At 47.9% G+C, this 70,716-nt stretch overlaps 1 protein-coding gene across 2 annotated transcripts; it reads right to left on the bottom strand.

Moving 5' to 3' along the window:
- Positions 1-21,751: 21,751 nt before the first annotated feature.
- Positions 21,752-39,670, bottom strand: CALCOCO1 (calcium binding and coiled-coil domain 1). 2 transcript variants are annotated; one of them, XM_012805615.2, is made up of 16 exons: positions 39,518-39,670; positions 36,838-37,017; positions 36,396-36,498; positions 35,418-35,608; positions 32,396-32,554; positions 31,853-32,001; positions 29,542-29,632; positions 27,045-27,200; positions 26,570-26,824; positions 25,980-26,105; positions 25,396-25,491; positions 24,921-25,029; positions 24,510-24,709; positions 24,055-24,161; positions 23,442-23,513; positions 21,752-22,802 (listed from the first exon to the last, which is right to left on the bottom strand). In XM_012805615.2, the coding sequence occupies exons 2-16, from the start codon at positions 36,991-36,993 to the stop codon at positions 22,625-22,627; spliced, it is 2,148 nt and encodes a 715-aa protein (XP_012661069.1). In that variant the 5' UTR covers positions 36,994-37,017; positions 39,518-39,670; the 3' UTR covers positions 21,752-22,624. The 2 variants fall into 2 exon arrangements, with proteins under 2 accessions (XP_012661069.1, XP_003790487.1); XM_003790439.3 differs by lacking the exon at positions 23,442-23,513.
- Between the last annotated feature and the right edge of the window lie 31,046 nt (positions 39,671-70,716).

Genomic DNA, 70,716 nt, shown 5'->3' on the forward strand with positions numbered 1-70,716 from the left:
GGACTGTCTTCTTGAGTGGTTTAGTCATTGTTCCCGAACATGTACAGATTCTTAACCACATGCTGGTGCTCTTGCCACTCCCGCAGCTGGATGCTGCTTCTCAGTCATCCCACGTTCTACTCTTGATTTTAGGCCCACTCCCTCCATGTTAGCATCTTTACTCACTGCTCTCCTTCCCCGAGTTCTTCCTAGTCTGTGTCACCTAGGACTTGTTCACTGTTTAATATATTCACTATCTTGTATTGTTCTCTTTCTCTTTCATGTGTGCAAAGCTTTGTTTTTCTTTTTCTTCTTTTTTGTTTTTTTTTTTTGAGACAGAGTCTTACTTTGTTACCTTCCATAGAGTGCTATGGCGTCATAGCTCACAGCAACCTTAGACTCATGGACTCAAGCGATTCTCTTGCCTCAGCCTCCCATGTAGCTGGGACTACAGGTGCCTGCCATGATGCCCAGCTATCCGTGGGATCTCACTCTAGCTTAGGCTGGTCTTGAACTCGTAAGCTCAGGCGACCTGCCTACCTCTGCCTTCCCGAGTGCTGGGATTATAGGCATGACACTCCATGCCCGGCCTTCGTGTGTGCAAGTCTTACCTTCTTGGTAGTGAGGGCAGGAACTATAATTCAAATTCTCTAAAATTTCTCATGATGTTTATGAATTCATTCAACATACATTTATTAAATTCCTATGTGCCAGAACTGTGCTAGGTGCTAGGGATACAGAGAATACATATACATATATATGTATATATTTTCAATATGTATATTTTTAAACATAGGAATATTAAAAATATATAAAATATATATCATTGGAATAACTACCAATGTAATGGACCCAGGGCTTGCTAACTGCCTGTAAAAGTGTTGAGCACATAAGGGACTTCAATATATGCGTACATTTGATGGATAGATGAACTATGCTGCTTTTCAACTAGACATTCAATGAATTAATTAATGAAGGAAACAACTGAATAATGAGACACTGATACAGCTGTTCCAGGTGTTCTCCTAGCAGACTGAAAGGTGTAAAACTGGTTGGAGAGGAGAAATGATTTTATTCATTTATTTATTTTGAGACAGAGTCTCACTTTGACACCCTGGGTAGAGTGCCATGGTGCCATAGCTCACAGTATCCTCAAACTCTTGGGCTTGAACAATCCTCTTGCCTCAGCCTTCCCAGTAGCTGGAACTATAGGCACTGGCCACCACACCTGGCTAGTTTTTCTATTATTAGTAGAGACAGGATCGCACTCTTTTTAGGCTGGTCTTGAACATCTGAGCTCAAGTGATCCACCCGCCTCAGCCTCTCAAAGTGCTAGGATTACAGGCATGCATCACTGCACCTGGCTAGGGCCAGGAGCTGTGGTTTTAAAGTCACCAAAGAGGAGACTTGATTGGGTTTTGAAGGTGGTATTCTCTCCCTCTTGTAGGGCCTTGTGATTAAATCACAAAGCATTTTACAGGCATTGGCCAAATAAATACCTTTCACGAATTTCATCATTTGAGTTGGTCAGTTATAAGAACTATATCCATCATCATAATAAGAACAGCTATTATGAATATTTATTATGTGCTTGACTTTGTGCTGATTTTTTACATGAATTATTTAAATCCTAACCCAACCCTATGAAGTGGCAACTATTATGATCCCCACTTTACAGAAGAGGAAACTGAGACACAGCTAGTCAGTGGGAGAGGTGGAATTTGTGCTATCTATTTGATAAACTAGAAGAGTAGAGAACTGACTTCTTGAGCTGGCCTTGCCATTTACTCCCTGTGTGACCTGCAGAAGTCATTTCAGCTCTTGGGGCTTCAGTCTCTTCTGATCATTTAGCAGCAGCACTGAACTTAAAACTAATTCTTTTTAATTAAGTCCAGCACTTTTTCTATCAGCCTCAGCTGCCTAAATCTGGTGGTGGCAATGCCCTAAATCTCATCTTTCTTCTCCCTGTGGTATCAGGGGATCCTCTTGCCTCAGTCTCCCAAGTAGTTGGGACTACAGGTATGTGCCACCATGCCTGGCTGATTTTTCTATTTTAAGCCTCTCACTCAGGCTGGTCTTGAACTCCTGGCCTTAATCAATCTTCCCACTGTGGTCTCCCAAAGTACTAGAATTATAGATGTGAGCCACCGGACTCAGACAGGAATCCTTTTCTGAGTGATTATACAGTAGAACCTTCATAGCTGACCACCTCCCTACATTGATCACCTCTTTAAGTTGACCTAATTTTTATAGACCAGACATGCACCATACGTATTTTATCAGTACAATGGACCTAGTTCTTTATGTTGACCACCTCTGCATATTGATCATATTGTTACAGTCCCTTGGATGGTCAACTTACAGAGGTTCTACGGTATATGAAGACTTTGGTGGCTTCATGAAAGTCTTGGCTGATGAGGAGTATAGAGAATGCTGCAGAAAAACAACCCCTGATTCTGATGTTTTCCTCTGACCCCATCTCTTAATTCTTGGGTTTAAAGGAGAATATTTCCCAGAATGCTTCCTATCAAGTGTCTATTCAGAAAACACATATAAAACTAGTCTAGACTGAAAGGCAGATGATGGGTCTAATTCCTTTTTGAGGAAAGAGTTGGATAGAGACTCAGTCAAGAGACTGAGACCAAGTAACAAGAGAGAGTAGGCAAAGACTGACTTTACTGGGGAGCCTCCTCATAGAAACTGAAGCTGCTTAAATCCTCTACTTTGGCTCGGTGCCTGTGGCTCAAGTGGCTAAGGCGCCAGCCACATACACCTAAGGTGATGGGTTCGAATCCAGCCTGGGCCTGCCAAACAACAATGACAGCTGCAACCAAAAAATAGCTGGGTGTTGTGACGGGTGCCTGTGGTCCCAGCTACTTGGGAGGCAGAGGCAGGAGATTTGCTTGAGCCCAGGAATTGGAGGTTGCTGTGAGCTGTGATGCCACAGCACTCTACCCAGGGGGACAGCTTGAGGCTCTGTCTCCAAAAAAAAAAAAAAGAAAGAAAGAAAGAAAAATCCTCTACTTTGTCCCTTCCTAGATGGGATTTTCCCTCCTACATATACAGACAAAAGAGAATTATCTGAACTTGATTATCTGATGCTTGGTTGGCTGGCATCAGTCAGTTTTAAATTGGAATGCTTAAATAAAAATTGGCTTGCTGTACTACCTGTGTTGTTATTTGACCCAGCTCTCCCTCCTTAGTCTCCCTTGTCTGTGTATCAAGAGTTGTTGGGTGTTCTGTTCTCACCAGGGCAGATTAACTGTGGTCTCCAACGAGGTGCCCAGTGGTGTCCTTCTCTAGAGCTCCTTTACTACCAGGCAGCCTGGCAGGAAAAGAAAGCCTTTTGTGTTCCTCACTGCATTCCCTGGCCTCCAATTTCTTTTTCTTTTTTTTATTTGAGACAGAGTCTCTTTCTATTGCCCCCGGTAGAGTGAAGTGGTGTGATCATAGCTCACAATAACCTCAAACTCATGGGTTCAAGCAATTATCAGCTTTCAGACTACAGGTGCGGCCAAAACACCCAGCTAACCTAGCCTCTTATTTCATTTTGTTATTTTTCAGAATCATTTACATGGTTCTCCTGTATGCTTCCTCCACCCTAATCTTTATTCCTGCATAGAGTTCCACAGAAGCAAGGGGGAAATACCCCACCATTTCTCTCCCTCTCTGTCTCTTTCTCTCTCTCTCTCTCTCTCTCTCATACACACCCACACACACAGGCAGGCAGGCAGACAGGCAGACTTCATCTCTCCCCGGAACTTGCCATGCCCCTAAATACCAAATCAAGATCACTAGCCTTCTAGGAGATAGGTCCACCCTTTTTGGGGGGTTCACTTGATGTTGCTGAAGGGCTGAATTTCTGTTATCATTTACTGTCATCCGCATCAGGCTGCAGCTGAGGGCCTGGTTACTAACAATTTAGGGGGTCAGTCTGCCTGTGTATTTGTCAGTCTGTTTGTAAAGGTATTTCCCTTAAGCAGAAGATAGCTTGCATTGTAGGTTAAAATTCAGTTTGTGTGAGAGAGGAAGATAGGGAGCGGTGAGGAAATGGCTGTTCTGACCATTGAGGGTGAGGAATCAAAAAGGAGTCTTGGTCACCCCTGCTATTCTGGGAACCCTCAATCTTCGAGGAAAAACTGGGGTCAGATAGGGGTGAACAGAGGTTCACAGGAGACTGGGGAACAGTGAAACTGCTTTACAAAGCAAGGTACAAACACTTTCAAATTAATTGACACAGGGTCACCCGATGCTTCAAAAAGGGAGCAACATTGGGAGAGGAATTGGCAGCACAAGGGCAGAATTTAGAAAGAAGGATTTGGGAAAGCTTCTGGGTGAGAGCGATGTGTGGAAAGGTGTGCTGGGAACCATAGTTAAGCATAAGGCACAGGCCAGCCGCCTTTCCTGGGGTCTCCTTGCAACCTCAAGCCGAGCCGAGCCAAATGAAGCCTCCCTGGGCAGGCAGGGCTCTGCCGGTCCGTCCACCGACTGACGCTAGCGGCTCTCGCCTCCTCTTTCGGCGTCCCTGGGGCCTTTCCTGCACACCCACTCCTTCTAACTCCCCTTCGATAATCTCTTGACATCTCTTCAAATCCAATTATTGAATTAATTGACGTGCGAACCGAGAGGCAAACAGAAAGGGGCGGCAAACACCGGGCGGTTCAGATTTATCCTCCGGCCTGCGCAGGCCCCGGCCAGGCGAGATTTACTGGATCTCGAACACAGCGACAGTTCAAACCTTTGATTAATCATGTTTTTCTCCCGGCCCCATAATTTACTTGCTCTTTTTCCCTCCCTGCCTTTTTTATCAGTGGAAACAGAGACGGAGTCCTCATCAGCTTCAATTACAAATATTAAGCCCCGGGACGGCACTTTGACAGAGAGGCGGCCGCCCCCCCTTCGTCCCGCCCAGCTAAATCATCCCCGAATTAACATCACAATCGGCGGCTGGCGCGCGTTCAGATTTAAATGGTGGCATATTGTTCGCGGACTGTCTAGTTCAGATTGGGTTTGCAGCTCCCAGCCGCAGCCCCCAGCTCTCTGCTCACGGTCCCCCTCCGGCCTCCAGGAGGCTGTGACTCAGGAGGCCCGCTCTCCAGCAGAGGGGGCTGCCGGCGGGGCTGCGCTGGGGCGGGGGCGAGCTGGCTAGTGAGAGGGGTCGGGCGTGCTAGGCGAGGCAGGCGGAGGCAGAGTGACCGCTGACTCCGGGGTTGTGCGGACAAGGGCAAGGGCAGGAGTGGGGTTGGGATCAGGGGGTGGGGGCTGTGAGGTGAGGACGAACTTTACGCAAATTAAATGCAAATGAAGGCGCAGAAGCAGCGGGTTTGGGACTACCAGTACGCGCACCTTTGGATTTGGGATTATGACCCCTGGTAGGCTCTGCTGGGCACTCCGGGTCTTGGTGGAGTGGCCAAGGAGGTAGGGAAATCTCTTGCTCTTTTAGACATGCGGTTGGAAGGGAGAGTGTGGAGCAAGATCTCTCCATTCCCAAGCATATTAGAGAAAATTGTTCCTAAACTACAGCCGGAAGGCTTGAACACGCAGGGAGAGGTTGAAATACCTGGGGATTTTTCGGATTAGAAGACCCTCGAAGTAGCCAGATTTCTCCGCAGGCTTTGGGGGGAAAAGATGTGACAACTATTTGGCTCTATCCCACTCAATAGAAGGAGAAAAGGGAGTGTCATTCTCCTGACTCTATCAATCCTTTCAGAATGAAGGAGTTCGGGAAGAAAAATGTCAGCCTAGGAATCTAGATTTCCAGATACTTTCCTATGCACCTGTCTATTCTGTCTGGCCGGCATCAATCTCCTGGACCCGGTTTCTGCCTAGCAACATCACAACCAATCAATATGCGATTAAACCTGCCAGCGCTGCTCATCCTTAACTGGGATTGGCTGCTCACAGTATGCGCATCCCAAGTTTTCATTGGCTGACGGCCACCTGTATGGAAATGAGTATTACCCTGGACTCTCAGGCCCAGCTCAGCAGGGCGGACCTGTGGCTTACCGCTCTGAAACCTGAAAGCTCGGAGCCCGGATTCCTGAGCTTGTTTCTCCTCTTCTTCAAGGAGATCTTTCGAACCTTCCCCTTCTCCCTTTGAGCCTCTAAAAAGGGGCCTAGCCTAAAAGAAATCCGACCAAACAACTAGAAATAATGTGGATTTGCATGCTTTTTGCATCTTCTTTGCATTCTCTCTGTTCAAGGTCAAAATTTTGCCCCTTCCCTCCAAAGCCACTACTGTTCCTGCCCCTTTATTCCATGTCCATCTAAGGGGTGGCTTCTATCTTTGTGGAATTCCTCAATCCCTGACCCCTGTTTCGCAAAACCCTTCCTTTAGTTCGGTTTCCTCAATTCCCGACCACCCTCTTCTCCCACTCAGGATCCAGGCATCTCGAACAACAATCTGGTTTAGGAGGTAGTTAGAGAGGGAGAAGACCCCCCCTCTCCAAAAAAAACCCCCTCCATCCTCTCTCCCCATCCATTTTCTCCGAGGGAGCCGAGTTTGACAGCGAATTCATTCCGAGCGGGGAGGGTGATTTATTCTTCAAATATACCGACAAGTGCGGGCATGATGGAGCCCATTAAAATGTTGGGAGATTGTTTTTATGATTGAAGTCTGTATTACTCCAACCATAAAGAAAGAGAGCAAGGAGTCATTAGCATTTTCATGATGGTGTATTTCTGCTTGTCTCCACGCCATCACTCATCTTTACTGCCCGTCCCTTTGCTCTCGCGCTGCTACAACGAGGAGAGACTGCAGCCTGAGTTGGGGTTGGGGGTGGGGGGAGACGGGGGCCGGAGATCCCCCCCACGCCGCTCTGCCCTTCACGCCAAATCCTCACCCTCCCTGGGACGCAGTTTGTGGGTGAGAGCCCGGACACACACAGACTGGTGTGCCTCAGCTTCCTTCTGCTGGCTCCTCCTGCCCCTGAATGGTGGGCGGTGGGGCGGGATAGGGGTGGAGCGGGGTTGGGGGGGGGTGTCTGCTCATATGGCGCTTGGAGATCTGAGCAGGCTGGGGGTTGGGGAAAAGTGTACACCCCTTCTTTTTCTTGGCTTTTCCCTACATGACCCATATGCCACTTAGAGCTCTTCAGAGTTATCCATATTGAAGTAAATTGAGAAATTCCTACTGAGTGCCTTGGGCTACAGACCTTGGAGTACAAGAGGGAGGGGACCCCAAGTCCTTGGGTATGAGGTCTGTGTTGGTGGAAAATTGAGAGCCTGGATATTTGGCTTGTGTCTCTACTTCTCCCTTAAGTGCCCTTTGACCTTGATGTGGCATAGGTTTAGGCCACCTGTTTCCGTCCCAGTTCCCCACCTCCTGCTCCCTTCTAATTCCCTAAATTCTTCATTCTTTCTGCTCAGTCATTTATAATCAGGCCCTCTGATACCCCAAGGAACAAATTCACACCTTCCATGAAAATAATGGAGATCAAAATAATTTACTGCCAAGGTAGGAACTTGGAGAAAGTTCATTATGGGCAAAACACTGCCTCTAGTTGCCCAAGAATTGTTGGAGTCATCTATCCTCATCCCTGTCATTCAATAAGACTCTAACATAAAGAAACATTCACTCCAGGTTGGGGACACCCTGCCTGCATATCCTATTGCCCCAGTATATGATGCCACTTGAGCGGGGGTTCATTGGGATATAGATTAGGTTAAGTGGTGATGGGGGAGAAAAGGTATAAGTAGTGGCTGGGAAGTAGAAGAGTTAGCTAGGAAGGCATTGCCAGTGATACAATAATTAGTGGACGACTTCCCTGTTGGTCTAGTGCTTTTTCATTGGTGTCTCACAACCACCTGAGAGAGAAGTTTTATGACATCCCCCCCTCCCATTTCTCAAATAAAGAAACCAGGGCTTGGATTGAGGGAACACCCAAGGTCACTTAGCTGGCAAACAAAAGAATTAAGATCTAAACCTAGGCTGTCTTCACTACTCGAAGCTGCCTGAGAAGGAGTTCAGGATCTCCAAACTATTGATAGAAGCCAGAATGACTGATTGCCCCATATACCTCATTTGGGTTAATAAGAAAGTGGGGGGTCTATAAGGAGCTTAAAGATTTTGGGAGAAATTTTACTAGAAATATTTATTCTTTGGTCATTGGGTCGGGGTTAGCATTGCTGGTATTCACCCCTCTCTAATCATTTATTGAGTGAACATTTATTGAGCACCTACTACGTGTCTTCTTCTGGTTGACCACAACCTCCCCTTTCACAGCCCTTCACCTACTAAGATGGTTATCTGGTAGGGCTCTCAGGTCCTGCATAGGAGTGGAGGCCCAGGAGAAAAGTGGGGTGTGGAGGTGAGAGGCCCCCCCCCCCCGTCTGTATAGTGCCCAGAGGTGGCTGCTGCGGCAGCTTCAGATTTATAGCTGCCCCGGCACTGATGCAATAAAAGCAAACGATCCTTCTCTGTACTAATTTCTGTGTAATTAGATCTCTCCTGGCATGGAAAGTGGGGGGTGGGGGTGGCTAGGAGGGGAGGATGCCAAGGACTATTCACAAAGTCCTCCTCCTCAGAGGGGCTGCTGGACACACACGGCTTCATGTGGGGCAGGTTGGATATGTGGATCTGCACTCACTGTGACGGAAATGGGAAATGCAGTGATGCACACACCAAAGGCAAGGAGGTGGAGGAGTCCCAGGATATCAACATGCTTATGCCCAGGATGGGGAGAGACAAATCTGGGACCATGTACGAAGATCCTGAAGCCAGAAGAATAGCTCTTGGCTAGTCTGTGTATACATGGATGGTATTAAAATCCTCAGAGTAGCTGCATACAAATTTCCCTGTACTAAGCTAGATACCAAGATCCATGAGAGAGGCTTGAACAGCAAAGGATTACTTTGACCCATCTGCATGTATATCCACATGTACCAAACATTGCATACATACACATTTACTGGTATGAAAGCAGATACACATCTCTTTCAATCAAATGCAAAAATAACAGTTTCTATACTTAATAGGGACTCAACAAATCTTTGTTCTCTCTTCCCCTCCTCATTGCCTACCTACCTCTCAGGCAGAAAACTAAAGGATTAATAAAAACTCTTCCTTAAGTAAGGTTTTCATTAGGATACTCTAAGATGGATCCTATGAAGCCAAGAAAAAGATGGGGATTGCAGAAGAAATCAAAAGAATGGCTAAAGAGGGAATGATCTCGGACTCTTACCTTTCCTTGGGAAGAACAAAATCTCTGCTCCCCTACCCATATGCCATGGTGACAAATAATGACCTTGGGTACAGCAGGAATGCCATTTGGAACAACACTTCTACTGAGCTAAGTATTCATCATACACTTGAGTGTGTTTGTGGAGGAACCTCAGAGGGCTTCTTACCCAATCCCCTCTGCAGCCTGAATCTCTTTTACAATAAGCCTGCCAGAGAGTCAGCCAGCTTCTGTGTCAATACTCCTGCTGAAACAGATCTCTTTACTTCATAAGCCGTCTGCCCCTGTCACTGGACAGCTGTAGGGGTTAGAGTATTCTTTGGTGGAATTGAAATCTGTCTTCTTTTTAATTTAAGAATATACTATTTCTAACTACCTGTCATATTTCCTTGAGTTATTCTAATGTTTTAAGACCAGTTCAGTCTAAGCATTAATCGTCCCCCCCAATGGCAATAACAATTAGATACCCATTGGAAAAATCAGATGATTTTGATCTCCACAGATGACTGTCATGTACTTATCTTAAGCCTTGTTCTAATGGGTAATTCCTGATTAACCTGAGTAATGAAAATGTACCACAATAAAGAAAGATTTGTCATGCCTTGTTATCACTTCATAAGGCCATCCTTCTAGATACCTGCCATAACATCAGGATATTTCTATCCCAATAAAACATGATCATGATGTGCTTGGCTAATAAAAAGGAAAAAGCCATGTATTAAAAATATGTTTAAAATGATTTGCATGAGTGGTGTAAATATAAACCACCATCATCATTGTCAACACCATCCCCAATTTATTTGCCTTTTGAAATCCCTGCCTGACCTTGAGGGTGGGAGATAGATAAAGGAAGAGGGAGGTAGATAATTAGCATCTATTAAACACCCACAGTAAATTAGGTAAGTTAGGTATTTTTATGCCCCTATAGGTAAGGAAGTTGGTCTCAAAGAAGTTAAGGAACTTGCTTGAGGTCATACTCTAGTAACCAGAGGATCATGATTCAAACCCTGGTTAAAATCAACATTTCAAAGTCTGCTCACTCTTTCTCTTGCACCTGGACTGGTTAAATTGACTTTGACCCCAGAAGTACTTCACTGAGTGCATCATGCTACTGATATGACACTGGTGAGGAGATAATACTGAGTTCAATGACCTCACCCTTCCCAGATACCCAGATTTCTAGAAGGGAGCCAGGAGTTTAGAGCCTGAATTTTGGGGGTTTTGTGCTGGGTCACATTACTGCCTTCACCCAGGGGTGCCCACAGAATCACGGCCAGTGCTATATGCACCGACACTGTTGCACAGTGTCACTTCCAACACATGCCCAGACTCACATAGGCTGACTGTACTTTCTGTCTCCCAGGCAGTGGTGTGTGCAGCCAGCAGGGGTCGCCGGCACACCAGGAATTACTACTTTCCCGGTCTGTCTCCTTCTGCCCTAACTGAACAAAAATGTTCCTCGTCCTACACTCTCTCCTAAAACCTCTTGCTGATCCATGCCCTCCCCTGCCTTGTCCTGCTAACACCCAATCTTGTAGGTTTCTTATGATGAACTGGGTCATAGGCCATTATGCAGCACCCTAAGCTGCTGAACCCCAATCTAGACCAGGGACCAGGGATTCTGGCTGTCAGTCTTGCTTTAGGAATGGCCAGGGAGCTGGTGGGAAGCCTGGAGTGCCTAAGCTTCTGGTTCAGCCTAAGCTTGTTAGGACTCTCCCTCCTCTCAGTGCTTCCTCAAAATCTATCTCAGCACCCTCCCTTACACTCTGTCTTCACCATCCTTTCTCCTCCCAACCTGTAAGCACCTGTCTTACGCATCCTCAAACCCCCAACATGCCTCATCTTGGAAGGGTGTATGAATGAGGGAGGAGGCAAATCTCTTATGGAGTGATTTGTGACAGTGGTTTTGGGTGAGAAATCATGGTTTGAGGAACACAGGGAGGGACCCAGGGACCCTGCCTCACAACAGAAAGTGGGGCCAGGTGTCTGCTTTCTTCAGGAAAGGGGCCCAGATAGTGGCTGTGGAGGTATCTGCGTCTGCATTCTGGGAGGGGCATCTCTCTGCTCTTTTCTGCATCTCCTCCCTCCCCTGTTGTAGCAACAGCGCCCCAGCTTTTCCATCCCCCCATCTCTCTGCTACCCCCTCCCCCCAACTCCTGAAGCCCAGTGATTGGCGGCTGCCTGCTGCAGGGCTGGCTAGGTTTATGGCTTTGCGGCAGTTGGGGAGAAAGCGAGGCCAGAGATAGAAAAATGGAAACCTACCAAAAAATCAACAACGATGAAAGAATAAAAGAGGAGGCAGAGATAGAAGCAGAAAGACTTCAGGAATAATGAAAACAGCAACAACAAAACCAAAATGATGAGAGGGACAGACTGAAGCAGAGATAGATACAAAGAAAATTATAGAGATGCTGATAAAAGATGATGTGATAGGGATGGGGAGGGGAGAGAGAGAGAAACACACAGACAGAAAAACGTTTGGAGAAATCGTGAGAGTAGGGGCGTGCACAGTTTGTAGAGGGGGCAGAGATTGCTGGTAGTAGGTAGGGGTGAGGCAAACATTTTAGGGACTCCCAGAAATCACTCTGCGATAATGAAGAGGCTGAAGGATCCTACAGTTAATCCAGTTTTTCCTACACCTGTGCTCCTATTCACCCTTTTGGCCTCTTTCATGCCCACACCTTTCTGGAATTTTAAGGCTGTTGCTCAAACGTCCTCCTTAAGGATGACCTGTGACCTAGTGTGGAAGGAGCTTGTTTCATGTTCCATTAAATGTTAGATCTATCCTTTAAAAAAAATTTCCTTTAAAACAGAACGTTTTAATTTTATTTTTATTTTTTTGAGACAGAGTCTCAAGCTGTAGCCCTGGGCAGAGTGCAGTGGCGTCATAGCTCACAGAGACCTCCAACTCTTGGACTTGAGCAATCCTTTTGCCTCAGTTTTTCTATTTTATTTTATTTTTTGAGACAGAGCCTCAAGCTGTCACCTTGAGTAGAGTGTTGTGGCATCACAGCTCACAGCAACCTCCAACTCCTAAGCTTAAGTGATTCTCTTGCCTCAGCCTCCCAAGTAGCTGGGACCCCAACGCCTGGCAGTTCTTTTTTTTTTTTTTTTTTTTGGTTGTAGTTGTCATTGTTGTTTGGCAGGTTTGGGATGGATTCAAACCCTCCAGCTCTGTTGTACGTAGCTGGTGCCTTAGCCGCTTGAGCTACAGATGCCAAGCCAGTTATTCTATTTTTATTTATTTATTTATTTATTTTATTTTTTGAACAGAGTCTCAAGCTGTCGCCATGGGTAGAGTACAATGGCATCACAGCTCATGGCAACCTCCAAATCTTGGGCTTAAGTGATTCTCTTGCCTCAGCCTCCCAGTAGTTGAGACTACAGGCACCTGCCACAATGCCTGGCTTTTTTGGTTGCAGTTGTCATTGTTGTTTTAGCAAGCCTGGGCTGGGTTCGAGCCCACCACCCTTGATGTATGTGGCTGGCACCCTGCCGAATGAGCTATAGGCACTGCCAAGTTATTCTATTTTTAGTAGAGATGGAGTCTCTCTCTTGCTGAGGCTGGTCTCAAACTTGTGAGCTCAAGCAATACCCCCACCTCAGCTTCCCAGAATGCTAGGATTATAGGCATGAGCCACCAGTGCCGGCCTAGATTTATCCTTTGTGGGTTATGACTTAACTTGCAAAGTTGTATCTCTCTGTCATGGTATCTCAATTAGCACATACCACATTTACCTTATACATATTATATAATGTTATTTCTTTTTTGCTAACATATGAGCTCCTTAACAGAAATATCTGTGCCTGCCCTTCTTTGTGACTCCCATAGTGCCTTAGTCTTATTTATTGAGTGAACCAATGAATGTCCCCTGGAGATGTTTAAACAGAGGTAGAATGACTGCCAATGAGGGATGTGGTCCAGGGAATTTCTGCACTGAATGAGAAGAATCTGGAAATAAGTCTGTAAGAGCCCTTTTGGTTTTGAGGTTCTGTGAGCTCATATAAACAAATCAGAGTTTACTGTTTCTTTCTCTACTTCTCCAAATATGCAGAGATAAGGGGCAAAGTGGGAAACCCCAAATTACAAAGTACCTAATGTGGGCCAGGCTCTGTATAAGAAGGCACTTTGCACGTCTAATCTCATTTAATCTTCTAAATAACACCAGGTAGGTGTTATCCACATTATACAGGCAACGGCTCTGAAAGACAAAGTGTCCATAGGGCTTTAAAGCCTGCCTGATTTCAATGACACTGTATTTCTACAGTGAGATTTACATAGTTTCAGACAGGAGAAAAGGCAGGGAGACGTGAGAAATGAAGGAAACAGGAAGAAGACATGGCTTCTAAATTCAGAGTTGAGAGAGAGATTCTGACCTCTAAGCTGGGAAAAAAAAGAAAATCCACTTTTGCCAGTTAGACTAGGACAACTTTGCTCTCACTCAAATATCAACAGACTTGGGGAAAAGAGAAGGTATGAGGGACCAGGATAGAGGAACCCTGGAGATAGGGTACTGAGGACTGAAATCTTTGGCCCTAAGTTCTGGGTTGTCAACATTGGGTCAGACATGTATCAAGAATGCAGTCTTATGGGTGGTGCCTGTGGCTCAAGGAGTAGGGCGCCGGCCCCGTATACAGGAGGTGGCGGGTTCAAACCCAGCTCCAGTCAAAAAAAAAAAAAAGAATGCAGTCTTGGGCCGACTGCTGTGGCTCATGCCTGTAATCCCAGCACTTGGGAGGCCAAGACGGGCGGACTAGCTTGAGCCAGAGCGAGACCCCATCTCTAAAAAAATAGCTGGGCATTGTGGTGGCAGCCTGTAGTCCCAGCTTCTTGGGAGGCTGAGGCAAAGAATCGCTTAAGCCCAGGAGTTTGAGGTTGCTGTGAGCTGTGATGCCACAGCACTCTACCAAGGGCAACAAAGTGAGACTCGTTCTTAAAAAAAAAAAATAAAGAATGCAGACTTGGGAATTCCAGGCATTTGTCTTCCTTCTAGAAGGGATGTTGGGAGTTTGAAGTGATTAAAACACATGGAGGAGAAGAGGTATGTCCAGGCTGGGGAGGTCCTACTCTGTGGCAGGGCTCAAGCCAGTGCTGTGCAGTAGAAGTTTAACATGAATTGCATACTTAATGTTAAATTTTCTAGTAGCCATATTTAGAAAAGTAGAAAGAACCAGGTGAAACTAATTTTTTTTTTCAGAGACAGAGTCTCACTTTATCACTCTTGGTAGAGTGCTGTGCTGTCATAGCTCACAGCAACCTCCAGCTCTTGGGCTTAGGTGATTCTCTTGCCTCAGTCTCCCGAGTAGTTGGGACTACAGGTGCCTGCCACAACACCCGGCTATGATTTTGTTGTTGTTGCAGTTTGGCGTGGGCTGGGTTTGAACCCATCACCCTCGGTGTATGGGGCTGGCGCCCTACATACTGAACCACAGGTGCTGCCAGGTGAAACTAATTTTACTAATATATTTTTTAGTCTCAGCACCTGTGGCTCAGGTGGCTAAGGTGCCAGCTACATACACCTGAGCTGGCAGATTCAAATCCAGCCCGGGCCTGCTAAACAACAATGATGGCTGCAACCAAAAAATAATGGGCATGTTGTGGCAGGTGCCTGTAGTCCCAGCTACTTGGGAGGCGGAGGCAGGAGACTCGCTTGAGCCCAAGAGTTGGAGGTTGCTGTGAGCTGTGATGCCATGGTACTCTGCACAGGGCAACAGCTTGATGCTCTGTCTCAAAAAAAAAAAAAAAAAAAAAATATATATATATATATATGTATATATATATATTAGGCCAATGTACTATGTATCTAAAATATAGGTATTACCATTTCAACCTGCGATCAATATAAAATGATTAAGATATTTAAAAATTTTACTAAGTCTTTGTAATTTGTTATGTAATTTACACTCACAACATCATCTCAGCTTGGGTTAGCCACATTTCACATGTGGTGGGCGTGGCTGGTGGCTGCCCCTAGTGGACAGTGCAGGTATAGGTTTTAAATTACTTTTGACTGGAGTGTGCCTCCCACCTGGCTGGCCAGAGGCAGCAGTATCTCTGATGTGTGGGTCTCAGATATCTTTCCTATCCTTGATTTTTCTTACATCTTAATTCAGAAGCTCTCCCCCCCCTTTTTTTTTGAGAAAGAGGCTCACTCTGTCACCTTGGGTAGAGTGCTGTGGCATTGTCATAACTCACAGCAACCTCTACTCTTGGGTTCAAGCCATCCTCCTGCTTTGGCCTCCCAAGTAGCTAGGACTACAGGCATGTGCCATCACACCCAGCTAGTTTTTTCTATTTTTAGAAAAAATAAAAATAGAAAATATTTTCTATTCTTTTCACGGGAGTCTTGCTCTTGCTCAGGTTGGTCTGGAACCCATGAGCTCAGGCAATCCACTGGCCTCGACCTCCCAGAGTGCTCGAATTATAGGCCATGAGCACATGCCCTGCAGAAGCGCTCTCTTTTTTTATGTAAATCTGAAGCTGTATCTCAATACCTATAGGTCAGAATAATCATGTATCTATTGCAGGCTCTATGAAGTCCACCTGTATAATAACTTCCACGTCCAACATCCTCCTCAAGATTTTCTTGCTGAGCCACCGGTGACTTCCTGGCTGCTAACCCAGTGGTTTCCAAGAGTTATTTCCCTGGTTTCTTTCCTTGACTTATCTCTCTTAAGTTGCTTCTGACCTCTCCAACTGGTCTTTCTTAGTCTTCTCTGTAACTCTGCATTCTCCATAATTTCCTTCCATGCTGATGTTCTCCTGGATTCTGCCTTGGTCCTCTTACCATCTTCCTGTATATGGAGGGAAGCCAGGATAATTTTTCTTCACTTACATCACCTTTACTTTCATGGATCTTAAATATCTATCTCCAGCTCCACACTCTCTTGATCTCTGAATTTAAATATCCATCCAACTGTCTACTGGACCTCTCTCTCCTTGGGAAGATCCCAGAGACATTGGGAATCCCATAAGCCAAAATCGCACCAATTATCTTTACCCTAAAACATATTTCTCTATTGGTATTGTGGTCATTCCTCAGTATCCCTAAGGATGCTCAAGTCCTTTCTATAAAATGATGTGGGCTGAGCAAGGTGACTTGCACCTATAATCCCAGTACTTTGGCAGGTCGAGGCAAGAGGATTGCTTGAGCCCAGGAGTTCAAGACCAGCCTGGGCAATATAGGGAGACCCTGTCTCTACAAAAATGTAAAAAAAATCAGCCAGGTGAATTGGTGATGCCTATAATCTCAGCTACTTGGGAGGCTAAGGCAGGAGGATTGCTGGAGCCCAGGGGTTGGAGGCTTCAGTGAGTTATGTGTCATGCTGTTGCCTTCCAGCCTGGGCTATAGAGCAAGACCCCATCTCAAGAAATAAATAAGTAAATAAACAAAATGGTGTAGTATTTGAATATAACCTATACATATCTTCCTGTATACTTAAATCATCTCTAAGATTACTTATAATAACTAATACAATGTAAATGATTGGTAAATCATTGTTATACTGTATGGCTTATGTTTTTAATTGTTGTATCCTTTTTATTGTTTTATTTTCAAATATTTTTGAGCCATAGTTGCTTGGATCTACAGTTGCAGAACCCACAGATATGGGAGGGCTGACTATATATATTTAGTGAATGGCATTATTAGTTATCTGGTCATTGAAACAAGAAACCTGGGATAAACATGACTCCTTCTATTCACTTCCCACATCTAATTATCAGAAGTCTCATTAATTCTGCATCCTAAATAATTCTGTCTCTTTTCCTCTTGACCCTAAATTTCGTGTTCATCATTTTAACCTGTTTTATTTATTATAATAGGTTCCTTTATTTTATTTTATTTTTTTGTAGAGACAGAGTCTTACTTTATCACTCTCAGTAGAGTGCTGTGGTGTCATGGCTCACAGCAACCTCCAACTCCTAGGCTTAGGCGATTCTCTTGCTTCAGCCTCCCGAGTAGCTGGGACTACAGGTGCCCACCACAACACCTGGCTTTTTTTTGTTCAGTTTGGCCAGGGCCAGGTTTGAACCCACCACCCTCAATATATGGGGCCGGCGCCCTACCCACTGAGCCATTGGTGCTGCCTCACCTTTTTTTTTTTTTTGACAGAGTCTCACTTTGTCATCCTTGGTAGAGTGCCATGGCGTCATAGCTTACAGCAACCTCAAACTCCTGGGCTCAAGTGATTCTCTTGCCTCAGCCTTCCCAGGAGCTGGAACTACAAGTGCCCACCACAGCACCCAGCTACATTTATTTATTTATTTATTTATTTATTTATTTTATTTATTTATTTATTTTGAGACAGAGTCTCACTATGTCACCCCTCAGTAGAGTACTATGGCATCACAGCTCACAGCAACCTCAAATTCTTAGGCTTAAGTGATTCTCTTGCCTCAGCCTCCCAAGTAGCGTGGACTACAGGTGCCTGCCACAACGCCCAGCTATTTTTTTGTTGTAGTTGTCATTGTTTGGCGGGCCTGGGCTGGGTTTGAACCTGCCAGCCCTGGTGTATGTGGCTGGTGCCCTAGACACTGAGCTAAGGTGCCAAGCCCGCCTGGCTATTTTTAGAGACAGGGTCTCACTGTTGCTCAGGCTGGTCTGGAACTCCTGAGCTCAGGAAATCTACCCACCTTGGCCTCCCAGAGCGCTAGGATTATAGGCATGAGCATTACACTCGTGCCACTGCGCCTGGCATTACAATAGGTTCCTAAGTGGTTTCTCTGGACTTTTGTGATCTAGCAACAGAGTGTAAGCTCCTTAAGGATAGGCATTCCTGTTTTGTCCATGCTTTTCCTCCAGTAGCTAGAACAGCACCTGACACATAATGAGAACTCAATGAATATTTGAGTGGATGTCTGGGCAAATGCCAGTAGTTTACCTTTCCAGCCTCATTCCCCTCACTGTGTATGGTCTTCACTTAGCAGACCTACCTGAGTGTATAGACTTCGGAGTGAGTTAATGTCTTGCACATTTTGTTTCTTCTGTGTGCACATATTTGGTTCACATCTGTTCATTAAGGCTCAGCCCTACTGTGGGAAGCTTTGCCTTCCCCAGCCTTGGTTGGGTACCCTCCTCTGTGGTCTCACATGTTGTGTACGCCTCCAACGTAGCATTTATCCTGCTTCCTTGTTTTGTGCTTTATGTTGACTGTGAGCTCTTTGATGATGGGGTTTTTGACTATACCAGTGGTTCTCAACCTGTGGGTCGAGACCCACAGGAGCTGTATTAAAGGGCCGTGGCATTGGGAAAGTTGAGAACCACTGACTATACCATCTCTATTCCCCAGCACCTAACCCATACAGAGCACTTGATAAAGTTTCTTGAATTAATAGAAACATCTATACCCTACCTGACATCACTTTTTTTTTATTTTGAGACAGTCTTACTATGAGCCATGGTGTCATAGCTCACAGCAACTCTTGGGTTTAAGTGATTGTCTTTTCTCAGCCTCCCAAGTAGCTGGGACTACAGGCGCCCACCACAATGGCTGGCTAATTTTTCTACTTTTAGTAGACACAGGATCTCACCTTGCTCAGGCTGGTCTCAAACTCCTGAGCTTAAGTGATGATCCTCCTGCTTCAGCCTCCCAGAATGCTAGGATTATGGGCGTGAGCCACCTAGCCCAGCCTATTAATTCTTTTTTTTTTTTAAAGACGGAGTCTCACTCTGCTGCCCTGGGTAGAGTACCATGGTGTTATAGCTCACAGCATCCTCAAACTCTTGGGCTCAAGCGATCCTCTTGCCTCAGCCTCCTGAGTAGCTGGGACTATAGGCACCTATCACAATGCCTGGCTAGTTTTTTCTATTTTTAGTAGAGTTTAGGTTACACTCTTGCTCAGGCTGGTCTCAAACTTCTGAGCTCAAACAATCCACCTACTTCAGCCTCCCAGAATGCTAGAATTACAAGTGTGAGCCATTGCACTCAGCCTTGATTCTTTATATATTTTATTTTGTATGTATATATTTCATTAAAATAATTTCAAAATCATTTTGGGGGGACTAGACCTATGTGCCAGTTTTTGTAGGAGGTTTTAGGAACACAGCAACGAACCTACCCTCAAATTGCTTATAGTCTAGAGCAGTGGTTCTCAGCCTTCCTAATGCCATGACCCTTTAGTACAGTTCCCACAGGTTGAGAACTGCTGGTCTAGAGAGAAGAAAAAGTTGTAAACATGATGTAGCATGCTTTTACAGAGTGCTATATGTGGATCTTGAAGGATAACCGAGGGAAGTTAAGTCAGGCTTTATGGAGGTGTCTTTTGAGCTGAGAGAAGTCTGTGCTCAGAGGCATGCAAAAGCAGTGCATATCTTTGTGGAATGTTTCTGTTATCCTAGAGTACAGGGTTCCTTAAGGTAGGATGGGGAAAAGGAAAGGCAAGTTGGGACAAGACGGTGAGGACCATGCTTTACATACTAAGCAGTCTGCACTTGCTGTTCCTGTAGGTAACAGGCAGCCATTGAGGTTCTGTAAGTGGAAAGTGGTGTTTGGATTCCTTCTTCTACCCCCAAATACTGACACGAGTCCCTTCTTGCTGCCACTTGGTCTGACTTTTCCTTTCACATGAGAATCTCAAACCCATTTAGCTCTATCAGCTTCTGCTCAGATGCTAGGAAGCATGGAGGGAAGAGATGACCCATCACAGAAGGGAAAGTAGCACAAAGGCTGAATTGCCAAACGCCGTGCAGTGAGTGGGATGCAGAATTAGCGTTGGCCCCAGCTGTCTTCCATCCCTGCCTGTATAGTCGGTTACCCTCCCCTGAGCTCCCTCCATGTCAGGGAGCTGCCTGGATGCTGGGGAGGCAAATCACCAGGAGGGAAGAGGAATGGCCCCAGACACTTGCAGAAATCTCACTCTGCAAAACCTGCACGCAGTCCTTATATATGCTTTTGATTTGACAGCTATGGCAATGGCCTTATACAGTGAGCCACATGGCTCTTGTGGGTGTGTGTGGCTTGGCAGGGGCTGTGGGGTAGGAGGTCTGGGTCCCTGTTTCTGTCTTCTTTCTTCCTTTTTTGCACTAGAGGGCCACCCTTCTGGAAGCCAGGATGTGTGGGTCCCAGATTCTTCCTTCGCCAACCTCCCCCAGAAATAAATCAGAAATGATTTCATTAAATGTACCTCCTGCTGGGGATGTTGGCTCATAATTCCTCTCTGATTAACCCCCGCTACCCCGGCAAGTTTATAGGCCAAAAGAGGGAGGGGGTGAAGGGGAGGGTAAAAGGAGGGGTGGGGGGAATCCCAGGCGGGTGATGGATGCCTCTGTCAGCCTAGCTCGTATTTATTAATAGTCTTAATACGGGAAGCAATAAAGGAAGAGAGGGATTCTATTAATTAAATCATTGTTATAATTAACTTTCATTAAAGGAGGATCAATAAAGAGGGGTTGAGATGGAGAGGAGAGATCCATTATCTCTAATTTCCTTGGAAGGGATTCAGGGAATGAGATGGGGTTGCTAGGAGACAGAGATGTGAGGGAAGAAGGAAGGATGTAAGATGTCATCCAGGTGGGGTTGGAAGGAGGGTAGACAGGAGGGTTTCAGGTGAATGGAGAGAGGGAATGGTGGGGGTGGTCTGAAGGGAGTGTACGGTGGCTGATAAGGGAGCCACTGGGATGGAGAGCAAGGGGGCTGCAGCACGTGCTTGTGCAGAACGTTGCTGAGAGCCTTGGTGAGCATGCAGGTCCTTAATAAATGCTTTATGATGCTGTGTATGTGTCTGTCTAGCCTGCGATGCTGGTTAGAGTGGATGGATGTGTTTTTGTGACTGTGGAGTCAGAGTGTGCATATGGAAACGTGGGGATGGCAACAGAGAAAGAGACAGACACAAGGGTGGGAGAAATGTCAAACAGTCTTTAGAGGTATGGGGCTTAGGGCAGTTTTTACTAAGTGGATGCTCAAAGGTGTACACCCTTGACAGAAGTAATGCCTAGCCTTTGGCCTAAGGTATAGTGATGGCTGCTATAGAGGGTGAAGGTCTAAGCAGTGGAAACCTTGTCCAACTTTTCATGCCATATGCCTACCCTGGGACTTAACCCTGAGTAGAACTGAGGCAGATGCGCTTCCTCCCTCCACTGCAGTATTCTCCAAAGGCTCTTTCCTCCCCTTCCTCCTCTGACTGGTGCCAGCACGTTAGGAGGGACAGTGGGAAAATGACCGCTCAGCATTCTCCCCTGTGAGGCAGGGATGAGTCCCCGCCTTCCCTTGTCCCTCCATGAGCTTATAAGAGCCAGAGGTCTGGACCCTCTTTGCTCTAGTCACACGCCTGGTAAGAAGACACTTTAGGGCCAGGTATGTCGCCACATGGCTCACACCTGTAATCCTAGCACTCTAGGAAGCCAAGACAGGAGGATCCTCAAGCTTAGGAGTTTGAGCAAAAGCAAGTATCCATCTGTACTATAAATAGAAAAAGTAGCTAAGCATTGTGAGGGGCGCCTGTAGTCCCAGCTACATGGGAGGCTGAGGCAGGAGGGTTCCTTGAGGTTACTGTGGGTGAGGCTGATGCCAAGGCACTCTAGCCTGGGTGACAGAGTGAGACTCTGTCTCAAAATAAAAAATAAAAAATAAAAGGACGCACTTTATGACAATGGTTTACATATCATATAAATATATTTGTCCAAACTTCAAACTACAGATAGAGGGGAAAGGCATGAGGGAGGGATTCTTATTGCTGTGGGGGTACCTGGAGAGGGAAGAGGGGCTGGGAAAGGAGGACACCAGGGACCACTTGTTCCCCCCATCCCTCCAAGAAGGCACAAATACATTATTTCTCTCCATGTGAGGTTACAGGGGTGGGAGTGAGGACAAGGCGGGGAGGCCGGCAAGGGGGAGGAGACAGGGTACAGGAATCCTTAAAATATAAAAGAAACCTCCAAACTTAATACCTAAGGCTATGGAAAAGGCTGGAGTGGGGTACAGAAGGCAACAGAGGGAGAAAAAGAGGAACAAATGATGCTGAGAACCGAAAGAGACCTACGAGGTCACGATGTCCATGCTGCCTCTATGCAGGCCCCAGAGAAAACTCGGGTAAACAAACATAAGCCCCAAATAAGAGAGGGTGGGGTGCCCCAGGAACTGGCTTTGGGGCATCAGAGAGGGGAGTGTGTGTGAGTGTGTGTGTGCAGTGGCTGTGTGAGGATCAGAAGCGACCAGGGCTGGGAATGGATGATTCTGCTCCCACAGGGGAAGGCCTCCTCCATCCTGGCTCTTCCCCGCTTTCAGGGGGAACATTCAGCCACTGCTTCTGAGAAGGGCTCCTGCCTGACACAAAAAAGCCAGGGAGGAGAGGATGAAGTAAGAAAGCTTGGGGTGAAAACAGGGCGCCCAGAAGCAGTTCTTAGAGAACAGAATATCATGGAGCCCAGTGTGATGGAAAACAGGCACGACACTGAAGTGCATGTGTGTGTGAGTGTGTAGGAGAGAGAGAGTGTGTGTGTGTGTGCATGTACTAGGGAGGGGTGAGATCACTCAAAGGTGAAGGGGTCCTGGGTGCTGAAAAAGAAGTGTCCATCCATGTGGTCCTCTAGGGCATCCTTGTCACTCTCAGCAGGGAAGCGCTCCTTACAGATAGGACACTCCTTCCATGGAGGAGTGGCAGGGCCCCCGGTGCTGGCCTCTGACATGGGACCCACGGCAAAGCCACTAGGGAGAAGGGAGAAAGAGAGGGTCAGCGTGCTGTTATCTTTCTGACTTGTAGACCTCAGGGAGCAGGGCCCATACACCCGGGTTCCCAGATCATCCCATTCCCAGGGCAGCATCCTGTGGCTCTCTCCTCTGCTTTCTCCTACAGTATCTTTCTCCTCATAATACTGGAGCCCTGGTTTTCCAGCTCCCCACTTCCTCCCTTCTTTAGTCTTGGCTGGTCTCTGCAGTGCAGAGCCCATCCCCCAACTTACTGCTCTCCTCCCTCCATCTCCGTCTGCTGCCTAATGAGGCTGAAAATGAGTCTGACACTGTCCTTCATCTTCCTGCTCCAGTCAGAAGGATGACAGCATCACCCTCTCCCTGCCCTGAACCCATCTCATACCCAGGCAAAGCTGGGGACTAAATCTCTCTTCCCTAGTGCCTGCCCTCTCGACCCAGAGAAACGAAGGGAAGGCAGAGGGCACAATCTGATACCCGAATCCCCCACCTCTGTAAGTTCTATCTCCAAGGAAGTCAGGGAAGAGGGAAAGCATCTCAGGTGCAGATAGATAGATGCTGGGCCCCAGTCTTTTCTCTGCTCCCATCCCTGGAGTCCTCATCACCTCCCTTCCTTCCCCGAAGAGCCTAGGTACCTACCTGGTGGTTGGGGAAGGGGTAGGGGCAGGAAAGAGGGGATGCAGGGCAATTTGGGCTCCATGGTAGATGGTGCTAGAACAATACAGAAGCCAGTTAAAGGCAGGACCTCTGAGTGCACTGATCAGACAGAGGGAGGGTTTACCTGAAGCCACTGGGATTTTGAGCAGTGGGTAATTTTCTGTGTCAAGTACCACATCTATATTTCCTTTCTTTTTTTTTTTTTTTTTTTTTTTGAGACAGAGTCTCGCTATGTCACCCACAGTAGAGTGCTCTGGCGTCACAGCTCACAGCAACCTCTAACTCTTGGGTTTAAGTGATTCTTTTGCCTCAGTTTCCCAAGTAGCTGGGACTATAGGCGCCCACCACAATGCCCAGCTATTTTTTGGCTGTAGTTATCACTGTTGTTTAGCAGGCCTAGGCTGGATTCGAACCCACCAGCTCTGGTGTATATGGTGCCCTAGTTGCTGAGCTACAGGTGCCGAGCCTGTATTTCCTTTTCTTGACTAAGGTCATGAAGGGGGAGGTTGGGAGCGGGGCATGGTGATTGGTCACATAGATGGCCTTTTTCTCCTTACTTCCCCATCTCCCTCCTGTCCTCTCTGGCTGTACTCACCTGGCCATGTCATAGAAGGCACTGCCCAGATCAGGAAGCAGCAGGTTGGCCTCCTCACCCCCACTCTGCACAGCTGCCATCAGGACTGACTTCTCATCTTCAGCCTCCTGGGTACCAAAAAGAGATTTGGGTTTGGGGATGGTGTCCTAAGATAGAAGAGCAGCACACTGGGACAGGTAAGGGAAAAGCAGCCAAGGCTGGGACAGTGACCAGAGAGGCTATAGGAAGAGTGAGGCAGGAGAAGCGTTTCAATGGGGGCAGGTGGACAGGAAGAGAATGAAAGTGAGGAAGAAGCAGGGAGGCTATTGAGATGGACTGGTTTGGGGGGTGGTATCCATTGGTGGCCTCAAAGAGAGGCTGGGCCTGCCTCCCCTCTCTTATATGGCTAAGACTTCCCGCTCTGGAGGCTGGGACACTTGGGTTTGGCCCTACCTCTCCTTATTATTTCTGCTCACCGAGTCAGAACTACTGTCCTCAGCTGGCCCTGAGAGGTGGGGGGCAATGGGAGCCGGCTGGCTGATGACAACGAGGGGAGAAGCCTCTCGGGGCCCAGCAGGAGAGGAGCTCACGTCTCCACGCTCACATAGGCCATAGGGAGGAAGCCTCATGTCTTCTGGGGACTCATCCTCTGAGTCTGTCAGAGCTGCTGGGCAGCCTTTAGGAGAGGAAGCAGGCAGAGAAAGGATGCATTGTTAGAGGGTGAGATCAGCTGTCTCCTCTGCATGAGGAATATAGTTCAAATAAACAGGCGCCAGGACTGGAAAGGAAAAGGCAAAACACATAAAAGGCAGAGGCAACTCCCAGATGGTCACATGGCAGGGGGAGGTGGAGGGAGGAAGAGGTGTCACAGATAGGGGTGTACAGACTCAGCCCTGCAGTGGCCTCCTCATCCTCTGTGGCAGCATCCTCATTCCACTTCTCATCTGCCACCTTCTCCAGGCGGGCCTCCAGCTTTCTCATGTACTCTAGCAGTTCCTAGAGTTGGGGAAGAAAGAGGCAGGTGCTACAGGCTGGGCAGATGCCAACCTTACTGGCCACAGAGCCTTTCCCTTCGTCCAGGATGAACTATTAGCTCCTCAGGATTAGATGGCTTCATGGAAGGGTATGCAGCTTCAGGTAGATCCAGCAGCCTTCTTTCAACCTTTATGTCCCTTCTTCTCCTGGTGACCCTCGCATGGCCTGCCAAGACAGCTAATAAGGGGAGCTAGGGTGCCATTTTTAGCATCAGGGCCCTCTTAAGAGATTCCAGTTTCTAAAATGAGAGATGCTGAGAAGATACAAAGTTTCTAACCCTCAAGTCCTTAACTATGGCATCCACAGGGCTGAGTTATGGGTTCTCACCTGCTTCTCCTCCTGTAATTGCTCCTTTTCCTTCTGGAGCACACGTAGGGCTGACCGCAGCTCTGTTAACTCCCGCTTACTCTCTGACAACTGTACCTGAGGGAGAAGGGTCGATAGAATCTGGAGCTTAGAATGTAACTCCAAGAACCTGGGCTCCGGGAACTGGGCCAACAACCTAGAACCAGGTCTCCCTGTTGTTTTTGATCCTCTCTCTCTGACACATACAGGGGGATCCCCATTACCCTTCCTCTAGAAGTTCCTTGTCTTAGTCACAGAGACACAGTTATCTGAGACCTAGTCTTTGCCTCTTCTGTGGACCTGGATGACTGCCTCTGGGATAGGGTGCAGAGGCTTTGGTCATACTGGCGGGGAGGGGGCACTGTATTACTACTAGGCCCAGAAGTGTGCCCTGAGAGGGACACTGCACATTTCAAACCAAGAAGACTCGGAGGTGTACAAGTGAGATGTTGTCCAACACAGAATTGGGCAGCTAACACTTCAGAGACCATATCCAAGACAGAGATAAGGGGCACTGATGCCTCCAGAGACCCCAGGACAGACCTCACGGTGGTTGGATCTCTTACCAGGCTAGAATCCTTTTCCCGGGCCAGTTCAGCCTTGAACATTTGATTCTGGGTCCTTTCCTCCTGAACTGCCTTCTCCAGTCGAAGTATCTCTGCACTCAGCTTCAAGATCTTGTCCTTCTCTGCCTGGGAAGGAAAATTAGAATAGGAAGGGGAAGGAAAAGGGATGCCACAGCCAACACCACCAGACCTCATTGTGTGCCTTCCTTACTTTGACTGAATTGTTTTTGGAGCAATTTCCCCTTTTTGCCTTCCTTATTTCCTATCCCCTCTGAGTGAAGGATAAGACATGACTGCATGTGCTGATCAGGGATGGGCATGATGGCAGGGCCTGAAGCCTAGGACAGAAGACGCTTCTCTACCAAGTATAATAACCAAGAAAGGGGTGCCATGGTGATCAGGACTGGGATACCCTGGTTAGGGAGGGTCATGTCTAGAAAGTAAGTGTACTTCCTTGAAATATCCTCTACACCTGGGTCCGCTAAGGTTTTCAACCCCTTTTCTCTCCTCCCAAAGGGTCTGACCACATGTTGGAGTCCCACATGTGGGGGCAGTGGCCATCAGATGACCAGGTCCCCTTATCCCTCTACCTCCACACTCTGCAGCAGCCCTGCTCGCTCCTTGCTCCACTGGCATTTTTCGTCCTTCAAGTGCAAACTGAGCTCAGCCAGCCTGCCGTTGACTTCAGCCACTTCCAGGCGGCTGCGGTGTAACTCGGCTATGGTGCGGTCTCTGGCTGCAGCTGCACTGGCCAACTCCTCCCCAAGGAGGGTGGCCTTCTGCTGGCTTGAGGCAGCAAGCTCCTGGGACCCTCGAAGCTGCTCCTTCAGGGGCTCCAGCTCAGCCTCAGGGGAAAGGAGGAGATGGAGATCAGAGTTCTCAGTGAACCATTTGTCAACCAGGGAAGTAAACAAGCTCCCTCCCACAACTACTGTGCTGGGACTCAGGTTTGAATTGTTTAGTCTTTAGCTGTTTCTTTTATCCTTTTCTCTGGTGATCCCAACTTTTCTACAATTAGCCCATAAACCTTTCACTGCTTCCTGTTGCTGAGGGGCCTTCACTTACCACTCGCTGCTGTGCCTGGCTTAGGGTATCTTTCATCTGGGTCACTTTGTCCTTTAGTCGCTGGACCTGAGCACGCTGTTCCTCTTGCTGGCTCTTGGCCTCCTGTAGCTCCAAATTTAAGTGATGGTTCTCCTGCTGTGCCATTTGGAGCTCAGCCTGATGGAAAGGAGTATATGTATTGGGGTGGTTAAGGAGGTGAATTATTGTGATAAGGGAGTCAATGTTCCATTTCTCAGATTTAACACACACTCAAGCATTTAGCTCTTTTTTTTTTTTTTTTTTTTTGAGACGGAGCCTCAAGCTATCTCCCTGGGTAGAGTGCCATGGCATCACAGCTCACAGCAACCTCCAACTCCTGGGCTCAAGCGAGTCTCCTGCCTCAGCCTCCCAAGTAGCTGGGACTACAGGCGCCTGCCACAACGCCTGGCCATTTTTTGGTTGCAGCCATCATTGTTGTTTGGCGGGCCCGGGCTGGGGATTTGAACCCGCCACCTTAGGTGTATGTGGCTGGCGCCTTAGCCGCTTGAGCCACAGGCACCGAGCCAGCATTTAGCTCTTGTCAGCCATTCTTGGGTTCTCAGCTCAAAGGGATTTAATCCCACACTTCCAGCCTCCAGCTCTGGAAATGAGCTATCCAGCATCATAGCTGGGGTCTTACATGAAGGTATTGACATCCCATTTCTGCTTCTTCACTCCTCTTCTCTTAGAACAAAACTCAGCACGGATATCTTACAGGCCTCTTGAGCCCAGTATAGTCTACCTCCCACCCCTCACTAGTCTTACCTACTTTTATTTCTGTCCCCAAGGTACTACCTTCCTCCTAAGTCACCCAGACTGGATCCCTGGGTGCCCTGCTTGGCTCTGTCCTCTCCCTAGCAGCCCGCAGAGAAGCCTATTGCTTCTCTATCCTCCATTCTGGACAGCTGTCTTCTCTTTTCTTTTACTGCCACAACCACATTAGCTCAGGCTCTGGTCATTTCTTGCTTGGACTACCGAATAACCTCCTAACCAGCTCATTTTCCACAGGGAAAATCAGATTAATCTTTTGTAAGTACAGTTCTGATTCTTAAAGTACAGTTCTTTGAATACATGTTACCCCTACATGAAAACCATGAAAGCCTCTCTCTGCTTACAGAATGATGACTAAACTCAAGATCCTCCAGAGTCTGAGCTAGGCCTTCTCTCAAACTTCTTACCCACACTGCCCTGAATGTTCAGGCCCCTAAGCCTTTGCTCCTTTCTTTCTCTATTCCTACAATAGCCTCCCTGTCAGCTCTGTCTACTCAAGTTCTACATATTTCCACTGCTGAACAACAGCTTTTTAAATACAAACCCAGGGTTCTGAGGAAGTGATACTCTGTGAATTTTTGATCTGAATTTCTTCTAACTTATTAAATATATGCTAAAAATAACACACAAACTCACAAGTTAATACATTGGAGATTACCAATCCACAGACATGTGTTTTTAGGTTAATTCATTTTTGTGTAAACCTTTTCACCCACACTCTATTGAACTTTATTTTACTTTATCCTATTCTATTGAAATGTATTCAATAGAATATAAAATCTCTATTGAATTAAAGGGTAAACTGAGAAGGCAAGGTTGGACAGTTTAAAAATTGTTATCATTCACATCTACTTGTGTGTGACTCAGTTGTTCTCAATAGTGTGCAACCAAAGTAACATATACAAATGTATTAGTTGCTGAGCCTGACACAACAGTCATCCATAAGCTCTAATTTCAAAGTTTGGTTTCCATCAAAAATTACTCTGTTATATATTTGAATTTACAAAAATAAATTTATGTTAATAAAACTGTCTATATTTATTCATTGAGGTTTCACTTAAAATGAAAAACTTCATTGGTGAGTGGAGAGGAAAAGTTTCTCCTAAAAAGGTTTGAAAGTGCTAGGCTAGTTAAAGCCTTTTTTTTTTTTGAGACAGAATCTCACTCTGTAGCCCTGAGTAAAGTACAATGGCATCATTGTAGCTCACAGCAACCTCAAACTCCTGAGCTAAAGCAATTCTCTTGTCTCAGCCTCCTGAGTAGCTGGGACTACAGGCATGCTCCATGATGCCCAGGTAATTTTTCTATTTTTAGTAGAGATGAGGTCTGGCTCTAGCTAAGGCTGGTCTCTGACTCCTGAGCTCAAGCAATTCTCATGCCTCAGCCGCCCAGAATGCTAGGATTACAGGTGTGAGCCACCATACAGTGGTATTAAGCCCCATTTTTGAAAGGCTTTTCTGATATCTAACAAGATGTGCTCTTATCCATCTCCCTGGCACTTCATGATACTCCATTAGATTTCTCTTGTGATACTTCTTATATTCTACTTTGATTAATCCTGATTTGGGTATATGTCTTATGTTCCCTAGTAGAATGCACACAATGTATTCTTCACATTTTTATTTCCCTTTGGTGCCCAGCACTCAGAAGGGACTCAATAAATACTAGCTGAACAATGGAGAAAGCAAACCAACTCGGAGCCCCTTACCTCACTTTGCTCCCTGTCTGCTTGCATTTCCTTCAGTTGCCCAAGGAGTTTCTCTTGTTCCCGAGTTAGGGCTTTCACTGTGTCTCTAACCCTGTGAGTGGGGGGATGACATGTCAGATAATCTGGTCACCCAGATGAAGGAATGAAGGACTTAGACATCTGTCTTGTTTTCTTCTACTGGTGTTTGTCTAGGCCCAGACCTCCACTTTACTCTGGCAGGCTTAAATCCCCAAGCCAAATGATCCAGGTCTAAGCCTAAAGAACCCAAGATTCCAAGTTCTGGGGAATAATCTAGAAATAAATAATTTTTCTTATTTATTTACTTTTTTGAGATGGAGTCTCACTCTGTTGTCACAGGCTAGAGTACCATTGCATCAGCCTACCTCATAGCAATCTCAAATTCCTGGGTTCAAGCAATCCTCCCGCTTCAGCCTCCTGAGTAGCAGGGACTACAGGCACCCACCACCATGCCTGGGTAATTTCTTGTATTTTTAGTAGAGATGGGGTCTTTTTTTCAGGCTGGTCTTAAATTCCTGAGCTTAAGGGATCCTTCTGCCTCAGCACCCCAGAGTGCTAGGATTACAGGCATGAGCCATTGTGCCCAGCTTATCATTCTACATAACTTTTTTTTTTTTTTTTGAGACAGAGTCTCACTATGCCCTGGGTCGAGTGCCTGTGGCATCACAGCTCACAGCAACCTCCAGCTCTTGGGCTTAAGTGATTTTCTCAGCCTCCCAAGTAGCTGGGACTACTGGTGCCCGCCACAACACCTGGCTATTTTTTTTTTTATTGTTGTTGCATTTGTTATTGTTGTTTAGTAGGCCCAGTCTTGAACCTGCCAGTCTTGGTGTATGTGGTTGGCACCCTACTTACTGAATTACGGGTGCTGATCCTCTACATAACATTTTAAGGAATGTTCTGCTGATGGCTTCTGGTTGTCTTCACTCAATCAAGAGACTAGAATCCAGTCTTTCCAGATAAAGGGCAGACTTTTTCTATAAAGGGCCTGATAGTAAATATTTTAGGCTTTATAGTCCCTGCAAGTTCCGTAGCAATTACTCAAGTCTGTCACTGTAGTGAGGAAGCAGCCATGGACAATATGTAAATGAATGAGCACGGTGTTCCAATAAAACTTAATTTGTGAATACTGTGATGCGAATTTCATACAATTTTCACCTGTCACAAAATATTCTTTTTATTTTATTTTTTTTTGCCCACAAAATATTCTTTTAATTTGTTCTCCAACCATTAAACCAAAAGAATCTTTTTTACCTGTGAGCTGTACAAAAACAGGTGGCAGGCTAGATTTGGCTCATGGGCCATACTTTGTTTACCTCTGGTCTAGACAGTACCTTATCTTTTTCAGATGCTCAACCTGATTACTGCTTTTCTGTTCTGTGACTTGCAACAGAGACATCTAATACCTCTGTAGGGCAAGACTAACATTCTGAAGAAGCCTCTCAGGTGAACTCACTTATTACTCTGGGCCTTAGACAGAATGCCTCTTGCCTTTGAAGATTTTTTTAAAAACAATCAAATCTACAAGTACTGAATGAAACGCAACTATGTCATTTGATGAATGAAAGAACTAGAATGTTTAAACTGACAAAAATTTGAAGGACAGACATGGGAGGTAGCAGTCAATATTTGAGCTATTTGGTAGAAATAACAGTTTTCTGGTAGAAGAAGGAAATTTATTCCATGTGGGTCCAGAGGTTTAAAACAAGGACCCAGTGGTAAATTATAGGAGAGGAAAGTTTGGCTTAACACAAGAGATAAAAAGTGACAGCTGCCTAGTATTGAAAGAGGCTGTCTCCTGAGGGTGGTCTTCTCTTTCATACCTGCTTATATGCCTTATATTCCTCCCAATGCTATGATTCTGTGATTTATACCTTTTTTCAGGGGCGTTATTCCATAATATTCCTGGATCACCAGTTCTAACATTTCTTAATAGTAAGAACAGAGTCTAATCTTGTCTTTTCTGTGGCAAAATTTGAAATCTCTCTTATCTTGTGCTGCCTATTCTACTCATTCTCTTCTTCCAAATCCTCCAGTCCTAGCTCTTGCTTAGCTACCACCACCATAAACAGCAACTATGATTACTTCTGAAGGTGAGGAATGCAGAATAATGTTAGAAAAGATGGCAGACAGCTAGGCAGAAAAACATCCCCAGTAATTAGAATACCCTGCGTGAGATTCAGGAGGGAAAGAGAAACCGTGTAAGAGAGGTCTGCCTTCCTGAAATAGGAGGCTGGAGTTAAGGAGTCACTGCAAGTGAGGGGAGTGATGGGAGTAAGGAAGGTCCCCTCACCTGTCCAGCTCCACCTCCTTTGTCAGCACTTTCTCACTGATGGTCTGGATGTCATCCTCCAGCTCCAGGATACGTGCCACATGGTCTCCCTGTTGCCTGCTCAGGATGTCCCTCTCTTCTGTGAGCTCCCCATGGGACCGGGAAATCCCCTGGAATTAAGGGTCCCCAAGAAGAAGCAGGAGGTTGAGACTCATCTCTCAAGTAGTAGAACAAAGTAGCACCCCAGAGTTTGAGTTCTCCCACCCTCCTATCCCGTCACCTTCCTTGAAAAAGAAACTCTAAGGGAACATTCCCTTACCTGTGAAGATGGCCACCTCCACCTTACCCCAGCATTCCTATGTTCAAAGAACTGAGTCTCGTTACAAATCTGGGACATGTCTCTTGTCATATCAAGTTTAATCCTACTTAATGCTACCTATTTCCTTGACGCCAGAATGATCTTGAAGGTCCACTAACATCTCTCCTTCACTCTTTTTCCCAGGTACAGATTTGGGTCACTGAGTGAGCAGCCAGGCCCTGTTCCCTACCTGGCCCAACTCCTACCTTGTACTGCTCCATCAGCTCCGTGTGCTCCTGCTTGGCAGTTGCCAGAGCCCTCTCGAGCTCCTGCACTCGGCTTCTCAGCTCTGTCACCTGCCCCTCCAGCTGCAACTTCAGCTGCATCAGGTCATTCCGTTCTTGCTGGCTCTCATCCAGCTGGTTCTACAGGGGACAGGATGAAAGGGGAGTATGCTTGTGAGGCACCATGTGAAGGTCCCATCTCCATCATTCTCTATGGGCATTTTAGGGTTGGAAAGTGACATCAATACAGGCTATAAAAAGCTGAGTTGAGGGGAGGTGTGGTATGCTACTGAATCTTGCCCACCACCCAGTTAGACACATCAACTCACAGCACTCTCAACTGCCTGTCCCTCTTACTGTTCCTCATTCAGTAAATCCAAGGATCTTGTCTTGCACAGTCTTTCTTAATAAACACAAACAAAATGGATGGCTCCCCTAATTTTACCCCATCTGTTCTGGAGTTAGATAGACATGGATTCAAATATTCAATACAATTTTTGCTAGTTACGTGACTTAAAAAAAAAAGATAGGATCTCACTATGTTGCCCAGGAAGAAATGCAGTGGCTATTAACAGGCATAACACAGGTCACTGCAGCCTCAAACTCCTAGCTTGAGAGATCCTCCCACCTCAGCCTCTTAAGTAGCTGGGAAAGGTGTATGCCACTACACTTGACTAGCTATGTGACTCTGAACAGTTAACCTCTGTGCTTCTCTGTGTCCTCATCTGTAAAGTGATCCCTTAGTCTGGGTTGTTATAAAGTTTAAATAAGAATCCTGAATGTGGGCTCGGCGCCTGTGGCTCAAGTGGCTAAGGCGCCAGCCACATACACCTAAGGTGCCGGGTTTGAATCCAGCCCGGGCCCGCCAAACAACAATGATGGCTGCAACCAAAAAATAGCCCCGCGCTGTAGCAGGTGCCTGTGGTCCCAGCTACTTGGGAGGCAGAGGCAGGAGACTCGCTTGAGCCCAGGAGTTGGAGATTGCTGTGAGCTGTGATGCTACGGCACTCTACCCAGGGGAATAGCTTGAGGCTCTGTCTCAAAAAAAAAAAAAAAAAAAAAAAAGAATCCTGAATGTGAAAATAGAGCTCATAGTAGAAGCTCACACATCTCTTACTTCTGTGAGATACACAAGTATCTTCTTTCTGTTCTTGTGTTGACTATGTGTATTTATAAGACTTGGAGTTCTGGCCAGGCATGGTGGCTCATGCCTGTAATCCTAGCACTCCAGGAGATGGGTGGATTGCTTGAGCTCACGAGATCAGCCTGAGCTGGAGTAAGACCTCATCTCTAAAGATAGCCAGGCATTGTGGCAGGTGCCTGTAGTCCCAGCTGCTTGGGAGGCTGAGGCAAGAGAATTGCTTAAGCCCAAGAGTTTGATGCTGTGAGCTGTGATGCCATGGCACTCTACTGGGGGCAAGAAAGTGAGACTCTGTCTAGAGGGGAGGAGTTTGTCTAAATCACAGAAAAGTTATTCATTCTTACCTTTAGAGCCTTCCTCAAGCCTTTTGTGACTGGGGAATTTATTTCTTCCCTATGTGGCCCTGTCCTTTGCCTTCCTTAAGGCAGATTTCTAGGCTCAGCGCCTGTGGCTCAAGCAGCTAAGGCTCCAGCCACATACACCTAAGGTGGCGGGTTCGAATCCAGCCCCGGCCAGCCAAACAACGACGGCTGCAACCAACAAATAGCCGGGCATTGTGGCGAGCGCCTGTGGTCCCAGCTACTTGGGAGGCTGAGGCAAGAGACTTGCTTGAGCCCAGGAGTTGGAGGTTGCTGTGAGCTATGCCACAGCACTCTACCCAGGGGGACAGCTTGGGGCTCTGTCTCAAAAAAAAAAAAAAAAAAGGAGGAAGATTTCTGGAGGTTAATGTCTGCCTCCATTCACTAATTCTTCTCTATTTGGCCCAATAGAAATATACAAACCACATATATAATTTAAAATTTTCTAGTAGCCCCTTTAAAAAGCAGTAACAAATGGGCGGTGCTTGTGGCTCAAAGGAGTGGGGCACTGGCCCCATATACCTGAGGTGGAGGGATCAAAACCAGGCCCCAGCCAAAAAAAACCCAAAACAAAACTGGAAAAAAAAAAGCAGTAACAAACATGTGAAATTAATTTTACTAATATTTACTCTAACCCAGTCTATCCAAAGTAGTATCATTTCTTTTTCTTTCTTTCTTTCTTTTTTTTTTTTTTTTTGTGTGAGACAGAGTCTCAAGCCATTGCTTTGGGTAGAGTGCTGTGGCATCACAGCTCACAGCAACCTCAAACTCTTGGGCTTAAGTGATTCTCTTGCCTCAACCTCCCAAGTAGCTGAGACTACAGGTGCCCACAAGAATGCCTGGCTATTTTTTTTGGTGGGGGGGAAGGGGTTGTAGTTGTCATTGTTGTTTGGTAGGCCTGAGCTAGATTTGAACCTGCCAGCTCTGGTGTATGTGGCTGGTGCCCTAGCTGCTGAGCTACAGGTGCCGGGCCAAAAATAGTATCATTTCAACATTTAATCAATATAATAATTATTGAGGTCTTTTACATTCTTTTTAAAACACATCTTCAAAATCCAATGTGTATTTCACCCATACAGTATATGTCAGGTTAGTCACATGTGACATGCTCAAGAGCCTCAATAGGTAATTGCCTCTGGTACTGGGCAGTGCAGGTCTGGGCCCCTGCCTATCTGCTCTTGCTCCTCACTTGTCCTAGAAGCAGGACATACCCCACACTTCCTCTGCCATCTGGATCTTCCTCTAGGGCTTAGGGCAGAATATAGCCCTTAAAGAAGGAAGGCTTGAAAAGTTCTTATGAAATCTTGAGTTACACAGGCTGTGGGTGGCTTACTTTCCTGCCTTACATGTTCATGTCTGTCTATTTAGATTGGGACTTTGCTGAAGGCAGGGCTTTGTATAACTTCCAGGAGGTCTTTAGTGGAGGCTACAGATGATGAGAGGGTAAGTTGGGAAGTTGTCCTCCCACTCCCTACCTGAAGCAACTCTGTTACTTTTTTCTCACCTGCAACACAGTTGCCTTGGGGACCACCAGAAGGATGTCAGAGCCACCATCTGCTTCCTCCAGGGTCACCAGTTCATCCATGGGCCTTGGCTCTCGGAACTGGAAAGGGGGGCTCTGCCCACACACCCGACCTTGGCGGTTCACATATCGGAACTGGTAGAGCTGGGCTCCTGGTTTGGGCAGGTAGCTGGCTGCGGGAGGAAGAATGGGCCCAGGACCCCAGTGTGATCCCAGGTTCTCAAGTACTGAGTAGGTCCCCCTCCCCCTTAGGGTACATCATTCATTGTCCTTGGCTCCAGCCCCTTGCTCCTTGTTCTGTATATTGTTTTCCCTCCTCTCTACCTCTCACATACTATTTCTAGGATAGTTTTCTCCCTTTTTTTTTTTTGCCTAGTCCTCTCCTTCCTCTCTTTCCCAAACTCACTCTCCCTCTATCATAATCATAATAATGCTAGTTGCCATTTATTTAATGTCTACCATGTAACAGATACTGTGCTAACAGATTCACCTGTATCATTTTAAAGCCTCATATTGTCTCTGTAAGCCAGGTTCCCCTTCACTGTTCAGATAACAGAAAAAGGGAGGTTACATGATGTGTTCAAGGCCAATTGGCTTGTAAGTAGCAGAGCTGAGATTTGAACCCAGGTCTTTTCAGAATCTTATGACCATCCTCTTCTCAATACATAATGCTATTTTCCCTCATCCCTACCCTCTAGTTCCATAAGAGGAGTTCCTTCTTCTTTGGGTAGGATGTAGGACTAGGTGCCTTCTAAAGCTCCTTCTATATCCCTAAGTCCCTGATTCTGTGATAATCCCATGAGTCTACATCTGCTGAGCCTGTTGCATATAATCTAGTTATATTTATTTGCACTTATATTTCCTTGTCCTCTGTGCCTTTTATGTTTCTGAGCCCAATGTCTTCTTCCAAACCTCTACTCCCTTGGTTCTTCCCTTCCCATTTTCCATCCTCCCTTGTACCTTGGAACTGGACACTGGTGTGGATGGGAGAACCATCAGTTGTACTTTCAGGCACTGAAGACCACACAAAAGTGTGGTAATCCCGAACACAGGCGGCTTCCACCTGTGAAAGCCCAAGGTAGGAGAGGGGTATGGGGACAGAACTACTATCTCCAGATGGTGAAAAGGGCTGAGGGATTAAATGAAGGGGACAGGATGGAGCTACAGTGGCAACAATGGCAAGGGACAGGTTAAGGGGAGGGACACTAATGTGTTAGGAGTGAACAAGGCCAAGAGGGGGAGAAGATGAACTTTGCTTATACAAGTGGCCACTGTCATCTGTGACACCTTTCTCCCTTTTTTTCTAACAACTTGATATTGAGAATCTAAGAACCTAATCATTCCCTTTATTCCAACCAAACCATGGCCCATGAACCTAAGCCAAAAGGGCTTCCAGGGATACCTTGAAGATGCCAATCCAGTCACTGGCACTAGGCATGGTGCCTGGGGGAAGGGTGTAGTGACATTCCACCTTGGTGTTGGGGATGTAGGTCCGAGCTACATTCAGAAAGTTGACTCCACCCCGGGATGGTGCCCGGCTTAGTGATGATTCTTCCATCCTGCCCTTGAAATATCTGCCCTCCTGTGAAAGCAAGGAGGATGGATACCCTAAAGTCTCTCCACTCTACCTCCTTTCCCCCTGCTCCATCTTCACCCACCCACGGCCCCTGCCACTATGCCTAGAGATGAAGGCATACCTGGTTTCCAGCCCCTGAAGCTTTTAGGACCTTTTACAGGTATTATTCTTAGTCTCTAGGATATAGGTCTGGTCTTCCAAGTTAGGCCCCACCCTGTCTCACACTGTACCTGCTTTAGATTATATACACCCTTCTTTTTTTTTTTTTCTTTTTGAGACAGAGTCTCACTATGTTGCCCTGGGTAGAGTGCCATGGCATCACAGCTCACAGCAACCTCAAACTCTTGGGCTCAAGAAATTCTCTTGCCTCAGCTTCCCAAGTAGCTGGGACTATAGGCACCCAATCCAACGCCCAGCTATTTTTAGAGATGAGGTCTCACTCTTGCTCAGGCTGGTTCCAAACCTGTGAGCTCAGGCAATCCACCCATCTTGGCCTCCCAAGTGCTGGGATTACAGGCATAAGCCACCACACCTGGCCCATAGATCCTTCTTAGAGTTCATATCTTGTTTTTGCTCTCTTTTCACTGTCCCATTGACCAACCAAATTGCAGTATCCCAGGCTCTGCGCCCTCAGTCCCTACTTTTCACTTCTTAATCTCCATGAGCATTCCAAATTCTCCAGCCTCTATTTCCCCATCTCATCTCCCACACTTTCTGACTCTTGAACTCAAAATCCAGCTGAGGTGTGGGGCCCTTTTCTTTTGAGCAGGTTCTAAGCTTGTTGACTCAGCTGTACCCAGGAATAAATTGTAACCCCTGAGTTATGACCTCAACTTCTTTCTGAAAGGCATGGTTGAGTTTTCAGAACTGTAATATGGCTGAGGGAAGGGGGGCAGGGAAAACTGGTAGCCCAATCTTCAGGCTCCTGAGCTCTCAGTCCTTTCCCCATCTCTGAGCTGTCTACTACTATGAATTCAAGAGAAGCACAAAGCTTCTTCTCTCATCCAAAAAGACAAAGGGAAGGGGCGGATATAAGGAAAGACAGGTTCTATCCCTCAACTTTATTATTCCAGGAAGTCAAGAATTCTGGAGGCGGCAGCTTCAAGGGTGGAGTGAAACACTTAGCAGGAACGTGGTGGTGTGGGGAAATGGAATGTGGGGGCTTGGAGCCAGGAAAGCCCCACCCCTAGGCAAGGAACAGACTAGGAAGTGGGAAGTGGGGGGCCCCAATAAGGGTAAATGTATATTTAATGTTAAAACAAGGGAGAGATAGTTCAAAAAGAACCTAACATTCTTCTTCCCAGATCGTGCCTGCAGCAGGATGAGAAACCTGCTGGTTTCACTCTAATATTTCCCTCGTCACTTTCTCTCTGCTTCCCTTAGTCTCAATTCTCAGTGCCTTAATCCCTCCATTTCTTTGGGTTGGTAGTTGGAGACATACTGTAGGAGAGGGTTGAGAGGAAGGGGTGTTCCAAATTAGCTGGGGAGACTTAACTGGAAAATATGAAGGTTGGGTGTCAACAGGTAACAATAATAAAAATCAAGAGAACTCATCAGTCTGGCGCTGTGAGATGGCCCTTTTATTCATCTCTCCTCTCCAGCTCTCTACTCTGTTTCCTGTGTCAGCCGCAGCTGATGTGTCCAATCAGCCATCACCACTAGTCATGTGCACGCCCCCAAACATCGCGAAGCCACATCAGGCTAAAGTAAGAGGGACAGGAACTTTAAAAGAAAACAGAAGCTCAGGGAGAAATAAAGGTCGGCCAGCAATACAAAAAGTGGCCACTTCTCTCTTGAAAAATAGAGATTAAATAAAAGACAAGAAATTTCTTTGGATTTTCATCTCTCTGAAAAATTCCTAGGTAAAACTCATCCATTTTTCTCTGAATATAGTTCTTCCAGCTTTCCCAGGGAGTGTGTGAATTGTCCCCGTAGATTTAAGCCTAGAGAACCCTCAAATAAATACTCTCCATAAAGAAATCCATTAACAGCTGTAAACATTCTCCATGCCTGAAAGTTCTGGGCAGGTGTAGGTGTGTAGACAGATCCAGATGTTTACATATGGGAGGGGGTGTCCCTCCCCTTACTCTATAGGGCTCTAGAGTTCCTTGACATTCTACAACCTGGAGAGTTCCCTGTCCCCTAAGGATTCAGCGTAGTAAAGGCCTTTGGATTTGGGTGGGGGATAGAGGGAAGATTTGTAGTGGCCAAGTTTTGCCTGAGAAAGAATAAACCACGATTTCAGATCCTTTACACTTCCCTAAGCGTATCAAGCTTTATCGAGAAGGACTGAGAAGGCGGCGAGGGCAGTGAGGGGGCATCCCCTGCTGGTGGCCCCCCTGAAACCAAGAACTCCCCAAACTGTCTTCTCCAGTACGGAAAGTGTTAAAACCCAAACGCTCCTGTATCTCCCTTCTACACTTCCCTTAGATTATCCTTTCGCAGACTGGAAAGTGTGGTGACCCCTCCCGCATAAGATCGCCCCGAATTAGGCCAAGTTTCTTACCCACAGACGGATCAGCTGTTCCCCTCACCTTTCACCAACAACAAAAACAGCACTCAGACTCCTGAGGGGAGGGAGAAGAGTGGCCGCGAGGGCTTCTGGGGCTTGTGGTCCTTCCGCGTCCTTTCCTGCCGCTCCTGCTGAGATTTGAGACTACATATCCCAGGAAGCTTCGCGCAGCGGGGGCGGAGACGAGGGCGCGTGTGGCTGTGGCCTCAGCGTGGCATCCTGGGAGGCGTAGTTCTCGCCTCCATGGCAAACGAGGGTGTGCCGATCAAAGGACTTCACGGCCCATGATTCCTTAGTAGGGGGCAGTATTGAGGTGACTGCTGGTTTGTAACGTGCATTGTTGGGGGGTGGGGAGGATTTGCAGCTCTAACGCATTCTGTGTAACGATTTACAGTGGGCGGAACGTTTTCTGGTACGCCTCCTCTTTCACTTTTCCCAACCGCCTGTGTGACAGCTATTAGTGTTGTCCACACTTTAAGGAAAAATACAAGCCCAGGACGGTTAAGGACCGTGTTTGAGTTGTCAAAGCTATGCAATGATAGAAGTGCTCTTGAGGTGCCAGACTCGGCCTCGTGTGTTCTGGCCACTACCCCATAGCTACCCACCATTTAGGGGATGGAAACTCACCAAGGCAGTAGCAGTTTCTTCACTGCTTCAGTTTCAGGGACAGATCTTGTAAAAGTTATGTGTTCTGCATGGCTGACAATTTTTTTCAACTTTAGGATTTCAGTGCCAAGGGGCCTGACAACACATCATACACTTGGACTGGACTTCTCTAGAGTGGCTCCTGGATCTAGGAAGAGGATACTTTGCTTGAGGTAGAATGAAAAGAATGAGGTTGAAAGGGAGCCTGGCACAATTCAGGACTTCCCACAATTCCTAAACAAGCCACTTACAGGGGCCTGTTTGCCTGAGACTTTTATTTTTTATTTTTTTTTAGAGACAGAGTCTCACTTTATCCCCCTCGGTAGAGTGCTGTGGTGTCACAGCTCACAGCAATCTCCAACTCTTGGGCTTAGGCGATTCTCTTGCCTCAGCCTCCTGAGTAGCTGGGACTACAGGCGCCTGCCAGAACGCCAGCTATTTTTTTGTTGCAGTTTGCCCGGGGCCAAGTTCGAACCCGCCACCCTCAGTATATGGGGCCGGCGCCCTACCCAATGAGCCACAGACGCCGCCCTGCCCAAGCCTTTTAACTGGCTTTAATTAATTAGGGTAACAATACTTCTTGTTGCTCTGTATGTGTGTGTGTTTTTTTAAGGAGAGATGAAAGATGGACACTTCTCTCACATCCCAAGTCACATTTTATAGACGTGGGCATTCTATCTCCTCTCCCCATCCTCCACCACTCTAATCTGAGGTGTTCAGAATTATCTCTCCCTGTCTTTGTATTAAGGGATTACAGTCTAAGGATTGATTTCGTATTCCTATGTGCCCGCTTTAATTCTCTGCTTCATTAAGTTATGGAGCCTGTGCCTTTTCCAAGGTTTTGGTAGTGTTTTGCTTTTATGACTGAATGGGATGTCTGCCTGTGTGCCTTTCATCTGAAGATCTCTAGGCACTTAATAAGTTATTGGGATTAAGGTAATGTGCCTGTGTCATTAGTCAAGTTTTATGAGTTAGAGAACAAGCTTCTGGATGAGGACATGGCTCAAGGTCCTGGGGTGGATTAAGAGTGAGGCTTGTTCAAGGACCTAAGTCTCAAGTGTTTTTGGTTTTCTCTTCTATCCATCCAGAATAAAGGCCTGTAAGAAAACTGTCTCAGATGGAGCTAAAAATAATAACTTCCATTTATTGGGTGTTTACAATGTGTTCAATCTAGGCTAAGATTTTTCTGCGTTTAATACAACAGCCATATATTGTAGGCCCTATTATTATCCCCATTTAACATATGATGACATTGAGGCACCAACAATTAAGTGACTTGCCTAGGGTCATTCAGCTAGTAGGGAGTAGAAACAGGAGTCAAGTACAGGTGGTCAGTATACCATATTCCCATCCCAGAAACTCTGGTATGTGATACTAACTCCTATTGTTCTAAGGAACAGTGCTATTAATTAATAGGGGACAAATTTCATTGAGAATTCATGTTCTTGGTGTAAGGCACAGGTAATGTGAAACAGATTCATATTCAACAAATTTATGTGTTATGTACTATGTTAGGTATTCAATAATCCTATTGAGAGAATGAATATAAAATACAGATATTTGAAGGATGGATTAAATTCAGATAATTTGGCAGGATGGGTACAGGAAAGGGTAAGCTTATTCTAGGTCAAAGCAAAGAATCAGAGGGGGGAATAAATAAGGTTTACTAGAGCCTAGAGAATCACATAAGAATAGCACATCAATTTCAACCTTTTTTTTTGGCAAACTCAGCTTATTGGTAATGGCTGTCTGAAATATTGTGTTGAGGACTCTGAGGAAAGAGTGGTGGGTAATAATGTCTGCCATGTGCTTTGTATGGAAAATGGCAATAGTAGATTGACTTACTGTTTGGAATTATTTCCTCTATCTTTCCCTGCCCATTGCCCTGTGATTTTCAGTATCTTCTGCAGAATGAGTCCCGTTTCATTGACTTTGGGTTAGGTCATGTTTCACAATTTGGCCAATGGGATGTGAGCAGATGTGACTTACGGCTATGTTTGAGCTTATGAGTATTCATTTCTTGTTCTTCTCTCCCACTAGGATGGGCATATTCCACGTGAGGGTTGGTCCTTCTGCCTGGGTCCCATAATGAGAAGACCAGTGGAGCAGACCAGTAGCTCACCCACAACATACATATACATAAATCAGAAATAAACATTTGTTATTGTAAGATACTGAGATTTTGGGGTTGGTTATTATTGCAGTAGAGCTAATAGCCATAGTTGGATGTAGGAAAATAAAGTTTGAAAGGTAAAGTTTAAGCCAGAGAGTAGAGAATTCTGAGTGCCAGGTTAGACAGAGTCTGCTATATGTTTATCAGAACCTGTGTCTTCTTCTTGGACACATAGCTGAGCGACATTGTCAGCTTCTCCTTTAATTGATGTGTTCCCCTCCCCTCTCAGGTCTAGCCTATAAAACCTCCCAATGGAGATGCTTCAGATTCTTTCCTTTCTGGCTTGATAAAGGTGACTTTGAGCACAGTAATCCTGAAGGCCACGTGTTAAAAACAGTGGAACCACAGGATGGAAGGAACTTGGTTCCCTGAATCTTCACTTGATAGGGAGCTGCCTGTTAATCTAGATTATGTGTTTTGCTTCATGTGACCAATAAATCAGTTTCTATTTTGTTATACCATTAAAAAGTTGAGATTTATCTTTTGTGGCCATTAGTGTTTTGCTAATCAGTTTATCAAGTTAAAGGTTTGGACTTGATTCCTATCAGGAACTGGAAGTTAGTCACTGATGATTTTTCTGAACAAAGGGAATAATGCTGTGAAGACAGGTGGAAGGTGCAGTGATAGGGATCAAATAATACTTCTGAGGGAGGTTGGGATATTTGGGACTTTGTTTTTTTCAGAATGTAGGCTAACTCATTGAGGGAAGGGGGATAATTTTCATTCCATGCCCTCTAGAGCTGTGGAGGGAGATGCTGAAAGGTGAATGCTATGTCCCTAATTCTCTTTCTCTTCTGTAGAAGTACTGCCTCATTTTGCCCAGTGCTTGCCACATAGGAAGTGTTGACTAGGAGCTGGTCCTGAGCTCTCAGAATACAATGAGGCACAACCACTAGCTAAATGCCTACTACAGGAGAGGTGTTCTTTCACCCATTGAGTTGTCATGACGAACATGCCAGGTGCTATGCAAATTTACAGATGAAGAAACTGAGATTTTAAAAGTAACTTGCTCCAGGTCACTCAGAACAATGTTATTCTGAAACCCATACTTTATCAATATCACAACATGCTTTCTAAGAAAATAATAATGGCTAGTATTTGCTGAGTGTCTGCCCTGTGCCAGGCACTCTACAAACACACAGAAGCAGCTCCATCAGATATGGTAGGCTGTTACTAGTGTCTCCAAACTGTGAACTCTGTGGGGAGTAGAAAAAATTAACATAATTTTAGGGAAGAACTTGATTTTTTTTTTTGCAGTTTTTGGCCAAGGCGAGGTTTGAATCTGCCACCTCCGGTATATGGGAGCGGGCCCTACTCCTTTGAGCCATAGGTGCCGCCCTCTTTTTTTTTTTTTTTGAGACAGAGTCTCACTATGTCGCTCTAGGTAGAGTGCCTTGGCGTCACAGCTCACAGCAACCTCAAACTCTTGGGCTTAAGTGATTCTCTTGCCTCAGCCTTCCAAGTAGCTGGGATTACAGGCGCCCACCACAATGCCTGGCTAGTTTTTGTTGCAATTGTCATTGTCGTTTTTTGGCTGGCCTGGGCCGGGTTCGAACCCGCCAGCCTTGGTATATGTTGTTGGTGTTGTAACCACTGTGCCACAGGCGCTGAGCCTAGAGTTTGATTCTTTTGGGCTTTTCTTTAAGGCCCTGGTCCATTTTCTTTTATTCTCTTAGTTCCTTTGGCTCCATTTACCTTGGACCAGGGGGAAGAGTGGCTTAAAGTTCTCAATAATAGTTAGGTCTGCAGCTCTTCATTCACTCCATAAACCCACTCTAGTATAAAAGTGTCCAGATCACCTTAGTCCTTTATTATAAGAGAGCAAGATGTGTCTCTGATAACTATCCATCTGTCTATTCCTGTTCATTCATTCATTATTCATACTTATTTACTTATTTTATTTTATTTTATTTAGAGACAGAGTCTTACTGTGTCACCCTCAGTAGAGTGCTGTGTTGTCACAGCTCACACCAACCTCCAGCTCTTGTGTTTAGGTGATGCTCTTGCCTCAGCCTCCTGAGTAGCTGGGACTACAGTTACCCGCCACAATGCCTGGCTATTTTTCATTGTAGTTGGCGCTGCTGTTTTAGCTGGCCAGGGCAGGGTTTGAACCTGCCACCCTCGGTATATGGAGCCTGTGTCCTACTTACTGAGCTACAGGCGCCACCCCCATTATTCATATTTATTAAACAGAATTTTAATAAAAGTTATGAGTCAACTGCTGGAATAATAGCCAGTGACATTTGTACCTTTTTAGAATTAAAGATTTTTTACATTCTTGGACTTCTTTGATCTTCCCAACCAATAACTATCAAGTGGATCAAATTATTATTATGTGATTTTTATTAATGAAAAAACCCAAAGTTCTAAAATATTAAACAACTTGACCAAAGTCACATAGCTTGTGTGAAATTTAAATCAACAATTTCTGACTTCTGAGTGCTCTCACGTGTTCTATATCCATCACAGTCCAAACTCAACAGTGCCACTAGCCTGTTCTTGCCACTTTGGCCTCATTACCTTGATTCGTGTATTAGGGTAGATATTACAGCTGCAACAGACAACCCCCAGATCTCAGGTCTTAATATGATAAAGATTTATGTATCACATAAGTCTAATGTGGGTATTCGTGTTCAAGTAACTCAAGAATCCAGATTTGTTCATGCTGAGGATCTGCCATCTTAAATATGTGGCTTCAGGTTGCCCAGGTGTCATCCTGCCAGCAGATGGGAAAAAGCGAGCATATGGAGAAGGCACAACCACTCTAAACTTTCACAGCGTGGAAGCAACACATCACTTCCACTTATCTTCCATTGGTGAGGACCAGTGATACGGCCTCTTCTCCTTGCAAAGAGGCTGGAAGAGAATTTAGCCAAGTGCCCATTCCACTTTTGATAAACATGGGTTGAGTCAACATTCTAGAATTAGTAGGGTTGTCTGGGAGAAAAGAAAATATTTCTGAGAAGACTTAACTGATTCTAATCTGCCCACACACTCATATCTCCTTTTGTCTCTCATTCTACTGGAATTTACAGAGTAGAGAGTTCAACTTTGTGAACTGCACACAGGCAAAGATCCCTTGCTAAAGAACAGATTGGAATCCAGCCGACCAAATGTTGGCGGGGCATCAGGCCACGTGCCGATTGCACATGGAGGTTGTCTATTTCCTTTGAGGTAGTGTTATTCATGTAGTTATAGTTTTTCTTTGTATTCTATTGGTTAAAAAGTTTGAAAATTTTTACCCTGTCATAAAATAAGTAGCTGTGTTGTGGTCGCAATTCAAGTAGTTGATTTCATGTACTTTTCAGTTTTGTCACCTTTCTGGCAGTTTCAAAATATTTCTGTCTGGAAAACTGTGGCTGGGCATGTCCCCTATGCTCCTCTGGCCTCCCCAGTGCAATAGGAATGGAGTGAGCCTGAGAACACAGTAAGAAGACAGCTCAGTCATCTTGCTGAGAGAATAAGGCAGAGTGACACAAAAGATATTTGGGAGTTAGCATGGGAAGGGTGAGGGGGATGAAGGAGAGGAAAGAAAGATATTTTGATTTTTGAAGTAGTCATTTTGATGGCTGTGGACACATACCCCCCCCCCAATGTCAAACTTTTATCTTTAAAAAAAGCCACTTAAGTCACTTCATATATGTAACAGGCTTTCTCTTGCCATCTGCAGAGAAGAAAGAGTCAGTCTGAGCCCAGGCTTGGATATCTGAGTAGATGGTAGTCCCTCCCTAAGCAGGGATCTTGGCAGAAGGAGCAGGTTTGGGGGTGGGGTCGGGATGGGGTGTAGGTTGTTCTTCTACTTCTTTACAAAGAGGGTTTGAAGGACCACTGATTTTCCAGAAAGCCATTCCTTGTACTGTGAAGCCAAGCCTTCCTGGGCATCTTTATGTTCCAAACTTGCTTAAAGGGAGAAGATGGAGGATGGTTTAGAACAGCAGTTCTCAACCCGTGGGTCGCGACCCACAGGAACTGTGTTAAAGGGTGGTGGGATTAGGAAGATTGAGACTCACTGGTTCAGAAACTAGTGCTGGGAAAAACAGAGGAGCCAATCATAGATAAAGATTGTGCGTGTGTGTACATGTGTGTATATACATGCACGCATGCATTAATTAGCACCGAGAGGAGCAGGGTTGAGATTGCAAAGGCAATAGATGTTCATCTGCATTGTCCATAACATTTGCACATTAATTAGCTCACATAAAAATGCACAGAAACCTCCCCAAGTCTCAATCTCTCTCCTAATAGAGGAATCATTCTTATCCTCTTTTTTATTTTTTATTGCTTCCCCATAATCCCTAGTTCTTGTTATGTAAAGTTGAGATGGTCATACTTGGAAAAAAAAGAAAAACTAGTTGACCTCTGTCTTGTTCATGGTGACTTCATTTTGTGCCTGGGTCAGGGTTGTGGAGACAGATGGCTGTTGAGGGGCCAAAGATTGGCTTAGTTAGTCTCAGGGAGTGTCCTTGCCTTTATCTATCTGGGTTCCTCTTTTTGTCTCTTTCCACTCACAGATTGTGTAGCATTTTGGAGGGTGGAGTGCCTGGGCACCTAGCCGACCACTTCCCGCCCCAATCTGGCTCTGGGCATAAGCCACATGCTGTTGGCCATCAGCCTGGCCTCTTGCCCATCTATTACAGCCTCAGCTGCCAGGCTGGCACGGGTACCAAAAGAACTATCCCCTGCCCTCCTCCAGTTCTGTTCCTGGGGCTGAAGTGGAGAGTCAGATGGAGAGAACATAGTCTCGGGCGGAGGGCGAGGCCAACATCCTTTGATGGCGGAAGGGAGGTTTCTGTGCCTTGGAGAGTACTGTTGAGGCACTGGGCTGTAGTGTACAGAGGAAGACCAAGTTCTTGGCACATGTATGAGCAGGAGGCAGTGTCAGGGGGAGAAAAGAGTGGGTGCTGTGGTATGAAGGACCCACTAGGTGTTAGAAGCTGTTACTTCTCCCTCTGTGTGTGCAACTGTGCAAAGCATGCAGACTTGTGTAGGTTTCAGACTTGCAGCTATGTCCAGGGGTGAGAATGTAGGCAGGGATTCCAGTACTGTGAGGAGAGGTCTTTAGCTATGCCTAGGCAGCACCAAGGTAGACCTGGAGTGAATACCGCATCTCAGGATGCATGTTTCTGTCCCCTGTGTGAGTGCCATCTGTGAGGCTGCTGTTAGGGTGTGGGAGAGATGCATGGGTTGAGTTCCCTGGTAGGGACCAGCTGTATCGGCTACATGGAGCACCTGACTACCAAACACGCATGTACTTCTGGACTGGAAGACATACACCCTCACTTCTGGTGGTGGTATAGACTGGGCCTATTTATGGGCAGTGAGGGATGGGGGTGAATGCCCAGTCTTGGTGTGCGGTATGTCTGTGGGGAGTGCTGGTCACACCCTGCCTTTACACCCATGTGAATGGTATGTTCAAATATGTGAATACACTGGAGAGATGTTGGGTGGTGAGGGGGTGGGAAGCCTGAAAAAGATGGAGAATTTATGAGCTACTTTTGTCGGGAGACAGTTGTAATGAAGAAAATTCAATTTTCTGCAGCTCGGAGAGTCAATATGTTAAATCTCGGAGAAGCTGTAGAGTGACAGCGGAATGGCAAAGTCAATGGGACGTGTGTGGGAGGGAAGCCGTCTATCTGTGTCTGCAGTGAGGCCGCCTCTCTGTACCCTTGAACTGCAGCTGAGGGACAGGATGGCACCAGATACCTGAGTTCCTGGAACGTCCCCTCTCACCCCTCTTCCTCTACCTCAGTGGTCATCTTCTCTTGCCTCCTTGTAGGGAGAAAGGCTGCCCTTTCTCAGGTCTAATTCTACCCTAGCACCACTTCACCGGGAAGTCCTTCTTATAGTCCAACTAGTACTTTCTCTTGCTGTAGTTACTAATTTCATAGTGGCTGTTTACAGACTAAAGTGATTCTTAGGAAAATTCTCTTTTCTTTCCAACTTTTCATTCTCACTCTCCCCTCAGCTTCTCTGTGGCTGGCCTCCTGTTCCCCAGCAAGTTTCAACAGCTTCCCAACAGTCTTCACTTCCTCTTTCCAGTCTCCTGTTCCCAGAGGTAGGAGTGTAGGGGCAGGTGGGGGGAAGGGAAGCTGGGGATTCCTCTGTGAGCTACAGTGTCACCAGGAGCCGTGATTAGCCGAGCTGCTGGCTGTGTAATTGGCGTGTGCCCGCGTCCCGGGGGTCTGGTATGTTAACAGCAGGTCCCTGTGGTGAGTAACGAGATCGTGCCCATGGCTGGTTGCACACGCTAATTAATTAGTGCTCCTCTGGTGTCGAGGAATGAGGAGGAACTGGGGGAGGTTGTGGCGAGGGTGTCTCAAAGCCTGAGAGGCCAGCTCTTCAGATCCCAAAGGTCACCTAAGGTCTGCTGGCAATGGGAACATTCAGGCTGGAGTGCAGGAGGAGGGGTCAGAGAGTGAAGGTGAGGGGTCAGCTCTGGGGGACCTGGCTGAAGGCAGGATGTGTATAGACCCCAGCTGCTTGGTTATGAGTATCCTACTGTCCTGGGCAGGGTGGAGGCAGATTGAGGGGAGGTCTCGGTCCATCTTAGAGAGGTCTCCAGGCTCAGGGCCTGTCTTCCAACATTCTTTCTCCAGATGGCCCAGAGAGGAAGGAAGGGAGTGGATTTCAGACCAATTCAGCCTCATTCCTGTCCCCTCAACCCTCCCTCATCTTACTATCCAGCTTCTCCATAAACCATTTCACACTTACCATAGCTCACTGTGTGTACAGAGCTCCAAAGGGCCTGCAGACAGACCCCTCTCATCTTAATAATCATTGCTTTCACCTTTCGGCCCATATAGATATACACACTCCTCAGCCCTAGAGTTGACCTGAGAGTACAGAAGCCTCTTCTAAAATCTAGGATCTGGAACCCAGATATTTGGGAGACATGCCATAGAAAATCTGAAGAAGTAGGGGGAGGGGAGAAGTAGGGGGAGAGGAGGTTTGGAGGGAGCCCCACCATCTCCCAAGACAGTCTGATCTCACTTGTAGCAGCAAGAAAGACTAAGGTCAGAAGAGAGGAAGAACTTCCGGTGAGTGCAGCGCTGTAAGTCTTACTTACCGAGGCAGAAATCCTATGCCTGATGTCAAGAGGGGTCAGGATGAAAAGGGGCCCCTGGAAGAAAATCTCTTCCCCTTGAGTTTTGGAATTCAGCAAGTGTGGCAGGAGGGAGGAAGCGGGGGCGGGGGGGGGGGGACAAAATAGAGAAACAGGCAGAAAAGATGACACTGCGGCAGGGAATCTTTGGCTTCCATGTGGAGGCGCGAGTCCCGTTCCTGCACACAGTAATTGCTAAATTACCCGCCATCTGCTTCGCTCTCAGCCATAAATTACCTGCGAGGGGAAAAGACGCAGAGGCGGCCACACTTTGCTTTCTCTCCCCCAAACCCGCGCAAGAAGCTGAGGGAATAGTTTTCTCCCAGCGTGGGTGGAGGCCGGATGGTGGGACGACCTGATGGGAACAGTTGGCACTTGCCTCGGTCTTCCCCTGAGGGGTAGTGGCCTGGGGGTGGCTGAGAAACCTGGCCCTCCCGAGGTCCCAGGGCCGTCCGAGCGGACTCTTCGGACTCGGGCAGGGGACTAGCGGTGGGCCGGGCGGAGCCTTTCGAGGCAGCTCGGGGGAGGCGGGGCCCGCCCTAGTGGGCGGGGCTTCTCTCAGGTGTGACTGTTTGCCTGGGCAGGTTTCCCCAGGTCACCGTCTTCGTTCTCCCCGCAGCCCACCACTTTGCTTGGGGGACTGTGTCTCTTCAGTTCTTGTTAACACCCGTCCCAGTATCCGAGAAAGAAGAGGGGAGGACAGGAGAGAGAGAAAGGGGCAAACCTTTCTTTTTCATTCTCCTCTGAAACTCTCCCTTTCCTCTCTAGATTCTGAAGGGAGGGAGGGGTGTCAAAGCCGATGTGGGAAAAATGACTTGGAATAGGGCAAAATGGTAGGATGCAGCAGGTGGAGAGATGGAGGTCAAGAAAAAGAGGAGCCCATGGGAGCCGGGTAGGCAGGGTGGGTGGAGGGGAAGGTTGGCACGGTGGGGAGGCGAGCTGAGTGCGAAGTAGGTAGGAAGAGGGGTCGGAGGGATGCGGGTGGGGCAGGGCCGGGAGGTGGAGAGGCCAAGCTGGTGCAGGAGAATGGAGCCACAGAGAGATGGGGCAGGGGGGAACTCAGAGATGGGCAGGGTGGCGAGTGGAGTGGATGGAAGGCTGGAGGAGGATCAGAGAGGGAGAGAGAGGAAGACAGCAAGACGTTCAGAAGCAGTTCAGGTCCTGGGGGGAATGTAGGGAGCACAGGCAGTTGCAGGGAAGGGTAGGGTATTTGTGGGTCCTTCCAGGGTCCCAAGTAGGTGAAAGTGAGAGCTCCAGAGCCACTTCCACTCTGAAGCTGAGGCCTGACTCTGGAGGGGAGCTGAGGGAGGCCACCTAAGCAGCGGGGATAGGGGTGTCATCCCTCTTCCCCCCAGCTCCAGGCACCTGCAGGGTGTGCCCATCAGGGTGGGGGTGGGCTGGGCTGATTCCCAGCTCTGAGCGCAGGAGCTAGTGGGGTTTCTTCGGAGCGATTGTTTAGTATTCATGGGGCGACGCAATCTCTCCCACATCTGCTTAGCACAGCAAGTCCTGTCATATAACTGTCTCCCGCACTGTCTGTCCATAAAGAATGTCTCGGAATTGGTGTAATTCAGAGAAATTAATGACGACTTTCCGCGGGACGGCTCCCTGGGGGATGATTAACACTTCATCGTCCATCTGATGCGCGGGGCCCAGCGCTCCATCGCGAACATTTGGGCCGTGGCCAGCCGCATTAAAGGTTATTACGGAAAACGCGACCTGCAAACGGGCGAGAGGCATGATGGACCAGGAGGGGCGGGGGCGGGGGAGTCGGATCCGAGCTGGCCAAGTCTGAGATCAAGTTTCCCGAGGTGTGTGCACCTGGGGGGTCGGAGACTGAAGGAGACTGGGTTTCTATTTCAGCGACTGCAGGACTGGGAGAGTGTTGAAAAGCTGCTCTGCCCTCACCTGCGCCGCAGGGGCTAGGGAATGGGGTAGCTTTTCATGGGTAGGCACATTGCTGATGGAGACTTTCCCTGTCTTTTAATCCTCACAGCAATATTGGGTAAGTTTTATTAACCTCACCTTACAGGTGATGAAATTGAGGCTCAGAGAGGTTATGTAATGTGCCCAAAGTAACGCAGCTTATTGAGAGACAAAGGCAGGATTTGAACTCAGGTCCTTGGTTCCTGAGCTCTTCCTTTTTCCATCACACCATGGGGCATGTTTGCCTCAGTTTCCTACACAGGGAGTGGCAGATAAATGCCCCCAATTTTTTGGTGTATGAATGAATGAGTTATCTTTGCAGGTCCCATTTCAGTGGTCTGGACCATAGTCCTAGAGTCTGGTGGCAGGGGCTGTATAGCAAAGGGCTTCTAGTTTTGGCAAAGAAACTCCAAGGGTTACATGCATTCTCCTGGACATTCTAAACCTCTGGAATCCAGAAGCCTTGGTTCTTGATCCTTAGTCAGCAGGAAGGAATTAGAGGCAGGTGTACACCTACATGCATGTACAAATGTGTTTCATGAGTGTGTGTAAGTTTGTGTGTATGTGTCTGAAATGTATGAGTTTCTGAGTATGTCTAAGTTGAGCATGTGTGAGAATATATGTGATATGTGGGTGTGTGCAGATGTGTATGTGTTTTGAGGGTGTGTGTCAGTGTGTATGAGTGTGCAACTATATCTGTCTGTGTGTGTGTGTGTGTGTGTAGGTGAATGTGTGCATGTGGTATCCCAGAGGAGGGGCCTAAAGACTCAGCAGAAGATGTCTTTGATTTACCCAAATCTCTAGCAGGTTCCAGGATGTGGTATATGGTGAGCTGATGTGGCAGACCAACAGAGGAAGAAACTTCTTTCTTTTAGGGGTATAGGAGATTGGGGAGCCTGAGCAGTGAATGCCTTTGCCCTGCCAGGCACGGGGGTATAGTGTCAGAGTACCAAGTCTGAGGCTGGCTGGGGACTGGGCCCTGGGGCCTTCACTTGGGGCTTGAATTGGAAATACTCAGTGGCCTTGCTCTGACCTGAGAGGATGAAGAATAGGGATTAGGGTGGGACGGTGCCCAACAGTGGAGGGTTCAGGCCTAATCACTTCTTCCTCTCTGGTTTTGGAAATTAGCTTCTAAGCAGGCTGCTATTCCTAAATCTAGGCTCACTTATTCCACCTTAGGGCAGAATAATCCCCAGAAGCCTTTATGTGCAACTGTCTGACTCTGGGAAGATTATAACCATGGTGAAAACATCTCTCTCTTTCTCTAATTGGCACTACCCAGAGGTCTAGAACAATTTCCTCCTCTGTTGGAGTCCACTGGTAAGGCCATGGATATCTTCATATTACATTTTGGAGGTTTTCAGGCCAATTGTGCTGGAAAGTTCTTCCTTGAGTCTAACTTCAGATTTTTCATTATGTTTGATGCCCAATAAACTCAGGCTATGTTTTTGAAATTGGAACCTCAAACCTCCATCCCCACCCCAGCATGGGAGTAGTTTCTTCTGGATGGGAGAGTACATCTGGACTATAAGGACACAGAGAAAATGTAAAATCAAAGCCTGGAGGATTACAAATTGGTGAGGCCACCCTTGAGAGGACGGTGATAATCAGTAGGACAGTTTTAGAAAAAGGCACTCAGAGACTACCATTTCCAACACTCTTTACAGACAGGAGCCAGAGTCCTCAGTGGTGGGAAGACTCACTCAATGTCCCCTGCTACATGGGAGCTGCCTCAGACTCTGTCTAGGAGTCTTTCTTGTGTCCCATTTAGAGGACCCTAGATTCTGTCCCTATTCTCTTGGCTGTATGCAGAGGGAGGAATATTTCAGCTAGGCTAGGGTGCTGCCCCTTCCTCTTACTAAAGGCTGCAGTGACTCCTTCCCAGTGGGGTCTTGGGGGCTGTCGCCCACCATCCCTGTTCCTCTAACTCCCCATTCCCCCTCCACAGGATCTCTGGGTCTCTTAGTGCCATGGGAACAGCTATCCTTGTATTCAGTCAGTCATTCCCCCATCCCCAACTCACATAGTCTGGCTCAAGCCTGAACCATCTTCTCTCCTCCTCTTTCTCCAGATCAGCCTCTCAGCCCTTTGCCATATTGTGCCATGCTCTCCTCTTCTAGGAAGACCTCCCTGACCTCCTGTTTCTGATCCCATGTTTGCCTTTCTAAACAACTGTCGAAGTGCCTGCAGGCCTCTTCCTGTTTTTCTCTTTCCTGGCTCCCCTGTTCTGACACCTCTCCAGGAGCAGGGCTGTATTTTCTCCTCTCCCTGGAACTGCCTCTTCCTTTTTCCCTCTGTCCCAGGACCCTGTCTGTGCAGCAGGAGAATCAGTGCTGCAGTAGAATATTGACTGAACACTTCTCCTTCCTAAGTTTTCTGGGAATGGCAGGAATAATGGCATCCATCTGGGTCTCATACTGAGGAGGGAAGTGCTGTTGCAAACTCTTTCTCTACCTCATCCTGGTGGTTTATTCTGGTTCAGGCCTTGTCCCCAGCTCCTGGTGCTCTTCCTACTCTAGTTTTTGCCTCTGGCCCAGTTACAGCCTTCTCCTGGCAGAGGTAGGTAGATTTATTGCTTGAGCTCAGGAGTTTGAGATTAGCCTGAGCAAGGATGAGACCTGTCTGTACTAAAAATAGAAAAACTAGCCAAGGATAGTGGCGGGCACCTGTAGTCCAAGCTACTTGGGAGGCTGAGGGAGGAGGATCACTTGAGCCCAAAGTTTGAGCTTGCTCTAAGCTATGATGCCATGGTACTTTACTCAGGATCACAGAGTAAGACTCTGTCTCAACAACAACAACAACAACACCCCCCAAACCCTGAGAAAATCAACATCCCCCTCCCCCGGCCTTTTCTGCTTAGAGCCCCTAGGATGCTGGGCCCGGTGTGGGGGTGGCAGGCAGCTCCACCGTGATACCTCACCAGGGGCTCTCATCCCCCTGACTGCCTTCTTCCCCTAGCAACTCTTCACATTCGTTCTCTCTCTCAGGTTTTCTTGCATCCTCCCTTTCCTTCTCCCACACAGTCCTCACCCAGCCCATTTACCCCAAAGCCTGAGTCCTTCCAGTAAAGCTCCTCTTTTCCTGAGACCCTCAGAGTTGGCATCTGCAAGGTGGAGGGAGGAGGCAAGGGTGAGCAGAGACTAGGCAGAGGCCAATGTCCTGGCTCTCAGGAGGCATCAGGCCTCACTTTGGACCAAATGATGTATTGGCCGCCACCTTGTGGCAAATACTGAGAACTGCAGGGTTGGAGTCAGGTTCAAGAGTGTGACCTCTTGGGAAAGGGTTGGGGGGATAACAGCAGGGCTGTGCATTTTGAGGGTAGTGGGCCTCTGATTTCCTAATTGACATGGAGGTTTCCTCAGTGAGCCTCTGAATTCCTCATTGACAGGGGAGGAGAAACCTGGGAGGGAAACCAAGTAGCAAGGATACTGCTAGATGGAGAGGGATAATTGAAACTGTCCTCAAGTCTCAAAACTGTTGTTGTAGTCCCATCCCCGCAAAGCCTAAAAGGAGCAGTAGGAGTTGAGATCTGATCTGTGGAAGTTCCTAACAAAGTGTACGTGGATGCTGCTGCTTCTGACTGTTGCCTAGTTTTTTCAGAGCCTTCCTCCCCTGTCCCACCAGTTGGTTCCTCCACCTTCTCTAGGCTCCTTACTCTCATTGTGCTCAGTTCATTGGGCCTACCCAGGTCTGTGAGCCTTCCTGTCCCTGCCTGAGTTTTGCCTGTAATTAACATGTTGATCTGGGAAGTCCCTTCTCTGATCTAACTCCAGTCCTTCCTGTAGCACTGGAAATGGAGAGATCCACGGCAAAGCTAGCTGAGCTGCAGATGGGAAAGTGGCATCCTAAGAAAGGGGAGAAAATGGCCAGAGAAATGAACCTATGAGGAAGGTTCCAAGGGAGGGCAGCCCTGCCCCGCTGTTTCCGTCCATCCTCTTCTCCCCTGTCCCTTTGGATCTTTGGAGATGAAGAGAATTGGACAGAGCATTGCAGTTCACTGGAGAATTCTCTCCACCTGGGCTCCAGGATTCACAGGTGCTGGGAGCAAGGGGGACTTTTGAGTTCCAACCATGGGCCTTGTTATTCTCTTCTGCAGAGTGAGTACTGTGGGGAAGCAAGGTGGGGGTATTTGTCTATATCATCCTGAGTTCTTTTGGTCTCAGAGTCCCTTTGAAGCCTTTTCTTTCTTTCTTCATCAATCTCAGTTTCTACCTAAATCTCAGAAGCTCTCACACCTACATCACCCCCCTTGGTCAAGCCCCCTTTCCTGGTGAGCTAAGAGTCACTGAATTCTCCCTGTGCTTTCCCTGGCACTTCTTGGACATTCTGCCAGGAGCCCTGGCTCTGCAGGCCCCAGCACCCTCCCTCTGAGGTGCCATTCCTCCCCTGCCTCATTTGCTGCCGCTGACCTTACTGAGTTAAATTAAAAAGCAATGTTCTGTGTGCAGCTCCAGCCCTGTGGAGCTTGACTCTGGGAAGATGAAGACAATTACTGGCCCCTCTGTCTCCCTCTCGTCTGGCTGCCTTATAATTTTTCCCCCTGCTGCCTGGTATGCAACATTTATGTTTTTAATAACACCAGAATGGTTTTGACCTTGGGAATTCATAGCAGAATGGGCACTGTGAGAAGCTCCAACGTGATTGGCGTTTGTCTCACTCCTTTGCAGGGAGGAAACTCTGAGGCCTCTTGGATTATGGGGACGGTGTGTGGGGGCTGCATCCCAGGGAGTCTAGGGAGAAATCTCAAAAACCAGAGTGGACAAGGACGCTGGGAGGAGGGAAAGAGGTGGAGGGTTTTCCCCTGAAGGATGAAAGTTGGAATAAGGTGTTTGAGAGGTTGAGAGGCTTTTATCCTATTGGTTTATAGGAAGTGTCCTGGAGGGAGGACAGCATGGAGTACGTGTGTGGAGCGGCAATCAGGAAGGGGTGGCATGGGGCACAAGTGTTTATACACACTCATCCCATTGGCCCATGAATTTACACATTTGCCCCTATGTGGGTCTGTTTCTCCTCAGTTACTCTCACCTTCTCTCTAGCTCTTTAGCTCCAAGGAGAATGGATGAAGTGAGGATTAGAGAGAGGACTGAGGTCAGAATCAAAGTAGAACTTCCCAGCTGAGGGCAGAGCCCTCTCCAGGCTTGCAGACATGTTGTTTCCCAATCCCTCCTACCTTTCCTCCTCTCTACTGCACTCACCTCCCTCAGTGGCTCAGTTTTTGTGGTTAAAGGAGAGCCAATGGCAACAAGAAGGATCTGGAGGAGGAGTAAGTAGGTCAGTGGAGGGATAGGGGAAGGAAGAAGCAGTGAGGGTACCAGGGGAGAGGATCCCTGGGAAGAGAGAGCCAAAGACCGTGTACAGGGCAGCGCCTGTGGCTTAAAGGAGTAGGGCGCCGGCCCCATATACGGAGGTGGCAAAAAAACCTGCAACCCCCCCCAAACAAAGACCGTGCGCAGGTCCTCTCTCTCCCTTTTGTAAAGGGCTACAGTACGAAGAACCAAGGAAGAACCAAGGTTAGAACGGGCAAAGGGCCTTGTGTGTGGCTTCCAAGAACTTCTGGAAATACAGAGAGAAGTACAAATCAGAAAGGAAGAGCAGTTCCTCCTGCAGTTCACAGAGTGGGAAGAAGAGAGGGGCAGAGGGGCCTGTGTGAGCTTAAGGTTGAGGGCTGCTCAGCAAGGTGATTGCAGCGTGCATTTCTCTGCTGTGAGTTAACAGTCCTACATGGCCTAGTTATATATGTAACATGGGGAACCATGTCACTTAAGGCATTGTTTTTTCTTTTCTTTTCTTTTTTTATATATTTTTTTTGTAGAGACAGAGTCTCATTTTATCGCCCTCGGTAGAGTGCTGTGGCGTCACACACTCACAGCAACCTCTAACTCCTGGGCTTAGGCGATTCTCTTGCCTCAGCCTACCGAGTAGCTGGGACTACAAACGCCCGCCCCAACACCCAGCCACTTTTTTGTTGCAATTCAGCTGGGGCCGGGTTTGAACCCACCACGCTGGGTATATGGGACCAGCGCCCTACCCACTGAGCCACAGGCGCCTCCTGCATTGATTTTATTATTTTTTTTAAGCCACCGGTTGGGATCTGGCTTAAAAAGATCACAACAGGCGTTTCACAACAAGGATCACCGGTGTGATCTTTTTAAGCCAGATCACAACTGGTGGTCTGCAGAGCATGATTTTACTGGAGCAGCAGCTGGCATAATGGGAAGACCCCCCCCTGCACTGAGAAGAAAACCTGGATTCTAGTTATCCATCCAATTATCAGCTGGGACCCTAGGAAAAGCCACGGGGTCCAGCAGCTGGGGTGTTCCTGGACAAGGACATGAAAGGGGGGTTGGGTTGATGATGCCATTTCAGGGGCTAGAAAGCCTGAGAAGGGATGCTATTGGAGAGGGTTTCGAGAAAGATTTCCTGAATTAGAAGTTCATAAGTTCTAGCTCCAGCCTCGGCAGCTCAGCCTGGCCTTGCGGACGCTGACAGCTTGTGCGGCCGACGTCAGGCTCTGCAGTGAGCTCTGTTCTCTGCCGCCCTCCTGTGGCCGCTAAGCCCTTCGCAGGTCGCTGCTGAAAAGATTCTGCGAATGGGCAGAGCTGCGCCCCTTGCCCCCTGGTGGAAATTGTGTTTATTACAAGAAGCAACCTTGGGTTTCCACTAGAATTTCCCCTCTACCGCTTCCCTAGTTCCTGGGAGGCATTCATGATTTCTTTAAAGCTGGGAAGGTCTTCCTGAGTTTTAATTCTCTATACCTTTGCCTTAAGTTTTAAGTTCTGGTTGTAGGGTATGGGCGGTGGATACAAGGGACTGAGATTGAGCTAAAAGGGCAATTTCTCTTCTTCCTCCCTGGGGTTTCATCTACAACCCTGTATTCCTAGGGTCGCGGAGTTTTCAAAGAAATGAGGGGCTGGCGCCATTTCTGGAGAAAATGGGTCTGGAGAAGACCAGGTATTGCTCATCTGGGCTTCTGTGAAGTTGCACCTGAGCGCAGTAAGTCAGCCGCAGCAGGGAGATGGATTGGCAGGAGCCAGGAGGCAGGAGACAGGGATGATGGAGGGAGATGGCATATTTGACAGATGCTGACAGGGTTCGTTATTTGCTAGCTCTAGAATCCCCTCCCACCCACAGTCTGCCCTTGGCCCTCCCTTCCCAACACTCAGTGCTCATTAGTGATTGTCTTTGAGGAGAAACCCAGCGGGCCAAGCTGCACGGGTGGGCAAGGAAGTGCCAGGGAGAGGGAAGGGGCACCAGGTAGATGATGGAGGAGTAGTGGTTGGAAGGACTGGGATTTGAACGTGGGGTCCAATGATTATTGGGGTGCTTGGGAGGTTTGGCAGAGGAAATTGACGAAGGGGCAGATAGTGAGTTGTTGAGGGCGAGCTGGGGAGGAGAATGGGGAGGCATATTTAAATTGAGTTCCACTGATTGAGGTATTGATTTTGGAGAACTGACGAAATATGAACCAATATATATTTTTTTAAATTGAAAACTTACTAAGTACAGGGGAGGCTTATAGGTGCCAAGAGGAGATAGAGAAAGAGGGACATGCCACACGTTTCCTGCTGCCCTTCCTGCACTTTAAGACCTGCCTCATCTCTTCCCTAGACTTGTCACTCCACTCCTTGTCCTGAGGGGAGCAAGGAGTTCCTTGGATATTCTCCACAGGGGATGCTGAGAGGACCCCCCAGGCACATTTCTGTTCTTCACACCGCCCTTCGGGAAAGCATTTCTGGTCGGTTTCCCACCTCTCCTCAATCCTTTTTTTCTTAGGAGGTGGCAGACTTGCGAATACCTGGGTGAGGGAGGGGCCCCTCGGAGCCCTCCCAGAATTTCCAGTGGCTCCCAGTATGAGCTGGGGAGGGGAGGGGTAAGCCAGACTACCCGGAGAGTCCAGGGTAGGGCAGGGAGGGGATCTGCATTTGGAGTCTGGAGAATGTTCGGTGAGAATGCTGCAGTCGGAGCCCGCACTGCATCCTAATCAGCGCTGCGGAGGCTGCGCCGCGCCGTCATTCTTCCACACAAAGGGCCGCCGCCCCCTCCCTCCGCGTCGTTCCCCGCAACTGCGGGAAGGCAAAGAGGCATTCAAGGGGGGAGCCAGACACACAGACAGGGACAGAAAGACCCAGCAAATCCAAGCCAAGGCTGACAGAGTGGGACCAAGAAGGCAGAGTAGGTCACAGCCCCCTGGAGATGAAAAGAGATGGAGAGAGACACAGAGAGAACAGAGACAGACACTGGCCGAGTGGAGAGTGAGAGAGAGACATAGAGACAGGAGGGAGCAGAGAGAGAGGACCCAAAGACAGAGACGCCCATACAGCAGAGACAGCAGAGACAGACATGAGAAGGATTCAGGCCCAGGGGGAAGCTGGGAACCATGGACCTACAGCCAAAGACACACCCATTTGGGGCCAGCGCTGAGGGGACAGAGAGAGAAGGGAGAGATGTCTGACAGAACAGGGAAGAAATGAGAGCAGGGGTGGAGGGGAGGCAGTGAGAAGGGGCAGGTAGGGCTTGTAGAGAGTAGGATGGAGCTCTGGGACTCAGGTGGGAGAGGAAGCTCACAAGTGTGTTTGCTGTGTGTGGGTGAGCAGGACGCAGCAATTCAGAGCTCTCTTGAAAATGCCAGAATCGTCTGGTGCTGACCTAGACTTCCACAGATCCTCCCTCTGCAGTGACTGTTCTGAGCAATTATGGCGTAGTGTGGGGGAGAGAACAGGAAAAAGATGGAAGTTAGAGAAAGACTGAGAAAGAAAAGGACATGGCAGAGCCCCAACAGAGATCAGAGGGAGAAAAATTGCTACAGAAAAAGGGAGTAGAGAATCACCAGAGGACAGTCAGACAGAGGTGGAGAAAGAAATACAGTGGGATAGATCAGAGGTGTGTGTGTGTGTGTGTAAAATACAGGGAGAGGGAGGGCACCCCAACCGCAGGATGGTGAGAGGGGTGTGGGAAGAGGGGGCTGTGAGATGGAGGGGAAATGGAGCGGGATCCGGGCAGGGCACCTAGCTCCCTAAAGATGCTGGGCTGGTATGAAACAACCCCTGAGGTGGGTTGGGGAGGCAGTCAGTCAAGGAGTGTTTTTTTTTAGGGTGACCTTGTCTTTTTTTTTTTTTTCTTTAGTACAAAGAACCTATTCCAATTCATGCCATTTCCTTCCAAGGTAGCTGCATTCAGCTGCTGCCGCGGTTGCCTGGGTCATTCTGGTAATTTCTCTTTGGGGATCACCTTTAGAGCCTGCAGTACAGCTATGAGCATCCTCACCAGAGGCAAATTTTTTATCCTTCAGGAGTAGATCTAATTTTTGAAAACAGCCAAGTGTTAGGAATTAAGGCTGGAGAATAAGGTGAGGACCCAGCTGGGGAGCAGTATTTCCAGTTAAAAACAAGGTCAAAATGAGAAGACATAGTGGAGGGTGTGCCCTCCTCTAAAGTGGCTCTGAAAGGCTATTCTGAAGGACAGACTTACAGGATGCGACAGAAAACCTTCCACCGGCTGCTTGAGGCCAAATTTCATGTTTCTGTTCATTAAAAACAGAGTGATGCTCCCAGGAACATTTACAGCCTGGTGATAGAGGGGTGAGGCCTGGCATTTGATGGAAATGCTTGGTCACAAGTGGTCCCGCCCTTGAAGACCTTATAATACACCCCCCCCCCACTAGCATAATGCTTACAGGTGCAAAGTAACCTGGTGATAGTCACTACAGCACAGATCAACTAGTGCAAACGACTAGGGCAAGTTCAGAATCAGAGCCAGTTAGTTCATCAGGGAAGGCTGCCTGGAGGAGGGGAGTTATGACTTGTGTGTGGAAGGAAAAACCCCACGGGGGAAAGAATGGATTAGGAGAAGAAGTACTTTTCTCTGATGGTGCAGAGACAGGATGAGCAAAACATAGGTGACACTGGGGACAAGGAATCAGTATGAAGGAAGATGGAAGGGGGCAGGTTTTAAAGGCAGACTGGGTGGTCTGACTCTACTATGAGATAAATGGAGGCCCACATGTGTCAGGCAGAGAGTGTGAGTGCTTAATAATGGTCTGGAGAGGTGTGTACTCAAGTTCACATATTTGTGTGTGTGCTTGTGTGGAGCATGTACATTCAGGTGGCTTTGTGCCACGTGGCTTTTTGCCCCAGGTTCTTGCATTTCCATCTGCCTGTGTGATTGGCATGTGGCTTCCTCTGAGTGTGTTTGTTCATTTGTGTGTTGCCATGTGGTCATGTGCGAATGGTATCTCGGCTGCTTTTTGTGTATTTTATTTGGCTACTAGCAGCAGAAGGCAGCGTGTGTGTGTGTGTGTGTGTGTGTGTGTGTGTTTGCTTGTGTCTGCAGGAGGAGTGGGGCCAGCAGGGAGCCCTGGCTACCCAAGCATTGCCTTCTGTCTCTCTCCCTCCACTGGCTCCATCTGCCCTGGCTGAGGTCGTGACAAGGAGGCAAACAGCTACCGCCAGAGAGACTAGAAACATTGTAAGCCCGACGCAGACTCCTCTTGCGGGGGAGAAATGGGCATAAACTACCATAGGGACACACACACGCACACAGTACTGAGCGCACAGGCTGCTCCGCTGACATGGTTCACGGAGCAGGTGCGCCCACACACAGGCCTACACCCGCAAAGGACACATGCCCGCTCCTGAGCTCCCTACCCTCGCCCCTTCTCTGAGCCCACACGCCGACCTACACCCTCAAAGGACACACGTCCACTCCTGAGCTCCCTGCCCTCGCCCCTTCTCTAAGCCCTGCGCCCCAGCCTTCCGTCACCTCCAAAGGTCTGCTGGGGTTTGGGACTCTGGGGCTAGAGACGCTCACCCGGGTCTCGGAGCTAATTGCTGGACATCTAATTGCCCCTTTGGCTGTGGAAGGGTGTCTGTACGGGGGTGTCCCCTCCTTCACTCCTTCCCCAGCCCCGCCACCTCCCACCCCCCTTCCGGCCCGCGGCAGTTTCCGAAATCGCCCGGCGGCCGAGAATTCATTAGCGGGGGGCGGATGTAAACGCAGCGCGGTGGAACGTTTTAATTAGGCCTGAACAATAAACAAGCTAAACGAGGCGCGCAGGGCTCCCTGGCGGGCCCTCAGCCTCCCCGCGCCGCGAGGACTCATTACGGCCGCAGCCAATTTCATGCCCGCGCCGCGCCAGGAGGGGGTGGGGCGCTCGGGTCTGCGGGCCGGGGCCGGGGCCGGGGCCAGGCGGCTGGGCGACAGCAGCGCCACCCGGGTACCGCGGCTGGGCCTGAGCCCGCCCCGCCGGGCCGCCGCTCCCGCGCTTCTCCACCATCCACCTGCTTTCCTCAGTGTCCTTGAGAGCAAGGTTCCTCCCCACGCCACAGTGCCCGGTTTGAGCTTTGAGCTGCCTTTTAGGGTCTCTCTCCTGCCTCCCTCTCTCCACTCTCTTCCTCCCTCTCTAGCTCTTTCCCTGCGGCTGCCTCCAGCTCCTGCTGTCGGCTCTCAGCCTCTAACCCTCCTCTCTTTTTGTCGCAGTCTCCATGTTTCTCCCACTGGGTCTCTTCCTCCCCCGCTCTGGGTGGTCAGACTTTCCTGGATTTTATCTCTATCCCCTGAGCCCCCTGCCTTGCCCCCCTCCCCCATGTTTAGCTCCATAACTCTGCGCTATTCCTCTTGAACCGCAGCACCGGGACACACCCGAGGGTCCTCACCCCCACCTTCTCCTTCCACTCCCCGCGCTCTGCTTCCAGCTGCCTTCCCCGCCTATCGCTTTTCCGTGCCCCCCTCCGCGTTCTTTCCCTGGCTCTGCCACCCCTAGCTTTCAGGCGTGCCCTGGCTTTGCCCCCACTCCACTGGGGCTCCTCTGGGTCGACATAACCGCTGGTCGAGTTTGGCTTGTTTCTGCCTTTCTTTTTTTGCGAAGCTTAAGGCATTGCTTGCTGCCACCAGCCTCAGTCAGGACTTCCTGGTTGTGGGTGGCAGTGGCTCTTGCCCGAGTTTGAATCCTAGCCCTGTTCCTCACCATGTGGCCTCTTACACTGGGCTTGTTCGCGGGGGAATAGTTTTAGGTGCTTCATGGGGCTTTTGAGAGAATTAGCTCCGTGATGAGAATGTACTCAATAAACATTAGCTATCTACTTAGGGCTCCTCTGCCCTTCCTCAATCTGAAGTTTAAAAACACGAGTTTTGGGGAGAGAAGAACCAAGCTAATAGAACTATAAGGCTGAAAACCATTCCAACAAATGCTCTAGCTCTGATGACAGGAAATGCTGTTGAGTGTGAATAAGAAGGGGGAGGGGGGTTAGGCTGAATCACAGTGGAATTCTAGGCTGGACTGAGCAAATTAAACCCCAAGGACTATGGGGGTAGGCCAGGGTCTAACCTGCTTTTGTCCTGCCTCAACAGCACTGCCTGCCCTCTGTGGGGATACAGAGTCAGGGGACTGTGTCTGCTTGGAGGCTGCAGTGGGTCTGGGAGTGTCCCCCAGTCCCCCTATACCCAGGCAGGAATCAGACTCCTAGAACATCATACCCACATATGTCTCTCCCCTCTGTGTAGCTGACACACACACACACACACACACACACACACACATACACGCACATGTCCACCCCCAAAGGTGCTTTGAATTTCTAAAGGAAAGCAGTACCACACTGGAGATCCATTCCCTCCAGCTGCCTGCCTCACTGTCACTTAAATCTTACAGGGCAAAGTGTGGGCCTAGAATTCTATCCCTCCTTGAGCTTCTTTTCCAGTTTCTCTCCTCTGTCCTAAGGATCAGAATCAGTGAGTCACACCCCTACCCTCTCTGTGTGTGCTGCCTGGTGTAGTGGGCCCAGAGGGAGATCCAGTGGGGGAAGCATAGATCTTGCTCTGCAGGTGCTCCTCAGCTAATGGGCTGAGGCTGGTAGCCAAGGTGAGGCTGGTACCCAAGATGAGGCTGGTACCAAAGGTTGATCAAGAATCACAGAGCTCTGGGAACTCCCTCAACAAGGGTTTAGGAGTTGAGTTGGTCAGGGGCAAGTGGACCATGCCCTGTGATTCTGATGTTGAGGAGACTGGGAATGACCAAAGGAGGGAAGATGGAGGAAGGCCTGGAGGAAGTCCAGGAGGCTTCTTAGAGGACAGGGTGAATGGTACTCATTTAGTTAGTAGGGAGCAGCAAATTTGACCGGAGAGGGCTAGTTAGAGCTCTCAGTAAAGTGCACCACCATCTTGGGGTGGGGAATGGTCATTGTGAACCTTGGAGGCAGATGAGGAGAAATGTACAGGTGTGCATGTGCGTGCATGTGGGGAGAATGTGTGTTGGGGAGGCAGATAGATGGAGGAGGCAGGGTTTGGGAGAGCAGGTTTGCTGGGCTGTAGCAGAGAGCTTGTCTGAGATGTCCTGGAGGACCCTTGTGATGGGGTGGCAGTATGGGGCAGCAACATAAAATGTCCCACTGTTGTAGCTCTATAGTGACCCTGAGCTGGATGGGCAAGATGCTGGGAAGCCAGCTTAGCTTCCCTGGCTCTGACGTGTCCTCGTGCTGTGTGAGGATGAATGAGCCTGGATTTCATGGGCTAGTGAACCATGGCTGGGTGGAGACAGCTGCTCAGGCTATGAAATGTTGGGAAGAGGCCTCTGGGGGTCCACAGACAGAAAAAGGGAGAGGGAGGCAGAGGTGGGGATCAGATATATAATGGGAGGATGGAAGCTTAGCGTTTCTATCCTGGCTGTCTCCTTTACTTACTCCTTTCATGAATTGGGTTATTCACTTTAAAGCTAAAAGAGCTTCAGTAAATTCTCTGGTCTAGACTTCTACCTTCAGAAGGTTTGATATTACTTTCCCATTTCACAGATGAGGCCTACACAAGTCAACCAACTTGAAAGAGGTCTCTTGGGCAGAACATGCTGAAAAGGGCATCAGGAGCCAGGCCTTTGTCCTGGATGGGAGAAAAGAGAGGGTAACCCACTAGGCTCTAAGACTGGCTGCTTGCCAGGCCAGAACCTTCAGGAGTTGGCACCAGAATGCAGCAATTTGATTTCTGACTACTTACCAGCTCTGTGACGTACGGCAAGTTACTTAACCTCTCTGTGTCTTATTTTCATTATCTACAAAATACATACTAACACTTAATGTCTGTGGCTTGTTTTTGAGGATAAAATGAGATTTATGTGAAAGGACTTATGTACAGTTTTAAAGATTTACAAATCTAAGTATATCAGGCATTTAAAATCACCCCCATCCTCATCTTTGATATCTTCCCAGCTTATTCCCTGCTGGGGACATCAACCTCTCTCCTCCACAACCCTTTGTACTCTCTCCAGCCTCTAAACTTGACATTTACTTCTTTCCGATTTTGTTTCATATTTTTAATCTCTATTCCCACTTTCCTTTCCATATGTCCCCTCAGCACTTAAAGGATCTATTTACACTCTATTAACTTACACCTCCTATGCTGTATATTTTCCTTCTCTGCTTCAGTTCTTATCTTGTGTACAGTTCTTTTCACATTCCAGAGAGCAGGACCCCATCTTCTCCTGCCTCTGGACTCTTTCCCTCCCTCAGGGACTGGGATCACAGAGCGAGTCCAAAGAATCAACAATGAGGTGCAGAGACGGTGAGACAAAACAGGAAAGGGGGTTCTGGGGGAGAAGACACCAAGCTATGTGAAGGGTTCTTATCTGCCCTATAATCATTCTGCAGTGTGTTTGCCACATCTGGGGAGGGAAGCAATCATGTCCCTCATGGAGCTAAGGGTTAGAGGGCAGTTATTTTCCTAATGTTTAACGAGACTGTTTTGCCCCATGATGTGGGACAGATCACCTGGAGGTCAATTCCCTAGGAAACAAATAGCAGTTGAGAGAGAGAGAGTGGCAGCTTTCCTTTTCCTGTTTGGGGTATGTGTGATGGGGAATGTGAGTTGATGGAGATTCTATCATGTTTCTCTTCTCATTTGTTCTAGCATTTACCAACCTTAACTCTAAGGAAATCCTTTCTGAAGTCTATTCTAAATTTCTTTTGCTGACGTTAAGCCCATCTCTTTAGTGGCGGTATTATCTAAAGTCCTGGATCTGGCTCAATGTCTTTTGTAAAAGATGTGTGTATGTGGGGGAGGAGGAAGATAAAGGGTGGAACTTGGAGAAGAAATGTAATGATCCAGCTCCTGGCTTTAATTATGTGTAAGACCTGAACATTCTGAACTTTATTAACCTCCTTAATGTCCACAGGGGTGGGATGGACCTGGTGGGTTTTGCTCCCTGGTCCTCTCTGCAGGGCTTCCCTGGAGGGGTACCTGGCCACCCTCCCTATCCTGCTTCCCCATCCCAACCCCTGCTGCACTCCCTTTCTCCCAGCTACAGGTGGCGCTATAAATCAGCTCTCCTGGAAAGGAGGTTGTCACCCACCTACCTACCCAGTCCAGGTGTCACACTGGCTCTGTTTATCTTTCCTAAGATCATCTAGTTCCTTCTCTCCAAATCCAATGTGCTTTCCCCAGCACCACTTTCTTTTGATAATCTGTTTAGTTGTTTTGGAGAGAGGGGCTCTTCCTGCAGGGAGCTCCCTCTCCTTCTAAGCTTCTTACTAATTGCAAACAGATAAAGCCTGGTCTGTGAAGTTCCCCAGCTTGGTGGAGGGAGCCAGGAGCTGGGGGATTTAAAGTGCAATTTCCTGTACCTTTTTCATTTCCTGCTGGGGATTGTGAGAGCAATAAGCAAGGTGGGTGGCAAGGGCCAGAGGACTCGGCAGGTGGGGGATGGGCGGGGAGGGTCCCTCTATGCACTCTTCCCATCTACCTTTTTCTAGGTCTCAGGATGAATTCCCTGGTGATGGGGAACTTGATAAAGGAGGACCTGGCAACCCTTCTCTTACCTCTCAGAAGTAAGGCAACTGAGCAGAGAGGAGCAGGAAATGATTCAGGTCCTACATTAGAATAACAGATGATGGGACAGGAAGGAAACTTCAAAATCCAGTGGATGCCCTTAGGTTTCAGATGAGGAAACTGAGCCCTGGGTCTGTGATATCTACTGCTGTGCTTGTGTGGCTGGGATTTCCCTGACTTTCATAACTCGCTGGTTAGTGCTCTTTCCCAGGGTGGGCTATGGGTCAGTGATGTGTGTGTATATTGAGGAGGGGGTGAGATGGGAGAAGAAGGGATAAGGAGTGTCGGGGCAGAGCACAAGGAGGTATCTGGACAGCGAGGGCCCCAGGTCCTGAAATACTCAGTTTGGTGGGTTCTTGTGGAAGAGCCCAGGGAAGTCCTAACTTAGGTAAGGCTTTTGGCTCAGGAAACATATGTGTGGGAAAAAAGGAGGTGAGAGGGGAGGCATTGTGGCCATTGGAAACTACTAGCCTGGTATCCCTTCTTACCCTCTCCACAGTCAGAGGTGGATGAGGTGGGGGAGGGGGCATGGCAGAGGACAAAGGAGCTAATTATTGAGTTAGTGGATTAATTGATTAATTGTCCAGAAGCTTCCAATGCTTCCCCAACAATGACATCCCCTCCCCCGAACCCAGTCAGGCATGGCCTCGGTTGGCTTGGATTATTAATTAGGGCTTGAAGTCATTTAACGATGATTTCATTATCGACGTGCTGTCTGTCTCGGGCTCAGCCCGGTTGCCAGGGCGACTCTGATCGATTGCCTTCCAGTCTTCCCTGCTCCTCGGGCTCCCGCTTCTCCAGAGCCAGGCTGTTGGGGAGCACTCCCTAGCGGTCCCCTCTGGTATTGCAGAGCTTCCCGGTTGGCCGCTTGAGTGACCCAGCCAAGGAACAGACCTAGGGCTGTCTTGGGAGTCCTTCAGCTTCCTGAAGACTTGCCTGGGTTACCCAACTGTGGTCTCCGTTCCAGATGTGCCGACTGACCTATCTGTTGCCAGGGACCCTGGCGGGAGATCAGGGGATTAGGTCCTCCTTTTTCCCGGTTTGTGAAGTCCTGTTCCCCAGTGGCCTTCCACCCATGGCCCTTTAGGCTGGCTGTAGGAAGAAGTCCTTGCCCTGTAGCCTCTGAACTTAGCTCTGGGGGGTTCAGATAAGCTGTGACAAAGTTCTTCCTGCTGCTTAGGAGACTCCTTGGACTCTACCTGTAACTGGACATCTGGCCTCTTAGACCTTGAATGTGGCTGGCAGGCAAGGAGAATGAATAATTTCCCTATGAGCTAACGTTCATAGGGTCTTCCTGGGCCTTGAGAGGAGTTGTAGGAGCTGGTCTTTGCAGAGCTCAGCTGCCTCCTCTGCCTCAAGAAAGCCTGGAGAAAAAGGCAGGGTCCAGTTTGCCATGCTGTCTTAGCTCTTCAGACAGGTTGCTACATCACTGGTCCCTTAAAACCTAGACTCACATACTTACACTGGTCTCAGGATCTCTATTCTATGCCCCAGTTTCTCCATTTATGGATTTCATGTATATATTTGGGGGGGGCCTGTTAGCAGAAAGTTGGCACTGGTCATGATTTCTCAGATGTGTAAATTGTTGACCCCAAAGCAGTGACCATCACTAGTTTCTTATTTTGCTTATACTTTGCGTGCAGCTTATGTAGCTCTCCAGTGCAGACACCAGGCAGCTCCCCAGTCCTTACCTCTCTTTACTCTTCCCCACTGGTCCCTAGGCAAAGTCTGTCCCCATCACCTTCCCCTGAACTTGTGTCCCTTGCTGGCCTGCCTCTGATTCTTTCTCCTCTGTCCCAGTCTCCTTGCACTGACTGTGCCAGGCTGCATTAGCCCTGAACAGTTTGGGGCTGGGCTTCAGGCCTCTCTTGATGGCTGCATTTTGGAGACAGGGAGGCAGGTTGTGTTGTCACGCCCAGGAAGGGGTCTCTGAGATCCCTAGGTTGGCACTGGGAGAGAGCCCGGGGGCAGACATGGCAGCAGCTTCTCCCTATCAGCTTTCTGGGCACATCCACTCCCGAGCAGCACCTGAGAGGGGAACCGGCTCAGCAGCAGAGTGAGATTGAAGAGGATCATAAAGAAAATATATATCCCCCTCCCTGGCCTCACTCCCTCCCCTGCTCTGCACTTGCCTCCTTCTCTCTCTTTGTCTCACTCCCTCCCCCTTCTTCACCGCATCCCTGTTTTCTTTGTTCCTTCTTTGCCTCTGTCACCTTCATTTCTGTCAGGCAGGTTTGTCTGTCTGTCAGTCTGTCTGGCTCTCTAACTCCAAATATGTTGTGGTCTGAGTTTTTCTAGGGCTGTGTCTGCCATTGGCCCTTTTCTCTCCCTCTCTCCTTCTTCCTCCCCCCCTTCAGTCTCTGAGGGTCTCTCCTTATGAGTGTCCCCGTGTGTGCCGTTTAGTCTCCCCATCCATGTCCCCCCATGTCCATCTCCTTTGGTGGGCCCCCCATCACTGTGCACACTTCTTGCCCTGCCTTCCCGCTCTCTTTTTTGCTTCTCTTATGTCTGTCTCTCTCAGTCTCTTCTCTTATTTCTGGCTCACACCACTGCCTGCCTCTCATCTTCCCTCCTCCCACCCCTCAAGGTTCAGATACTTCATGTGAAATCACCTGGATAGGCTCCAACTGTCAGGTCCCCCTGTACCCTCTTCTCCAGAGAGATTTACAGCCCCAGCCCTGCATCCTCTGCATTCCCCCAGCCCTGAGCCAGTTCTTTTCGTTACCTGGTGATTATCTGGGGGCCCTGGCATTTCCCCCAGCTTCCTACCTTCTACCCAGCAGGCAGTGAATAGCACAAGGGAAGAGGGGAAGGGAATGCTCCTGGGACCAGATGCAAGGATGTGGGGACCCTCCCCCTGTGCCCGCCCTTCTTTCCCTCAAGCAGATGCACATCTGGGAAAATCCCAGCTTGAGGCAGGGGACGACAGCTTAGGACTGTTGGAACAGATATAAATCAAACACTCAGATCCCCCTCCCCTGCTGTTCTGTCATTAGAGCCATCCTTCCAATTCCTGCCTGTCTCCTTTGCCTCTAGGCCTTGTGGCTCTGTATTCTTGACTCGGGCTACTCATCCACTCCTCAGCACAGTGCCCAGGACAAAGGAGGTGCTCAGTTAATGCCCTTGGTCCACGTCAAATAGAGAAGTGATAGGCAGGGCCAATGTGAATTTTAGGTTTCCTTCAGCTGACAGTTCTTTCTGCGGTAATTTCAATACTCTGTCTTTGTATATATTTATAGATTCTGTCTCTTCAGAGTCCCGCTGTACCCTCTCCTCCCCTCTATCATGTCCACTCCAGTCTTTCTTGCAGGTAATTTAGGGGGTTAGAGGATTAGCAGCACTATCGAGTCCAGGCAGCAGTGCCCCTGTCCCTTGAGACCAATAGCTACTTGAGCCTATCACTTGTCTGTCCACTCAGCCCTCAGTCTCTAAGTGGGCCCTACCTCCTCCATCTCTGACTGTTCATTCTCACCTGTTTGAAGATTAACATTCAGGGAAGGGAGGTGATACCACCCTCTGGTTACCTGTATCAAGGTCTTG

The sequence above is a fragment of the Otolemur garnettii genome, unplaced genomic scaffold, assembly GCF_000181295.1.
Source record: "Otolemur garnettii isolate 467f Iridium unplaced genomic scaffold, OtoGar3 scaffold00043, whole genome shotgun sequence".
NCBI lineage: Eukaryota > Metazoa > Chordata > Mammalia > Primates > Galagidae > Otolemur > Otolemur garnettii.

Bases quoted from the DNA above. Each gene is read 5' to 3' on its own strand.
- CALCOCO1 (XM_012805615.2), bottom strand. From the start codon at position 36,993: ATGGAAGAATCATCACTAAGCCGGGCACCATCCCGGGGTGGAGTCAAC. The intron at 25,492-25,979 runs GTAAGAGATCCA...CTTCTCCCTCAG, and splicing joins GGGAAAAGGATTCTAGCCTG to GTACAGTTGTCAGAGAGTAA. The intron at 25,030-25,395 runs GTGAGAACCCAT...CCCCAACTCTAG, and splicing joins AATTACAGGAGGAGAAGCAG to GAACTGCTAGAGTACATGAG.